Source organism: Vigna umbellata, chromosome 3, assembly GCF_029865625.1.
Source record: "Vigna umbellata cultivar VRB3 chromosome 3, Vumbellata_1.0, whole genome shotgun sequence".
Lineage (NCBI taxonomy): Eukaryota > Viridiplantae > Streptophyta > Magnoliopsida > Fabales > Fabaceae > Vigna > Vigna umbellata.
In genome coordinates, this window is record NC_142167.1 from 52,472,672 (window position 1) to 52,544,760 (window position 72,089).

Consider the following 72,089-nt stretch of genomic DNA (forward strand, 5'->3'; position numbering starts at 1 on the left):
CATCATTGGGTTTTTTTCTTTTAGAATATTTCACAAAGGAAGCTTTTTCTTCACAAGGGATGCTACCTAATTTTCAGGTTATCATAGGATGACACGATTTTAAGAAACATTAAAAGGAGGATCAAGTGGTTGGTATTTGTGCATGAATATGGAATAGAACAACATTGATCCTTGCAAAGCAAACCCTAAAATTCAAAGAGAAAATTTACTCTTATACCCTTGCTTTTGAGCTTTGACTATACACGACACACTCTTGTCAAGTTAACCATTTTTAATTTAAAATAATAATCTATTTGTGTTTTCAAATTATAGAAAAATAAAACCATCTGTGCTCAAAAGATGTATATCTATTTCTTCAATGCTTATTGTATATTGATGAGTAGGTCAAATGGCAGTCACAATATCCATATAATGGCTATCTATATATTGAAACCAAAATAGATATTGTCAATTAAATTATAGAGTATATGATGAATGTATAAAATTAATGTATATCATAATGCATTTCTTTTCACTCTATATATGACATTTATTATATTATATTACATTATTAATTATATTATGAGTCTACATTAATAGCTTACCACAATGTTTATACAGGAATTTACTCCTAGTCTTTATTTATTTTTTTATATTAAATGACTATAAAAATAAAACATTCATTATTTTATTAATATGTAAAGAATCCTTCGAATATGATTGGAAGATATATAATACCTATAATGCAACATGTTATTTGTTCCATAAATATATTATGATAAGTATCATATTTTACAATATATATATATATATATATATATATATATATATATATATATATATATATATATATATATATATTATTTAACATATCATCTTATATGTAGATATATTTAAGGCTTAATCAAATTTCAAGTATTTTATAAATTTGACTATTTATAATTGAGTATCTATTAAAATAATTCTTTTTAATTAAGTGTTTAAAATACATTTTCTTTTTTCACTAAAAAATCATTTGACTTCGTTTGATATATTTTAACTTTAAGAAAAATAAAGTCTTTAAAAATGTAATAATAATTTTAAAATTATTTGGAACATATAGGTTTTGGTTATATTAAAACTGTAATTTATACAGAAATAGGCTTAAGTTGTTTGGGCATCATTGTCTATATATTTTTAATAATATAAAAAATGTCATCTAAGTGGTAGAGATATAATTCAACATTATTGCTCCTTTCTTCGTCTTTTTTTCACCACGTCGCTAAACCCGACATCAAACACCGTTCCACTCTCCGTCGCCGTTCTCTCTTCATTGCTATTGCTGCAACATTGAACACTTATTACCCATTTTTTTTCCTTTTTCGTTGAGTTTGCATTAAGGTTTGTTGTTCCTAAAGTTCGCATTTTTTTTGCCGACGTTCAGGTCCAAGGTACTACATTTTAGTGTTTTGTTGCTTCTAAAACACATTTTGCATTACATCATCCTACATTGTTGCTCGCGTTTTTAGCTTTCATATTCCTATAGCTTAAAAATTTATATTTAATATGAACTTAAAGAAATTTAATATGTTGTTAATTTTATTTTTTGATGTTAGATATGTTGAAATACTTATTATTTAAAATTGGTTTATTATATGTTTAAATTTTGTTGATTTGAGATTATTGTCGCATTGAGTTGGCCCTAGTTTTTCATTTGAGATTCAATACGGAAATGATTTATTGTTTCCAAATTTTCGGTTGAAAATTTAAGAAGATTAATCACTTTTTAATAGGTTATTAACGTATATATATATATATATATATATATATATATTTATATTTATTTATTTTTAATATACATATTCTAAAATTCATGAACATTTGTTAGTTGTATTTTGTATAAATCAATATGCTAGTAAATTTATAAAATTTAAAATATGTTGTTTAAAATTGATATGTACCAAAAAAAACTAAGAAAATTAATAGTGATTTTGAAAGACATCTCTTAAAGGATGCCATAAATCATATCTTCATTCCTCTTAGAAGATTGAATCTTTGTGGCTTTCACATTCTCTTACTATTATTTACTATTATTCATATATGCTGACTTGAATACTCTTGTAGACCAATTGTTAAGTTTATTCACCTCACTAGACGTTCACAGAGATTATTTCCCAAACTAGACCACATTAATGTTAACGTGGAGAATTCCCTTTCTAGACAAACGAACTTTCATAATGATTAAAATTTGATTGTTATGTAATTTTAAATGTATATGAAAAGTATATTCTAACAAATATTCCTAATTTGAGGATATATAAATATCCACATTACCAAAAAGAATAAGTACAAGAAGTCTTAGAGAACTTACCTTCAAAAACTACCTATTAAAGGAGAAAACCAAACACTAAATCCTCCACCAACATTCCATCCTATTTATTGTGAAACTTCAACACTCCTACAATACCTAAACTCCTCGCATTTCCTTAATCTATTTCCAGAAGAAAAAATTGTGATAAATGTCGTTAGTAGCGAGATAACCATTGCTAAATCAAATCAATCTTGTGCTATCCTTTTTAATTACCTTTTTTTCTTTTTTCCATGTCAAGAATTGATCATTGGACTTGTTCGATTGCTCCTCTTTCATTGAGTGTAAAATTAAAATAAAATAAAAATTAGTAAGTTAAATTAATTTAATTTATAAAAATTATCCCATAATTTCTTTAAAACATACTGAAAACACATTTAAAAACGTGTGATTTACAAACTCATGAACGAAAACAAAAAGTATTAATAGAGCGCAAGAATATGGTGAAAAATACTAAGAACGATACTCGAATAAAAGGCCCTAAAATTATGCCAAATCACATCTATAATGAATAACTAACTTACTAATAATATGTATTTAACAAAAGAAATCCTACTATGACCAAAATTTTACTCACTATGTCAACACAACAAAAAATGGATTGATCCAAAAACTACAAAAGGAAAATGCTCTTCAGGTAGCTATGTCATGTACACTTTGGTTTCCCCATACACGATATATGTATTCAGCAGCAGCAGCCACTAACAAGCAGCTGACAACCCAAATTTTGACCAAAGACAAAGAATCTGACCTGTTCCTTTTGCCTTTGTCTCCTTTCAAACCTGGTTCGGAGTGGCTTGGCAAAGCTCGAGATGAGGTCTTCATGAAAGATGAGTACGAGTCAATTTCTGCTTTTGTTAAAGCTGGTTTTAAAGAACTCTTTGCAATCTGGAAATGGCGATCAAACACAATGGCAGCAGATATGTCTTCCCTTAGAGCTACAATTCCAGCTTCCTTGCATAGTCCCTCCAGTTCAGCACCTGTAAACAGTTCTGTGTCTTCTGCTAGCCTTCTGAGGTCAACATCATGACCTGTTTTCATCTTTCGCGTATGAACACAAAGTATCTCGTATCGAGCCTCTAAATCAGGTGGTGGTACATACAGAACCTACCATTCCATAAAAATAGACCAGAGTCAGAGAGGATATTCGATCAACTCTTTTCAACTTGCTGAAATCAGTCTCAATTGCTTGAAGTATATTTTCAACAACAATTTTATCAGTGATTTGTGAAATTCTTCTACTACTGTACATGCACAATCTTTGTACATTTTAACATGTAGAATTCAAGTTACAAGCTGGATCATAAGTATGATAGGGCATTATTTTGCACCTGATCAAAACGCCCAGGACGCATGAGTGCAGCGTCAATTGCATAGGGGCGATTTGTAGCTGCTAAAACAAGAATTCCCTGAAATAAAAAGGATGTGGTTAACAGGCAGAAAAACCCTAAATGCTAATTACCATCTCTTGAATCTAGTTTTATGATTACTTCTTCCTATAGATAAAATAAGAATTTCAGAAATAGAGAAAAAAGATGGCTAAAATATCATTAAAACAAATAGCAAAAGAAGAAAAAGGCACACATACTTTTGCTTCTTCTAAGCCATCAATCTCAGTTAGCAGAGTGGATAAAAGTCTCTCTCCAACTGTAGCACTATTACTTGAACTGTCACCCCTAAAATCAAGGGAAAACTCAATATAATTTTATCCACTAAAAACTATTAAAAAGGGTTCCTGTTCCCATCTTGCAAATCATAGAAACATTTACATCAATGAATTCAACATCAAACTTTAAATGCATGTAACATTTTTAAGCAGAAAATTGACCGAGACAGTTCACTTCATGTGGTCTGATGCAACCCTACTTTACAGAATGCTAAATATTATAACTACCAAGACAAATCATTGAGCCACCGCACTTTAATGTTCAGCATTAAAAGATTTGTGTAGACATTTTCCTTAAAAAAATAAAAACTAAAATCTGATCTTGAAATGCTCAGCTTGGGTAAACTTAAGAATAAAATATAAGAAAGAATGTTTACAGGATGATTCAGCACTCAGATGATTCATCTATTTGAGTCCTTACACCTAGACGATAGATAGGTACCACAAAAACGTTTTAGCTCTCCCAAAGATAGACAAAAAAATATGTTAACCTGTTGTAACAAGTCAAACTATTTTAACACCAACATTTCCTCCAAGCTAGAGCATGATGTACCGAGCTTGGAACATAAAAAGTTGAGTTTGAGGTCCTCTCAAGAATTTAGTAAAAATATTTGCAAAATGAATTGGAGGCTAGCAAATTTCCCAGGATATCGAATTCTGTCAAACTGATAATCACAGTACATTATCATCTGCTTAATTTAAAAAAGTTTCAGCTCTCAAAGGAATTCTCTTTGAGAAATTACAATCCCTCTGATTAAGCTACTTCAATACCTATAAAGTATTTTTAAGCATGGTTATCGAATTGAGATTCCAATGGTGAATTGTTTTTCTTATATTTTGAATCGTGAATTGAATCTTGTTATGAATAGTAAGATACATAACTTGTATAACTTTAAAAGTAAAATATAATAAGAAATAATTAAATAATTAATTTTAACTAAAAAATATTAAAAATTATTTATAAAAGAAATAAAATAAAAAGAAAATATTAAAAAATTAATTTTCCATAAAAATATAATAATACTTATATATTAAATTTTAAGGCATCCAATATCCTTGGTCTGAAAGTAACTGCAAATGCTTCTAAAGTTGACAGATTGTAATGGCAGCATTCCCAATAATAACTATGCCATCAACATACAGAATTACATGCACACTTTTCTCATAAGAATTATGACAACAAAATTACTTGTTTCACTATGTTTCACTATGTTTCAGCCTAAAAGTTGTACAATATGGCTAAATTTGTTAAACAAAGCACATGGAGATTGTTGAGACCATAAAAAGACATACAATTTACAAACTAACTACAGAAACCAACCCAAAAAGTTGCTCGTATAGATTTCCTCCTCTGTATCACCATGAAGACATACATTCTTTATATCTAATTGGAGAGTTCAATGGCAAATGACAACCATGACAAAGAATAGTCAGGCAAACATGTAATACCTTTTAGTTTCTAGATAATAGCATCAATACTCTTTTTAGAAAGGAGAATATCCTTGGAAAAAACATTTGATGGCTCTCACAGATAGTTTGTATCATGGACAAAAACACACATAATCAAAGACATAAGAGAGATATGATAGAGTTCATTTGGAAACATGAGAGTATAGGGAATGTGACTTTTAAGAGAGGAAAATAATATTCTAATTTTGAGGAAGCAAACAACAGTAAGAATAACAACCTAGTGATGAACAAATACACTAACACCAAACAATAAGGAATGAGCAATTCCAACTAAGTCTTTTTTCTTTCTACTATACTATTTTGTTAAGGAATATAAGAACAAGTTAACTTACGTAAAATGTCATCTGAACTTAAAAGAATAGAAAAGTCAAAAAGAGAATTATTATTTGACATATCACCCTCAACATTTTTGATAATTTGACCAAACTTATTTTTCATTTCTTAGTGAGAGGGTTTATGTCAAACTCAACCTTACAGAATAAGGATTACACTCTACTTATATATTATAATTTGACCTTATTTATCGTTAATGTGAAATCTCCAACACATACTCAAGCGAGGAATAATCATTTCGAGCATGTGATTAGATAATTCTGGGTGGTCCAACATGAGCCCAATAGTTTTTGGACAAGAGCCCAGATGAACTTGACCAGAATAGACTCTAACATGACTCTAATAACATCTTAATAAGAGGGTTTATGTCTAACTTAATCTCACAAAACCGATTTATAAAATGAGAATTGCCCCTCACGTATATCTTAGAATTCAGTATTGTTCCTAGTTGTGTGGGATATCCAACAATTTCATTAAGGAAAGACAAATAGAAAACCGTTCATGTCAATCATTCATCATCTAAACCCAAGTACATTGAGAACATCTATCTATAAATGTAATGATGTATCAGAGTTACGAGTTTTGAATACATTGGGTTTCACATACTGCTACAACAAAGCAGAAAGTTGAAAATCCATCTTCCACTGCTCAACTTTGTTACATGATATTTTACTAAAATCCCTTCCAAGTGATCATGGAAGCCTACCAAGGCACCAAAGCTCAACACATGCAAACCAAGAGAAGTAATTTTTTCCATTACACTTTCCTGAAGTAATTGTGGTGGTCCCCAAAAAAAGAGGTGGTAGATCCCGAAGACATTTTGAAGCTAGAAGGTAAACTAGAGGGTCTGAGAGGTGTTTTAAGGGCTGCACTTCAAATGGTAGTGGGAAACTAGAAACCAAGGTTGAAACAAGGACATGGGAGGCTGATAAAACCCACGAAGGAGGCATGATATCACTTCAATGACCACAGGGTGGTGCATGGCTTCAATGTGCCTGGTTGGAGTGTGAAAAGAGGGGGCATGTGGAAGCAATTTAGCCTGTGACTTTTTGGTTTCTCTGTTGCTTGGCGAGATGCACTAGATTTGGTACTCAGAAACTGATGGTGGTCACTGGAGGCAGTTGAAAAAAAACGGAGGCCAGAAACAGTGGACAGTGGACAGTGGGTTCTCTGTTACTTGACGAAACAAACCAAACCCAATGCTCACCAAAAAAAAATAATGGTGATCTGCAGTGGATGCCAACAGCAGGCCACAATTTTCTCATTGGACAGTGAGAGACAGAGGTTGGATTGAATCGCTTTGACATCAACTTGAGAATGAAAATGAGAAAGAATGCTTCACAAATGATTCATCTCTCAGCAAATTCATGTATTATATGAGTCCTTACACCATAGATACAAAAATATATGAAAAGACTGCACTAGGTAATAGATAGGCTCCACAAAACAACCTTTATTTTTCGTATAAATAGACAAGATAATTTAACCTATTCTAACAAGATAAACTATTCTAACACTAACAGGTAAAATGCTCAGAACAAAAAACCAAAGAAGTTTATTATTTTTTTCCATAATATATTTCAAATAAAGAAATTTTACTAACCGTTTGGCAGCTACCACATCAGCCTCGTCAAAGAATATTATACTGGGTGCTGCAAGGCGTGCTCTATGAAATGTTTTCCGAAGTAAAGCTTCCCCCTCTCCAACATACATCGAATACAATTCTGCACCACTAATTCAACATTCATTACTTGTAAATTTTTTCATTATTTGAAAATCATTGGCAAAAAAAAGATGTGAAGAAAAAAATATACAATCACAGAAATCAGAATGTTAATGTTAAACTACAGGAAAGAGAGACATTAAGCTGGAACGGTATGTTCCTGAGACAACACTGATGCTTTATTTATATTGAGAAAAAGGCAGCAATGCAATAAATAGACAAGATTTTATATCCTTTAATAATGAAGCTATGATAGGGGAATAAATAAAAACAGTTCTAATAATACTTAGATAATGTAGATATATATATTCTTGATTATATAAGATTTGCTCCTCATTTCTATAATTATAACAGTTATAGAACTGGAGAACTAGAAATCTAGAATATATCAAAGCATTAGCATCACCAATACAGAAAATAACATAAGTGCTACTTATCAACAGAATGGGTGGGAGATGATAGAGGACAAGGTGTTAACATGACTTTAAACTTTCAAAATAGCTGCCCATAATCTAGTGATATTAGTTTACCCATTTATTAAAGACAATTTATTTTGTTGGATTTCAAGCTAACTTTCGTTCATTCCTTTGGCATGTACCTTACAACTCTTTTTGTTCCCTTTTATGAAAACCATGCATCTAGAATGATTTGGATACTCACTTGAAAAAGATGAATTTATATTCAGACGGAGATCAAAATAATGAGAAGGGTTTGAAAATAGAATAGTGGGTCCTAGCACAGGGGAGTGTCTTTCTCTCTAAAATGATCATCAGTTCCCTAAAACAAGGAAAGGATCCATTTCATGCTAGGCATAAACTTCTGTGTAATAATGCAAAGACCCATTTTCTCCCACACTACAAAGATAAAACTTTAAAACATTAGAAAAAACCTTAAGGAAAAGAAAGATGCTTGGGCAGCATGTGCAGCCGCTTTGGCAAGGGTAGTTTTGGAACATCCAGGAGGCCCATGGAGAAGAATTCCACGTACAGGGGATATTCCTAATCTTGAAAATGCAGCAGAATGCTTAATAGGCCATTCGACAGCTTGCTGGAGTTTTTTCTGTTTATGGACAACAGTATCAATGAAGATTCTCAGTCAAATTCAAATCAAATGCAAATTTTAACAAACCTTTAATTCTTTTAATCCACCAATGTCTTCCCAAGTCACTTTGGGAATTTCCACAGTAACACCTCTTGTTATACTGGGACCAACAACAGACCTCGCATTCTTCCAATCTTTCATTGTTAGACTGAAATTACTAGCATCTTCTGCGTTTGAATATCGTTTAATTGCAATCATGGTAGCTTCACGACACAAAGCCTCCAAATCAGCTCCAACATAACCATTGCACAATGCAGCAATAGACTTTAAGTCAATACTGGGATCCAAGGGAATTGTCTTTGTATACAACTGTAACAAGTTCATATGAAAACCACATAAATCCATGCTGTCACACTTCAGAAATCAAGAATTCAATGAAATAAGCAAAAAATGAAAAGATTTTAACATCGAACTTTCTTCCTAACCAACTGATGTGAGAAATTACACTAACAAAGTTGAGTGGAGGGTCGTGAATGTGAAATTTGTTGAGTGCAGAGCCGTGAATGTGAAATTTGTTGAGTGCAGAGCCGTGAATGTGAAATTTGTTGAGTGCAGAGCCGGGAATGCTTACATATATGCAACCTGTTGTAATTAGAGGAAAATCTTCTTAATTAGAGAAAATATCTATAGAATCTTCCTAATTACCATCCCTATCAAAAGTATTGTATATGGTAAGATGGGAAGAAACTCGAAAAGTTGTCATGCTTGATTGGGGGATCTTCAACACCGGCTCTGCCATGACAACCGGAAAGGGAGTCCAAAAGGGAACAAATGTCGGGGGAAAGTCATTTGAAAAAGGTAATCATGGAGACTATTGTTCATACTGTAAAAGATTTGGACAAACCAAGGAAACATGCTTCAAACTTCATGAAAGAAATAATGTTCTCGAGCGCATGGGAAACAATAAAGGGTCTGCTCAAAGATGGGAAAATCATACTACCTCAAAACAGGAAGCCACCAATCAATCTAATCATTCACCACCACTAGATCTTGATATGAAAGCTTATAAGGAAGAACTCGAATGTTTGAAAGAAATGGTTGATCAATGAGTAAGCCCTCTGGATCATGTACTATGTCCGTGAAAGGTAAGATTTGTCTCAATATTGTTGGCATGTGTCTCAAGGTATTTGGATTCTTGATTCAGGAGCAACTAATCATATGACACCTTTTCGTGTGTCCTTCAACTCATGGTAAAAGAAATGGAGAACAACTTATTACAGTTGTGAACGGCCAAGGTATATCTATATGCGACTCTGGGAATATAATTTTGAACTCATCTATTGTATTAAAGGATGTTTTACATGTTCCACAATTAGCCAATAGTCTTATCTCTTTGCAAAAACTCAGGATTAAAATTGTTCAGTAACATTTTTCTCAACTTATTGTGTTCTTGAGGACCCCTAAACAATAACTACAGGTAAGAGTGTCTTTGCAAGCACATCACCCTCCTAGACTGAGACCTATCAAAGTGAACTGAAGACCTTTAGGCACCTCAAGGCTAATAAAAAAAGACATTGTGGCCATACAAAGGTCATCTCAGTCTTTTAAGAACATTTTGACATCCACCGTGAGATTCAAACCCATGACCACATGGGTGAATCCCTACCAAGAAGTAACTCGTTAATCAAGCCTTCTCAACCCAAGATGTTTTTATTAGCATGTCAATCACCCCCAGAAGAAACTCGTTAATCAAGCCTTCTCAGCCTAGGATGCTTATCATTGCTTTTGCTTTAATTTGGGTCCACACAAATTGAAGGAATAGACTAGAGCAAAACACAATGAGTGATGTTTGTTATGGCTAATTCAAACTTAGTTAAGATGAAAACATGAAAACCAAATCAAATTAGTATTTATGATTGTTCACTTAATGATGAGTGGATTATGGAAGATGAGCATGAGAATAACGAAGCACTGCGTTTGAGTGTAATGAAAACTTGGTTCCAATCAAGTTGGGGAGGATGAAACTATACCTCAACATGATTTAGACATCAGTACCTTAAACGATAAAAGAGATGGAATTGCAAATGATGGAATTAAAGGTTTATATGGAGATTACGAAGTTAACTTGCAAGATTATTTGCTTTAAATGAATTATTATTTTGCAACAAAGATAGAATTATTATTTGGCAATAGGACGGATCTATTGGTTTATTGATTGGTAACTAGTAAGGAGATATTGTTCTATAACTGGGATGGGGTTTTACTATATAATTACACCACATCTGTTGGCTTACTATTTTATATGTTTATTATTGTTGGATATTCCACATCAACTAGAGATATGACCAAATTATAGTATATAAATGAATGCAAACTTTACCTTACAAGCCATTTGTGAGATTGAGTTAGGCTTAAATTTCACTTTCTTATCAAATTCATTTAGTGCCTATCCAAGTCAACTTTGTTGGGGCTATTATGTCACATCACATGCTATCAGGTCCCCCTAGTCCATGTTTGAGATTTCCAATCCTCAGTCTTAGAGAGGTGTTGGATATCCTACATCAACTATAGATATGACTAAATTATAATTAATAAGAAAAGCGCAAACTTCATCTTACAAGTAAATTTTGTAAGATCGAATTAAGTTTAAATTTCACTTTCCTAAGAATTATAGTTTTTGGTTCACGTTGAACTAAAGTTCAATTATGAATTGTAAATCATTTTTCTCTCTTCAGATTGAGATTTTCCACATTAAGATTGAGAACAAGGTAAGGACTCCAAAATACCCTGGTGTGGTATAGTTTAAATAACCAAATCATCATCAAAGAGACAAACTTTATATCACTAAAAGTTACCTTCAGAATTTGATAGCGGTCCTCTTCATTTGGGACAGTAACTTCTATTTCAGCATCAAAACGTCCAGACCTTCTTAGTGCAGGGTCAATTGCATCCACTCTATATGCAGAAACCAGATGCATGAAATTCATCAGAGAAAAACCAGATTAGGTGTAGGTGAATGACTTTAAGCAGTGTTAAGAAATTACCAGTATTACATTATTAAATCCATAGATTTTAAGAAAACATGAAGAGCGCAAGAGATAAATCAGAGGTTCCAGACATCAAAAAATAAAGGAACAAATGTATGAAACAGCACTGTTAATAACCCATCAACATACAGAAAACAACTAAAACCACCCTCTGCTCTTATTGATCCATCAGGAAAAGTACAAGAACTTAAACCAGTCACTGCTCTACTTAATCCATAAACAATAACTTCTTCAATGACATGCTATGAAAACTTTAAAGTAGTGATATCAGACTTCTAAAAACAGTGTACAGGTTCAAAAAGCTGGGCATGTGTGAACATTGAATTTCATACGAGAACCAATTTGCATTCATTCCAAATAATTTATATTTCTAAAGAATCATAAATAATCATTGAGAGCGCAGCAGCTAACCTGTTAGTTGATGCAACAACAACTACGCCTGGTGTAGAATAGGTTGGTTTAATTGAGTCCATCAGTGTAAATAGTTGAGAGGCAAGTCGAACATCTTGTTCCCTTCTGCATGTAGAAAATTTAAAATAATGTCATCAATGAGATTGCCACACGCATAAACAAACCCCTATTAAACGATATACTTACCCTAATAAAACTCAAAAGAATTCACTAGATCCAGGCTCACATGTTTCACTTTATAATATGAAGGCATTGTACAAATGCAACAGAAGTTCAAGACAACTTCATACAGCTAGTCCAGAAATAGCAGGATAATACGTATTATTACTGAAATTCTGCAACTTGCATCGGTATGGTATCAAAAAAAGTGATAAGTTTGTAGGGAATTAGTAGAACTCCTCCACACTCGATAAAAAAAACAGAGACAAAGTATATAGTATATCCAAGATAACTAAAGATGCCCATTCTCTCCTACCCTATCCCAATCTAGTCTTCACCAATCAAAACCTCATATAGAAGTCAAATTTCTAAACAAACAAAAGAAACACATGACAAAGTATGGAAAATCAAGTGCAAGGAAGTCATCTTCTTGTGATTTAAGCTAAGCAGCAACTGATATCATTCTGATAAATTCCCTTCAAAAAGATCAACAAACGAAACTCTTCATTATTATCACTTCATACGCTTGACCTGGAACATCCAACACTAGCCCATTTAATGCAATTGATAACAAAGGAAACTGTTAGGTTCCTAGGTAGAGGAACCCATGAAAACTACTCTAAAACACCCAAGCTCATTGAAAATATCTGGTATTATTGATTCTAGGCACCCAGAATAGGCAGAATGCCTCCAAGGGACAAAGTTCCCTTCACACAGGATACAATGGTTCTATCTATACAATTCTCTAAACAACCAAAAACATTCCTATGCCTACAAAGACCCCCCACTATATAAAGAAAGACTCACTCAACCTAAGAACCCAACTAACAACTAACATTGTAATCTATTTCCACCTATCATACACATTATATCCTATCAGAAACACCATTCTAAAAACTTTTAAATAACTTTTTTAAGGATTGTAACTTTTTATCCATTGAATGATGTTAATATTTCACAGCATTCATGACTATTTTTATTATGCGTGTGTAGAAGGGATCCATTTACTTTTGGAATAACTCTTAGACACTTACCCAGCTTATTATCACGTTATAAATATTAAATTTCATCAACCAAACATTGAATTTTGTCTCGTCATCTCAAAATGACCATGTACACTAAATTTACATAAAGTCAACATTCATAGCTATGTAATCTTATAGTCAATTATACCTTTTTTTTTATTACAATGAAGTTATTTCATAAAGCATCAAATAGATTTAAAATTTAATAAAATTTTGTAAATTTGAGCTACTTGATGAAAATATTCAATTTTACAGTTGGATTCGTGAAATTTAATGTCTACTGCGGTAAGTGGATTAGCCCCCAAATTATATTGACAAAATAACAACCTAGTCAAAATATCAAAGAAAAGATATTAAAATAAAACATTTGAACTACTGAATTATGATGACACTCTACAGACAGACATGCAGGCTACAACCTATCCACAAATCAGGCAAATGTAAAATATTTAGGGCAACACATAACAGATTTAAAACAAGTCAATGAGAGGTAAAAAGATTATAGCAAAGAGAATATAATTTTATGCAAGATTATTATAGTGTTCTCCTGCAGGAGATGTTTTAATTTACATTAGAGAATATCACCATCAAAATTGTGTTCACAGACAAAATTTATCTTATTTAGCATAGCAGTAGGCAATTGTTTCATACTTGGAACTTCGGCGAGCACACAACGCATCTATTTCATCTATAAAGATAACGGATGGCTTGCCCCAGGCTACATTAGATGATGCCTCAGAAAAAGCATCACGGAGAATTCTCTCACTCTCACCAGCATGTGCTCTGTGAACAGTGTGTGGACTGAAAAATACATAAACAGACAAATAATGACAAGCTATGGATTCATGATTCAAGGTCAAAGAACTTCCAAACACTAAATCCGTTAAACTATATTGAAAAGACGAGTACCTGATAATTGTCAAATGTGCCCCACACTCCCGAACAACTGCTCGTACCAAACTTGTCTGAATAAAATTCACCATACAGGCAAAGATATAACTAACTTTACACTTCATAAACCAAGCAAATGTAAGTTTAACTCATAACATGATTGCACCACATTAAGACATGGTTTTTGTTATTTTCATTCATTCCCATTGACAAATCTTGCCTTTATCCCCTCAACAACAGTTCAGGATTTTACCAACATATTGACTATAATTGGTATCTATTAAACTCTGGGGAAGAGAGAAACGCTGAACTGAAACCATGTATTTCTGAGACAGCACAAGTACTTCATTTATATTGAGAAAAAGCCATCAATACAATAAATAGAGAATATTTTATATCCTCTAATAACAAAGATAAGGGAATAAATAAAAATGTTCCTAATAGTAGTGTTGTAAATATCTTCATAATCTTCCTGTAGCTAAAATAAATAGGAAGAGTATGAAGATATTGTTTCCAAATTACAATGGAGATATTGAAAATGTTTTTTATCCTAATAATATGCTATTTATAACATATATAGATGATCAGCATATTCCCGTGTATAGAGGATCCACTCCTTATTTCTATGACTACAAGAGTATATATGTGTTAATAACATGAGCTCTAACCCGAGTACTCATCAGACTGGTCAGTGGATTGTTTGTCAACCCGAGTACCAATCTGTTCCATGTTAAGTTAAAAAGGGATCAGTTTTCAAAAGAAACTACCTTTCCAGTTCCTGGTGGACCGTACAGCAGCAATCCTCTGGACCACTAGAAGGAAACAAAGGAAATTAAAAAAAAAAAAAAAAAAAACAGAACAAGACATAGATAAATTGACAGTTATAAAGATCAAGGCCCACTGATTAATAGAAGGAAAAACATAATAAACAAAGGGAAAATTAGAACCTTAAGGCCAAGCTTCTTTGCCTCTTGTGAGAAATGAAGAGGAAATATGATGAGTTCTCTAAGGGCCTGAAGAGCTTCAGCGTTGCCACCAATGGCTTCCTCGGCTCTCCAGTGATTGTTGTCACTGCTGTTACTGGTACAGCTTTCCATCTCTGCACACATAAGATGGCTGAGAGTGGATAAGTCCAATGAAGCTCCGGCCTTCGACCCGCGCTTCCCCGCTTCGGAAGCGGTCCGGACACGTATCGGGAACGTCCAAAAGCGCTGGAGTTAACACGGCGGACACAGAATAGACTTGAAGGAGAAGAAGAGTTTGAAAAAGCCTAACTTTATTTTCTTATTAATTTAATAAGTTTCTTATTATCTATATATATAAAAAATAATACACTCCTTTTATATATATTTTGTTTAATTTTATCTTCTTAATTACTATTTTTTATTTAAATAATTATTTATAATAAAAAATATTTTTCAATTTTATCATTGTAGTAGTAATTTTTAATCTTTTATAATTTATATATCTGTATATAAAATGGTATATTTTTGGTGTTTTTTTTGCAATTTTATTTTTTTTAATTACTATTTTCTAAATTTAAATAACTAAATATAACAAATAATTTACTTTATTATTTTAGTAACTACTTTTTTAAATTCAAACAATAATTATAATAATATAAAAATATTAGTAAATTTATCTTATTTGTTTTGATAAATTTTTAATTATTTAATATTTTTTATTCATATTTATTTTATTGTAATGTGTAGATAAAATTTAGTTTACTTTTTTATTTATTTATTTATTTATTTCATTTATTTTGTTATTACACGTACATAAAATTTATTTCACCTTTTTATCCATTTATTTTATTTTTGAATTAATTTGTCTATATTACTTTTTTATTCTTAATTTATACTTTTATAATTTCTAATCAATTGATTATTTAATAAATTATTAAAAACGGATTATATTTAAAATAAAAAAATTATACTATTTTTTTCATTTTTAGTTTATATTTTTATGAATTATAATCATTTAGTCATTATTAAAATTAAATTTACAAACAAATAAGTCATTATTAATAATACAAATTGTTTATATTATTTAAAACCTATTTACTGTATAAATAGTAATATATTTCAATTTTATTTTTAATAATTAATAAATTATTATTTTAAATTTTTAAATAATCTAATTATTTTTTCACATTTGAAGTTTTTATATCAATCTCTAAAATTTACTTGTTACCTTTTTTATATATACCCATTTAAAAAAGGTTCACGAATATTTTAAAATCACTGTATTCATAGATATGTATTAATATATATATATATATATATATATATATATATATATATATATATATGTGTATAAATATTTTAAAAAGAAATGTTTTATAAATTTTTAAAATAAAATTAGAAAAATATAAATTAAATTAAATTAAATATAATTAAAATTTAATTTTAATTAAAATTACTTAATAAAATATAAATTAATTTTAATTTTAATTTAATTTAATTTATTAAAATATAAGTTAAATTTTAATTTTAAGTTTTTATGTATAATAAATATCCATATACCATATCAACCTATTTATAAACTAAACTAATATTAATATACTCGTTACTCATTAATTACATATATATCAATTATACACCCAAACTACGACACCTATTTTTGTGACCTCTATTCACAGTCATTCCAGAAAGAAATTAAAATTAAAGAAGCATGTGACATCCTAAGAGTAATTTCTAATGTAAAGAATTATAAGCAATTTAATTCTACAGCTATTTGGGAAGTGAAATAAAATAGATAAACCGAAAAATATCAAGTGTGGGGAGAATCATCCTCTATGTTTCAAAAACCTCACACTCCTTAGAACTAATGTGGAAAGTGATGAAAGGCATACCAGAAATGACTGAATCTCTACTATTGTATATTCATTAAATTCTGACCCTAATTGTCTATTAAATATGTCCATGCGTGTTATCATAATAGTATAAATGAGTGAAAGAAAAAGAAAAGATAAATAGAGTAAATAACAAATAATTTTTTTATTAAATAAAAAAAAGGAAAGGGAGTTTGATGTTTACTTTATTTATTATTGTATAAAAAACAAGTGTATGGATAGAGGGAGATGGGTTGGATATTGGTATACTAAGCAATGGTTGAGAAGGGTTAATTTATTAGGTTATAGAAGACGGTTTTTATTTATTTATTAAGCTAGAGTATTTGTTTTCTAATTTATCAAAATGGTCAATTTTTAAAAAATTACACATATGGTTACGTGTCAGTTTTGTACTTCATTTTGAATAAGTACTATTAGAATGACAAGACTTTAAAATAAGACAATTTTAGGTTGTAGTCTCAGATGATATAACTTTAGTTTAATGTATTTTAAATTGAAATAACATTAGGATGACATGCCTTCGACTTTAAAAATGTTTTAAAATGATTTTTTTTTATGATTTTTTCTCAGTCACTTTAACAACTTACCCACAACCGTAATCTTTTTATAAAGTGTCCATTTTGATGAATTTTAAAAAAAATACACTACTTTTGGTAAAAAAAACTATAGAAGGCAAGGCCATTTCACTAAAACAAATCAATTTGTCCCCATATGCTTTTGCCAGGTCAATGACAACCTAAATAGTTTATGATGAGATCCCTATTTATGATGAGATGTTTATTTTGTGACATGCAAGTTCAAATAAAAGGATCTTATATAAATCCTAAGAAATACATTCAAGTCAAACCAATTCATGATTAATAGCTAGCCCTCCAGGCATTACTTGCTGGACTATGAACACTGTTTTGGAAACAGCATTGTTTGGAAGAGTAAATTATTACCCTTATTTGGTTAATACATTTTTTATTCTAGTACAATAGTCCGAGAACCCAATTTAGTTCACAGTTAAATAAGTGAAAAGAGAGGAAATGACAAATAAAAGATGACAAATGTCGAACAGTATGCAAAACCCTTTAGCTCCCGATGTAGTTACAGTGAAACTAGCAGTTATCCAATTGCATACATGAGTTTGAAAGAAATTTCTTTGTTCATGTATGATTTCCCCAAATTACTGGCCAACAAAATACGGCAACATGAGTCGTATAAGTTTCTACATTAAGTGAAACGATGCTTGCCCTTTTTTTTCCTATCCATTAAAGCAGTACATGGTAACTAGCCGCAAAACCAAACCAGTAATCACCAATTGTTATCAAAACTGGCCCTTCAGTTAACGTTCTACAGCAGGCAATTATCATACAATGTCGGGAATATTTTGACAATCTGCATATTGATCAGGATTGAAATCTAAGCAGGCAGATATTATTTTCCAAATGCAGAAGTGCTCAAGTACGTTTGCATACAGTTTTCTTTTAAAATGTCTACCAGTCAGTCACCAGACTTTTAAGAGATAAAGAGTCACAAAACAAGGAATTCAGAAATACATTAAGTCAGCGGCGACGAAATGAAGGACCAGCAAAAGAGTAACGAGAAGAAACTGGGGCGCGTGAAGCTTCCAACTTGTCTCCATGATATGACCGCCGAAGATGATCAGACAAAGCATCAGGTGCAGCGTAGATTGGGTAATGCCTATCTCGTTCAGCCTCTCTCCTTGGCAAGTTATCCGTCCCAGCAAAAGGTCTTCGCCCAACCAAGTAAGAGTTTTCCTCCCTGCTTAAAGATCCCAAATATGCATCCCTAGGAGGTGAAACACCATGGCGATAGACATGATAAGGATCCCTACTCTCGTTCAAAAACAGAGAATCCCTACTGTCATTTAAATAAAGATGATCAGGCCGAACACTTTCTACATGAGCAGGAACATTTCTTGGGTAGCCATGCTCCAGGTGACGGGGTTGATAGTCTCTATCATAAGATTCTAACATAGGATTAACATGAGATGTTGTAGCCACACTCCTTCTATATCTTGGTAGACCATATGCTCGATTGTTCTCCATTGCAAACAGATCATGAGCAATTTCCTCTTGTTGGTCAAATTGATGATCTCTATTGAGAGACTGCACGTTATAGTTTTCCCTCTGCAACCGGGACCATGATCCCCTAACATTGTCGGGAGATTCCCTATCTCGAATTATTAACTTTGGCTGGGAGTGGACAGGGCGCACAGCTGAACGAATTTCAACTGGTCGGAAAAGTTGAGTGAGCTTCCTCACCTGACAGAATATTTCAAATATCATTCATCATAAAAAACAATAGAAACAGAAATACAGACATGCCACCGGAGGTAACGTTTGATGCTTACTTGTCTAACGGTAAGTTCGGTTCTGAACTTGTTTTTTTCATTATAATTATCCTTGATGGCTTTTTTGAAAATGCTCTCGGGTAGTGGGAAACAATCACCAGCAATTTTGAACCGCACCTGAAGGTGGCAGCCATCAGCAGATAGATACAAAACAACATCAGACTAATTGGACAGGAAAATGAAAGAAAGTAACCTGAGCAGGAAATTTGCCACCAAAAGCTTTGGGTTCAAGCTTCATGCCACCAGAAGATGAAGCCTTGTAAATACCATACAGTAGCTTCAGATCAAAATCATAAAGAAAAAGCTTAAGCCCAGGTCTGATTTGTAAAACATCATCCTTTTTACCAGCCGAAACACCCATGACTCGATAGCGAAAACAATCAGGCTTTGTCTTTGCATTGCACATAAAGATGAAACCACCAAGCTTTTCAGCCTTCTTGTCATTTACTTGACTCCTTTCCATGTCACTTCTCCTAACTTTGTTTCTTATACTCCTAGAACCCTTGCTTGAGTCCCTATGCTTCTCTTCACCCTCTAGATTTTGCTCAGTCTTATCCAACTGACTAGTCTTATCTTTACGAGCCTGTCGGATCTTCTCCCTACGAGTTTTGCCATTGGTGCTCCTGTTTTGGCTTTCTGTTACTTTCTTTTCAACCTCCCGACTCTTCCCCTTCGGTGGTTCATTATCAGTTTCCTTCAGGTGGCTACTGTCTGAAATTTGTTTCTCATCTGCATTATCCAACACGTCTTTGGAAATACTAATTCTTCTTTTGCCATGAATCTGCTGAGTGCCACTGTTCTTCTTAGCCTTGAGTTTACCAGCCTGAGATTTCTTAACAATTTTAGATTTTGCCTTCAATGATTGTGGAGTATTCTTGTTACTCAACTCTGGTTTACTAGATCCTTCAGGAGGATCAGTAACCTTCAGTTGGCTACTGTCTGACTCTTCCTTCGGACTTTTGTCGGCAGTGCTCTTATTTTGGCTTTCTTTTATTTTATTTTCAGCCTCCTCACCCTTACCCTTAGATGGTTCATCATTAATTTCCTTGAGCTCACTAACGTCTGAAACTTGTTTCTCACCAGCATTATCCACCACTTTTTTAGAAGTCGTAATTCTTCTTTTTTTATTGATCTTTTGAGAAACATTGCTCTTCTTCCCCTTAAGCTTACCAGTTTGAGATTTCTTAACAATACTAGATTTTGCCTTCAATGATTGCGGGGTATTCTTGTCACTCAAATCTGATATACTAGTTCCTTCAGGAGAATCAATATCCTTCTTTCCATCATCTTTTCCAGAAGAAGGATGACCAAAAGTTACTTCAGGAAGATTCTCAGTGGTCAATATATCATGTTTTCCAGGTGACAGAGAATTCGCAGTGCCCATTATGCCATTTTTTCCTGACGATGGAGAATTAGAAGACAATTCAGGAGGATTCTCAGCACACTTCTCACAATCTTTTCCAGATAACAGAGGATTATCAGTGCTCATCATATCATCTTTTATCAAAGGTATAGCGTTGGAAGACACTTCCGTAGGATTTACAGTGCCCACTGTACCATCTTTTTCTAATGACATAGAATTAGACGACACTTTTGGAGGATACTCTTTACCCATCACAGCATCTTTTCTTGAAGATGGAGGATTCTCAGTACCCAGCATATCATCCTTTCCAGATGACAGAGAATTCTCAATGCCCATCATCTCATCTTTCCCTGATGCGGGAGGATTAGAAGACATATAAGTAGGATTAACTGGGTCAATCTTCCCATCTTCTTGATCCATATTGCATAGGCACTCTGCACAGGATTCTAAAGGAAAACTTTACTACATCCAGTGAAGACAAGAAAGCCAAAATGAATGACTTAAACAGATTGATTTTTACAAACCAGAAAAGGCAATAACGTTTCAACTAAAGAGGCTCGCTGAGAATAAAAAGAAAATAGTGCCAATGGTTACAACCGTTTGACCTAAAAACTGTGGATAAATGAGGACAAAATGTGCATATAGAAATTATGATAATGTGTAAAGCCCATTGGAATTGAAACATGGAATAAGGGCAAAATTACAATCACTTGTACTAAAGTAAAGACCATGATTGTGTTGAGATGTAAGTAATAAAATAGCAGGTGCTATTGTTGGAAAGCCACCTTAATTGCAGTCACCCTAATGCACCATAATTGCAGCCTCAAGAAGGTACTTGGTCCTACATTGACTAAAAATATGGATTTAATGGAGCCTGGAAAGTTTGGAACTACTTACCCTAAAAGTCAGTTTTATGAGATTGAGCAAGAATCCAAGTCCATATGATACTACGATAACTTTTATGTTCAATCAGCTCAAACAATATTTCAAGAAATAACTTCATACAAAATTCAACTGAAGCAGAATTCTTTTTCTTCAATATTATCTGCTGCTGACCCTATTCACCACTTCTAATCCTATTCATTGGATATATATAATATATTTGATAGTAAATATGTGAGATAAGATACAAGTAGAATATTTATATTATTTCCATTAAATGACTGGGTACCCATTGTATTTTACGTAAATAGAAGAAAATGAATGAAAAAAGTTTAAGACAAAACTTCAAAGGCAATCAATAATGGTTTGGCTGGAAAAGAATTGGTTAGGCCAAAATTGGGTGAGCTAAACCAAGGGTTTTGGTTCCCCCACATTGTATTTCTCTTTTCTATTAATTGTATTAAGAATGCTGCATAAAATTGGTACGCAGTGTGGTGCTGACCTGGTTAGGATTGCAATAGTATTCTTTACTTGTGATTAAAAACAATAATAACCAAACAGAAAAGGATATTTTAATCCAAAATAAAAAGAAAAAAATACAATTTAGTAAATAATCGACTCAACAAATTAAACTGAAAAATTAAGTTTGGCCAATTGTAAGACCAGCCCTAAATAACTACTACAAAATACAAAGTAGAAATTTTAAAACCCACTTAAGAATCCGATCATTTGCCACAGTTCAACAGAACATACAGAAAAAAGACAATGCAATACAGAGTACACAAGTAAATGAAAGTCATACAAAAAGGTAAAAGAAAATACAGCACAGGATGAAAATGAATTCTTCAAAACCCTAAAAAAAACTACCAGTGCAGCAAGATTGTTATGCAACAGAATAAAAAATAAAGAAATGAAATCTTAAACTCATGCCCTCGTATATTCCTTCACCCCCAAAACAACCGCAGATTAAGTTTGAGAAACTTAACAGAAGCAGACATTCTTCCGAAACAAAAACTAAATCAACAGATAAAGATATTAAACAGAGACAAACATTATCAAATACATACCCAGAAACTATTTAATTCGATCAAAGTAACATTTGCAAATCGTGAAATGAAATTCCCCCTCCGAGTGAAACCGCACAAAAGGGCAAATGTAAAATCGATGTTGGAACGAGAGAAATTACCTTTGAAATCTGAGTGAACTTTTCGAAGGGTTGAGAGAGAAGAAAAATTGTGTAGCTAAAGGAAAAGAATGACCAAAGTACTGAATGAATACCTCCTGTATTTATCTTACAGAGTTAATGAAAGGGAGAATATGGGACAGAGAATTTATCTACAAAACCTACACGGGCTTCTGTTTTGGGTTGGTTTTTAAACAATGTTGCTCGAAACATATGCTTCTTTTCCTAGTGTACATAATTAATTTAATTAAAAAATAATTTATTTTAAATAAATAATGGGAGTACATAATTAATTAAATAAAATTATAAAACAAGTATTTTAATTTTAAAAATTAATTAAATTTAAATTAATCATTATTTAAAAAGTAAAAGTAAAAATATATAAAATAACAGTTATGTAAAAGATAAAATTAAAACATATATATAAAAACAAACCTCTCTCTCTCTCTCTCTCTATATATATATATATATATATATTATATTTTATTTGTTACCAGGTTAACAAATATTACATAATTACAATCATAAACTTATAAATATTAAACATTTGAGTAAATAATAAATATAAAAAACGAATCTAATGTATTTTACTAATGAATTTAGTTTGGTTGATTTTCTATTTCTCATTTAAGGGAAATATAAATAAATTTATAACTATATATAAAGACAAAGAGAGATACATCTATTTGATTTTTTTTCAATTTTGTTTTATTTTTTCAATTCAAATAATTATTAATAATAAAAAAATATTTTTGAATTGTTTCATTTTAATATCTATTTTTTAATCCAAATAATTGTTTATGATAAAAAAATCATTTACATAATACTACTTATAATATTTTTTTTTCAATAATTATAATTTATTTTAATTGTTACTGTATCTATATAGTTATGTATGTATAATTATATACAAAGCGCTCTGTTTACTTAGTATAATATGTTTTTGAAATATCACTTATACAACCATTTTAACTTTTTATTTCTCCTATACATCCAAGCATAGTGATTCAATAATAAATTACATTGATAAAAACATTAACAAAAAGTTGTAAGTTTAATCTTTCGGTAAGTTATTTGGTGTCTCAATTGGTCTTTATTTTTAAAAAATTGAAACAAATAGAGATTTGCCGGCAAATTGGATAAACATTGTTTAAGATACCCTTATGTGGCATGCTGATAGTATTTTTGCCTAAGCTAAACCTTCTCGTTTGGGCAAGATATGTAGAAAACTGAAACACAAGTTTTACTGATATATTCATTTTGTTATGATGCAATAGATGTTAAAGAAAGTTTGTGAATCAAAACTCAAATAACAATGTATTTGACTATCTTGAATGAATGAAGGTGTGTTATATTCAGTCTACTGTTTGGCTCTCTTGATAACTGTTTGAGGGTCGAATTTCATCAAAGTATACTATGTTGTGTAATCCATGAAAATGAGGTACCTTGCCTCAATACCAGCAATGATGTTAATGGTATATCAAAAAGTAGGAATCTTAATCAAGCCACGTAAGAGCCTCCTAAACAGTATTTCTCCAAACTAACGACAAGCCTCTATTTGTTTCAATTTTTCAAAAATAAGGACTCAATTGAGACACCGAATAACTAGGGGGCCTATTTGAGATTCTGGACGAGAAAAGGGACCTACAAAAACATTAAATCTGATACCATTAAATGTAACATCCCAAAAATACAGTGTAAAACCATATACGAGAATCATCACATATTAACAATACTCAGATCAGTTCTACACAAAACGAGATATTATTATGGCCGAACGACCTTAAATATTAACAATGAATTTAAAAACGTACGCTAGCTACTACTAGACTGAACGGTGTACAAAATAAATTATACCGAATTGTCTTACAACATATAAAGCTAATAACAGACCGAACGTCCCTAAGGTTCGATCTTCACTTTTGTCGCGTCCTCCAATACTTCTTCCAACAGCTCTTCTCCTTCTGCTCACATCCACATGGATGATCATTGCAACAGGACAACGACATGACGCACAACACAGAAAAAAATAATAAACAAGGTAAGTTTATGTAATTTAATTCATTCCATAACAACATATAACAACAATAATTAAATTAACAACACTCAGTTCATCAAGGCATGCAAAGGACGACCACTTGACTCTGACTGTCCAGACTATATGAATCCTGTGTAGCTACGACGTTCGTGCACCCGGGTGATGTAGTAACTGGAATACCCTCAACAGCTGTCACCCGAGGTTGATCCATTTCGTCCAAGTTAACCTTATGGACTAGGACCTCCTGCCATTCCCACACGTGACTTACTCTTCACTACATGAGAACGAGTAATCATGGAATATCAGGATAAATGCCCGCTAAGCTTTGCTCACATTCATACTTTACCAATCAATAACCACTTCCTGAGATATTCCTCCCTGGAATACTCGTTCATAATCACACTATTTCATTCACATCACATTTCAAATTCCCTTACACTTCATCATTAATGCATTCAACTGAAATACAATTGCACTCTCTCATCATGGCATAAATCCGACTGGAATAACACTTCTTAGAAACTAACATGACTGAGCGTTACTTATTAACTTAAATAAACAGACCACTAAGAGTTCAAAACGGACGTCCGAAGCCTAGGCTGAGTACTAAGACTCTAGGCCAACCACCTTTTAAAGACCAACACTGTTTGACACACAATACTAATATTGATGAGAAACTATGAAGTAACGGACGTTACTGAGTTTGAATGAAGATTCTCATTCTAAGAACAGTAATAATATATATTACAGAAAACAAGACCCAGCGCTTGGTTTAAGATCGAGCCCTGTAGAACCGAACGCTATAAAACGAACAATGACCCAAGACCAAGTGCTTATCAGGAACGAGCGTTACTGAGACTGAACGCTTGGTCGAAGACCGATCAGTGATAATTTACATAGAAAGAATGAATATATATATATATATATATATATATATATATATATATATATATATATATAAACAATTACTCCACACTTAGTCTTACTGAAAAAGAACGATAACGCCCATGACCTTAAGTAGTATATAATACATGAACTAAACCGTTTATGAAACCTAAAGAAGGACTACACTTAAGCCGAACACTCATTATACATATCTATTATTATAACACGATCTCCACTAACGAAATTCCTTGTAGAAGAAGAACTTAATATAGACGGACGCTCAAAGGGAAACAAAATGGTTAATACGAACTCTCGGTCAAAGTTTAACTAATCCTATATAGTATTACATGAAGACTCTTAGACTCTATCCCCAAAACATGAGAACTCAGGTAAGACCAAGTACTTCCAAGAAGAACCGAACGCTCGTTAACCACTCTCGACCATACTACCACCTTTACTCAGAGTACCACAGTTTGAATATCAAGTCCTATCTCAAATCAATTCACAACATATATCAGTCATCCATACAAACATCCAAATAAGCAGTACGTACATATTTCATACTCATCCAATAATCCAAACAACATATCATGCAAACATACCAATGTTCAAACAAGAATATTAATCAAATTATATAAGCTTCTCTTACCTTTATACGTAACCGAACGCTCAATGAAGCATAATAGAGCTCCCCTCTACCAAAGAACTAACGTTCGACACTCCCGTTTTAGGAGCATTGGACCAAACAGAAAACCCAAAAACACTTATAATTATACTATCTACTCAGGCGACCAGAAATAGAGGGTCGCATGCAAGACTTAAACGAACGTACTAGAGAGAAAGAAACTCACCGGCTCAGAATCATAAACCGATCAGTTTAAATAGAAGCTCTTGTCGCCGGGAGTGTTCAGACGGTGCCTGAGAGGTGATCGAAAGAGGAAATGGTGAGGTTTTCTTAGAGAGGAGGAGGAGATTTTAGAGAGTAGGAGGAAAAAAGAGTTTCAGCAATTTGGAGAAGAAGAAAGGCATGCAGAGAGAAGTGGCACGTCATTTGAAATTTGGCCTTAAATACTGCTGTCACCCAAAACGAACGGCCACTCTCCTGCAGCCACCTGTTTTCCACTAACTGAGACACTCACTCTCTTCTTGGCACATGGATCCCACTACTTGGGGTTACCGAGCTGATCTTAGTATTGTCATGTTAAACCCCATATTGGTCAAGTTTGTTAAGTGTTTTGCCTTGCCGTGTTGCTACACTAGTTGAGTTGCCCTCCTGTCATGGTCATATTGTTAGAGGCTTTTTCAGGTTGTCTCCTACTCGTGGTGTTAAGGGTTTTTTAAAGTAATAATATTTGTATTTCCCTCCATCGAATAAGTAAATATAATCTTAAAGAGTTTTGATGCCACTTTGATAAGTCTTTCAAAAAGAAAATTCATCGAAGAGACAGAGTACCAATAAGACTTCAACCCAATCCATGTAAAGGATTGACATCACCTATAACCTAAAACCTTAAAACAATAAATTTATAATTTTATAAAGTGTTAAGCTTTCTCATCGTTATCCAATACGTGGTTTATGTAAACATAGATTCTCCAACACAAATCATATTAAAAATTGAAAATAACTACCACAACAAAAGATTAACTTGCACCACTGTACAAAGGTGATTCACCCTTTTAGTGTTCATATTTTGTTTTTTTAATTTGTCACGTAATAACTATTTTTAAAATTAAAATAATTAATTTATTAATTTTACGTAACTTTTGTTTGTTTGATTGTTTTTTAAAACTAAATAACTGTTTTAAAATTAAAATAATTAATTTATTAATTTTACCTAACTTTTTGTTTGATTGATTGTTTTTTAAAACTAAGTAACTTTCTTAAAATTAAAATAACTAATTATAGTAAAAATATTCCTACAAATATAAATAAAAAATTATTATTTTTATTATAAACTTGATTTATCTTTATTTTTATAGTTATAATTTTATTATTTTTTGTTATTATAAAAAAATAACCTCGTAAACATAATTCACGTGTTTTCAACAGTATATCATAATATTATTTTCAATAAAATAATCAATGCACACAATAATGTTTAAAAAATATTAAAATATAGAAACTATTTAGATATTTCTAAAACAAAATGATACAATACAACTATCCTCTTTAAATAATCTAAATATAGTATTCAATATTAGAATATTTAATCAAACTTTAAATTGTTTTTTAAATACAATATGACAAATTAAATATTGTTTTTTTTATTAGAATTATTTATCATACTATATACAATATCAAGTAAAATATATTACTAATAAAACTAAAGTAATAATAATATATAAAACAAATTATAAAAATGCTTTATTAATGTTATAATTAATATAGCTCAAATATTTTTTCTAATTTAATATTTCAAAATTAATATCAATGTCCAATTTCAATATAAATATGCAAAAGAAAAAAATTGATCGGGTTTGAAACTAGTTCAATTTAAACAAGCTTTCGTGTTAAAAGTTTATTAACAAATAACCTTAATTAAGAAGAAAAACCTCACGAGTGTGTTTTTATTTTCAAGTTCTTTGACATTGTTGTATAGTATTATTTCTTGTTTTGTTGCTTTCGTGTATCAGTTGCCGCCACCATGCCTTCAGTGCATCGGGGAAACTTCCCCAATCGTCAAACGCAATTTTCCGCTCGGTACTCTCGTAGACCCTGTTAGGGTTTCAGAATCACTTCAGAACAAAAAAGTAAATACTAACTTTTCAATTTGTGATTCAATATTTGTTATATGTTCCTATGCAGGAGGCAGAAGATAATGCAACAGAAGAAGTCCCTTCCGATTGCTTCAGGTATTTATCTATTGCCTTAATCTTTTAGGTGTTAATACTTTCAATTTCAACTTGTGGCAATGTGTAATAATTAGAATAATTACAGAATGAGAGTATCAGTGTTGACATTGTTTATATTTGTTGTAGTTGAGAAAAGACTGGTTGAAGAGGTTCGGAAGAACGATGTGTTGATTATTGTTGGTGAAACTGGAAGTGGAAAGACTACTCGTAGGTTACATTTATTCTTGTCGAGTGCTTATCACAGTGTTTAATCTAGGTTTTCAGGATAAATGGTTTTAGGATAGTGGATTTCACAATGTTATGTTGTTCTGTGTAGAGATTCCACAGTTTCTGCTTGATGCTGGATTGTGCCGCGATGGAAGGGTTATTGGGATAACACAACCTAGACGTGTAGCTGCTGTCACTGTGGCAAAAAGAGTTGCTGAGGAGTGTGGTGTTGAGTTGGGTCAGAAGGTTGGGTATTCTGTTAGATTTGATGACACTACTTCTGGCTCAACAAGGATCAAGTACATGACAGACGGTTTGCTTTTGAGGTACTCATTTTGAATAGCATGAATTGCTTTTTTGTCTTTTCCCTAAAGTTTAACCTTATAAGACTTGATCAATCAAAACAGAGTCTTTTGATTTTTCTTCTTCCTGGTATAAAAAACAGAAGATATTATACTTAGGTGAAAATTTTCCTTTTTTCTTTTTATCTGTGTGAAGTTGGTGGGATTCCAGGATTTGCGATTTGGTTTACCATCCCCCTCTTACTGAGATGGGATTGTGGAATTAATATGGTTATATGTTTGGAGCTGCTAAAAAAGGTTTTGAATTAAAGTATTTTGTTTCCCATGATTTTATGAGAATAGCAGTGTTGATATGCATTCTATTGTGCTTACAGGGAAGCATTGTTGGATCCATATCTTTCTAAGTATTCTGTTATAATTGTTGACGAGGCACATGAGAGGACTGTTCACACTGATGTCTTGATGGGTTTGCTAAAGAAGGTACAACTAGCCCGGTCAAGTTCTGTCAGTGATGGTCAAGGCCTTATTTTTGGAAAAAAGAATTTCAAGAAAGTTATGATGTCAGAGAAAGAAAATGATCAGAGTGGCCGTTTTCATAAGATGCCCCGCCATGAGAAGTATGCACCATTGAAGTTAATCATCATGTCTGCAAGTCTTGATGCTCGGGCTTTCTCTGAATACTTTGGTGGTGCGAAAGCTGTTCACATCCAAGGGAGACAGTTTCCTGTTGATATATTTTATACTCGCATTGCAGAGACAGATTATTTGGATGCTTCCTTGATAACAATATTCCAGGTTTTTGGTTTATTTAGTCCATGTATTTCAATATACTGTGATTTAAATTTTATTTTATTGTTAGATAGAGATTTTTGGATCCCAGACAGTGCATTAGTCTTGGTGCATTGGTTCTGTGTATGCATTTTTTATTTATTAACAGTTTCAATATATCATGGTCATCCTGTTGTATTCTTTCTTTGGTTATGGTATTTGTGGTGCATGTTTAAAGTTGTCATGATGAATGGAAAATAAAGTTCATGTAATTGCTGCTTAAACTTAAATTCATATATGTCTTTGATTATATAGATTCATTTAGAGGAGGGTCCTGGTGATATACTAGTATTTCTGACTGGGCAAGAAGAGATTGAATCTGTTGAAAGGCTTATCAATGAGAAACTCCCACAATTACCTCAAGAAAATCAGAAGCTTCTAATTGTACCTATATTTGCCGCTCTTCCATCTGAGCAGCAGATGCGGGTCTTTGCACCAGCTCCATCTGGGTTTCGCAAGGTACACTAGCCACATGTTTGATCTAATTAATATATGCTGATGGTAGAATTAAATAAAATGGGGAAAATTTTTTGATTACTTATTTCTAAAACTATTTTATTTTATTTTGAAGCAGTTGTATTTCCTGTTGAAACACCTTCATTTTCTCTGATTATGTTGACAAATTTAAAGTAAATGCTGGTTATTATTGAGTTCCAGTAGGTTTAGGACATGCGCACATGATTTTAGATTGCATTTTTAAATATGCAACTTTCATGGAAGTTGTTTTGCACACATGATTTGTGTATTGATCATTCATAATTGATTAGCATGAGCAAGCAAACAACACTATGCACTCTGAACATGATCCAGCTCCTGTGTTTCCCGTTTATGCAGTAATGTCATCTTCTTGCAACATTGTCATTTACTGCTTCTCTTATTTTTACCACAATCCACTTTTACTAGCAGTCACACTGACCGTGAAGTAGTTGTGTTTACCAACCAACAATATGCATTACTGAACCCATCACCTTACAATTGCATCCACTGCAACTACTGTCATCTTAGTCATCACCTCTACTACTGCTGATGCTTTATTTCTCTCAACTAACACTGTTACTGTTTTAGAAAATAAGTCAATTGCCATGCTATAGTTCCTACAGATAATACATTGAAGAGTTTGTAATTTTGAACTTGAGCACCACCTATATAATGCAAACTTATATAGAGTTAGAATAAACTCTTGAGATTTATATCTTATCAGGTTATTACCTTTTTTAGCTGTATTATACTTATCTCTTTGTTGTTTTTGAAGGTGATATTGGCAACTAATATCGCTGAGACATCAGTAACAATTCCCGGAATCAAATATGTAATTGATCCTGGATTTGTTAAAGCACGTTCCTATGACCCTGGAAAAGGCATGGAATCCTTGATTATAGTGCCTACATCCAAGTCCCAGGCTCTGCAAAGAAGGTGGTGCTAGATTATGTTTGAGTCTGTTTAATGCTTAATTGTGGCTTGTAAATAATGGTTGAATTAATTCGATTAGTGGAAATGAAGTTTGACTCAATTTGACTGAGGATGACTTCCTTTCGTATTTTCGGTTGAGTTTTGTAATTGAGATCCCTGGTTTTCTTGAGGGAAACACGGTATTGCATGACAAGGACTTTTTAGATGTGAATCTACCATCAATTTTTCTAGTATTTATTATTTATTTGAAATTAGTATGCTTGCATGTGCTTGACTGCTTTAAATTTTGTTTATTGGTTAAAGCGGAAGATAATAAACCTTTCAATATATCTTATAGGAAAAGAATAAACCTGTAATGTAAAGTATCATTTTTCCCTTTCATGAAATATTTTAATTTCTGAATATTTTTATTTTATACAATTGCTCATTCTTGAATTATGACTTATTTTATGTTTTCCGTGATTAAATCTTGTTTTGGTTGTTTTGAAATCATTGGTATGTTTTCATAGTTAATTTCAGCTAAAATTATCTTCATGAATTTAATATATATTTGATGAATTTTACTTGAATAGAAGTACAAATTGATTACTAACATTGCCTATTTGGGTATTAGTGGGCGTGCAGGGCGTGAAGGACCTGGAAAATGCTTCCGTCTATATCCTGAAAAAGAATTTGACAAACTTGAGGACTCAACAATGCCAGAGATTAAGCGGTGCAACCTTTCTAATGTTATTTTGCAGCTTAAGGCTCTGGGTGTCGATGACATACTAGGGTTTGATTTTATTGAGAAACCTTCAAGGTAGGAGAACCTTCCAGAATTTTGGTCTGGCAGTTTCCCTACATTTGCATGTTTGGATATTTATGTGATTCCATGTTTTGAGTTGATAAATTCTCTTTATCTTGAAAAATTAAGTTATTAAAGGAGTAGCTACATATTATTCATATATCAAAATGATACGAAGGTATGACATTTAAACCAAAAATTAATAAAATGTTACGTATATTATTGCCTCTACTTTTGGGAATATATTCATCCACTAAATAAGCAATGCAGAAGAATCCAGGGACCACATCTACAAGAACCCATTACATGGACCATGATCAACAGAACCATATGTCTGGATAGTTTTTAGTTTTAACCATTCTTATTTGTTAATTGAAGTATTTATTTTGTTTATATAGTATGGCAGCCATCATGCTATCCACTATCTTGCTATAGCAGTTTTGGGATCTTGCTGTATCAAATTGATAATTTTACTCCATGTATTTGTTTTCACTTATGATGTCCATTATGCATGTAACAATTGTACTGACCGACCACTTCTTTCTGACCAGATGTAATATAATACCGTATGAGGGATTTAGTGATCTACTATCTTGCATTGATCATTATTCATTCGTGAGTTGAAATGCTTCTGATGATGTCACATACATTGTTCTCCAGAAATAACGTAGCATTTTTTGGGGATCTTTGTAGCTATAATTTTTAAAAGTATTTTGACCTGGCAAAATGTTACTCAAAGCTTGTGCTTATCCCTTGTTGGAACAGGGCAGCTATTACAAAATCATTGGAGGAGCTATTTTTGTTGGGTGCCCTAACAGATGAATGTCTACTATCTGATCCTGTAGGACATCAAATGGCTCGACTGCCCTTGGATCCCATTTATTCCAAAGCGCTTATTTTAGCTAGTGAGTTTAACTGCTTGGAGGAGATGTTGATAACTGTAGCTCTGCTGTCTGTGGAATCCATATTTTATACTCCTCGTGACAAGTTAGAAGAGGTTTGAGGACTGAACTCCAACTGTATTCCTATTATATTCTATTTTGATGTTATGATGAAACATAACATAAAGATGGTCAGTGATTATATATATAGTACTAGTGTATCTCTCTATTAACTATTTAACAAAATATTTATGAATATCATATTTTACTGATTTTAACGTACGAAGTTGACTGACTATGTGAAGGTTTTGGTCTTCATATATTTTCATATACTTCTGTTCCCTCTTAGTATTTATCTAAAATTATTTTGTTTACTGGTTTCTCTCATATTTTACCAGGCAAGAACTGCAACTAAATGCTTCTCAAGTCCAGAGGGAGACCACATCACTTTGATTAATGTGTATCGAGCATCTAATGATTTCTTGGAGAAGAGATCAATGGAGATGGGTATAGCAAAGACGGAAAAGGTTTTTAGAAAATGGTGCAAAGAAAATTATATTAATAGCCGGTCTCTTAGACATGCTCGTGACATTCACAAGTAATTTTATCATGTTAAGCTAAATATCGAGATTTCATGACATTTGTTTCTAATGTAATCTAGTCCAGACATTTATGCTTTCACATTTGCAAATTAATTTTTTTTCAGGCAGATTAAGGGACATGTTGAACAAATGGGTCTTAATCTTTCTTCTTGTGGAGATGATATGCTTCAATTCCGCAGATGCCTAGCTGCTTCATTTTTCCTCAATGCAGCTGTAAAGCAGCCAGAGGGGACATACAGGTATCTAATTCAAGTTAGAAATTCTTGGCTGTCCTGTCTTTGTGGCATGCTTTCAATTCCCTCTTGTAATTAGGTCAAACTCTGGTCTTTTAAGTTTGAAATTGTTTTTTGGAATTTTGACTCTAACTGGAATCCTTAACTGCATATGTAATTTATTTTGCTATTAGAGGTCTCTTATTGCTTAGTTGTATGGCAGGGCTTTGGCAAGTGGTCAGGTGGTGCAGATCCACCCTTCTTCTGTATTATTCCGGAAAAAACCAGAGTGTGTGATATTCAACGAATTGGTCCAAACTAATAACAAGTATGTCCGAAATTTAACAAGAGTTGATTACCTATGGTTAACCGAGTTGGCTCCCCAATATTATGCCATGCAGAATTAAATTCTTGGTGGTTCCACTAAACAGGTGATTCACATTACCAATACTTTAATCCTTTTTAGTTTGGGTCTGATTTTGTTTTGGTAGTTTAAATATTTTTATAATGTGCAAAATTGGTGGTTTAAATCCACAATTCTATGTAATCCCTTGTACTGTCTTCATTATTGGGGCTGGCCCCTATGCAATTTGGGATTTGAAGCACTGCATACATCTTTATTGTCTTCTACAAGTCTGTCTTAACCTATATTTCACCAAAATTGCTACTCACTTGTTCTTTTATTCCATAAGAAATTTTAGCAGAAAAAAACCAGAAAATGAAATAAGCTTCTCTATAAGCTAACATTAATTAATGAATAGGTTAAAAAATGAAGATTTGGGAAAGATATATACGAGAACTTGTACAAATTATGGAGAAGCTAATGTAGTTTTGGCTTCGTTTTTTTTCTTTCTTAGAAGTATTTATAGAGAAATTTGTCAAAGCAAATCCAAATTTTATAACTTGGCCTGTAAGTACCTCTGCCTACTGAAGCAGAAGTTAGTCAAACTCTTGATTACTTAAAGGGATACATAATGATAAATCATTCTCTTGTTCTAGCGTTGGTCTCCTTAGCTTATTTCTCTAAAATAACTAGTTTGATGTTTTTGATGAACACTGGGTTTGTCCCAGGTTCTTCAAAAGGTCCTACGTGTAAAATTCATAGGATTTGATAATAAGATCAAAGAGGCCAGAAAGCTGTCATTGTTCTTAGGCTGCATTTCGTTGGTGTATATGGTTGAAAAGAAATGCTAGAACCTTCTCAGCACAACATTCTGTTATAGAGTTCATTTGGTTCTGCTAGTTTTTCTGGTTCCTTTGAGTTTTTCATTGTCTTTTAATGATGTTTTTATCAGATCTTCGGTAAGATTGGCACGCCACATTAAATGTTGTGATCTCTTTTTTTTTTTCTCCACTTTAATTTGGTTTTGTGATCTTTAGTTCTTGAGAATTTCTTACACTTTTGTATCTTTCCTTATTTAGGTATGTGGATGTAACCAAATTCACCAGAGAATAGTTGCAATAGATACTTCCTTCTCATTTCTTATGCAATATTTAGAAATAAAGTTGATGTACTTCCGAACATTGTCATGGTTCTGCTTTCTGCATATAGACAAGACATTTGGGACATTGTTATTTGGTGTTGAGATATTAGATTTTTCATTTTGTAGGTTACATTATTGTCGGTTGGAACAGATCCATAGAAGCTCCTGATCTTGGCCCCCACACTTGATGGATCTTTTCATAATGACAGGTTTTAAGATTTAAGGGGATTGTCTTTGCCATTGCTTGGTATGTGGAGATGTCAATCATTCCTCTAACGGCAAGCACCTCTTGCTGGGTTGTTGTCAAGTTATTTTCTCCTGGGCCGCAATGGCCACTAAGATCGAGGAGCAAGTATGTCAACGTAGAGTGCACCTTACAGTGACCTCATTGTTGTGGTGGCTCCGGCATTGAAATTGTGTATAGACTATTTTATTTTATTCATGTTCATTTCTGCATCATTTTAAATTGCTCAATTTAAACTTGTACAATATGAATTGTATGATTAGCTGCCAAGTTCTTTGAAACCACTTATTTATATACACTGCACTTCAATTTCTAGAGGAGGGTTATTGGGTATGTTAGAATATTTATCCTATCTATCATGATTATATTATGTCTAGGGTTATCCTATTTATCATGATTATATTGTGTTTAGGATTATCCTATTTATCATGATTATATTGTGTATAGGTTACCTATCATGATTATATTGTGTCTAAGGTTACCCTAATTATCATGTACTCTTGTATCAATTTATTTTTATAAATAGAAGATTATTTTTATAAATAGAAGATTATGAGAGGGATCAAGCCCTCAAGAATTATTTATTTTCAATCTCAAGTTGGTATCAGAGCAGGTTGTCTGAGTCTCTTCCTACTCGGTCTTTGTTGCCGCCGGTGGCCAGCGTCGCCACCGGCGGCCTTAAAAATTTCATCTTTTCTTAAATACCTCAATGAGCAGTCATGTTTTGGTTTCTATCTAGTCTCTAAACCCTAGTTGCTGTCCGCAATCGTCTGGCACGGTTTGCCGTCTAGTGTCGTTTGCAGTTGCCTTGCATCGTTTGTCCTTGTCCACATGGTACTATTTTTCCACTATGAGGAATTGTCCACATACAATTTGTATGCTCCAGCTTGACACATACAATTTGTATGCTCTAGCTTGAGGGAAAGTGTTAGAATATTTACCCTATTTATCATGATTATATTATTATGTCTAGGCTTACTCTATTTATCATGATTATATTGTGTTTAGGATTATCCTATTTATCATGATTATACTAGGTTATCCTATCATGATTATATTGTGTCTAAGGTTATCCTAATTATAATGTACTCTTTGTATCAATTTATTTTTATAAATAGAAGATTATGAGAGGGATCAAGCACTCAAGAATTATTTCTTTTCAATCTCAAGTGGGTATTTCTTTATGAGGGCTATTGTTATATTTTCTCCCCTCAGCAATATTTGAGGTTTACTAAAACGTATTACTGAGTACTCTTACTCTATAGGAAAGAAATTTCTTTTGTTTCAAACAGTATTATCAGTATTCTTACTCTATAGGAAAGAAATTTCTGTTGTTTCAAACATATCATTATTATCAGTATTATCAGTATACTCTATAGGAAAGAAATTTCTGTTGTTTCAAACAGTATTATCATTTGTTAGTTTTTCCTGTGTATGCCATGATAACCTGTGTCGCTTTCAAAACCTACGCATAACCACTGCACACAAGCTTGTGAATCAAGCTTTTAAGTTAAACACAAGTTTCGTAATGTTAGTTTGTCAGTTAATTTATGATTATTGTAGTTTATCCTAGTACTCGATAACTTTTTATTAAGACAAAGAATCTTTAAAATCAGTTTCTTATTACCTCTGCTTTCAATATAAAAGATAGCTACCTGGATTGTCGTGATGTGGTAATTTTAGGATTTGTTCGTTCATGGACATGATTCACACAATATTGTAGAAGATGAGAAAGATCATCGTGTGTGCCCGTGGCTGCCATCGGTAAGTTCACGTCAGAGTTTGATAGTATGAGAAAACGATCTATATGTATTTGATCTACAACATATAACAAACAATATAATAATGGAATACAATATTTATAACATTAAAACTACAATACATAATTTATAAAATCCATCTCTTAAAAATTTTTATGAGATGAAAGAAAAATATTAAATAAAAAAAATTAATGCAGATTGTGGGGGCGGGGAGCTGATGGACCCACTCTGCCTGACACTGGCTGTGGATTACGGCTTGTACACTTGTACAGGCTGACGTGTTTAAGGTCCAACTTACCTAGTACCTTTTATAGTAAATTATTGACTAACTCACAAAATTCACCAAGTCAAAAGTTAGTACAACAAATATTTGTTGCAATCAATAAGACTATAAAATGGGCACCTTAAACTGACTCAACCTGACGCTATAGGAAGTTAAACAATTTGACAGTCCAACCTGGCCTATATTTTAAAATAGGCCATAATTTTCGGCTACCCTAATCTTAAGTCCACATGACAATGAGCCATTTTAGTTCTAATTAAGCTTAAAAATTATTTCAACCTTTTAAAAAAAAAGCATGAAATAAAAGTTTATAACAGTAGACAAAAGTTCATATATAAAATTGTTTTCTCAAAGAGGTTAAACCAAAATAAGAGCTCTACTCGTATGGTAGAAAATCATACAAAAACATATTTATATTGGATCACTAAAATTAAATTATGTTTTGTTATCCTTCAAGGAATTCTTGAAGGGTCTAGGAGGTCAAAATAGGTCCGGCCTATGTATCTGATTCATGTGAGGTCAAACTTTAAAAGTAATAGGAGATTCTCATCTGCATTTTCAAATTTCATTACGATACCAAATACATCTTTTATATATATATATATATATATATATATATATATATATATATATATATATATATATATATATATATATATATAATATTAAATAAGTTAGATAATCACTAATTATTACATATCAATCATATTTATTGTGTGAACTCGTATTAATACAAAAAAAATAAGGTATTCTACGATGATGTCATGTTATAAGTGGTTAGAGTCTCAGATGGAAGATTATCCTTAAAGGTTGATGAAATTATAAGTAAATTTCAGCTTCATGTTATATTTCTCTTCTTTTATAAATGTAATGTGGAAGAGAGAGTACACAAATAATATAATTGGTCATATTTTTTTTCACACGTGATGAGTTAATTGAGTGAGTTTGAGAGATTACTTTTGATCTTGGTTTTTTTATTGTCATTATAAGATCTGATAAAGTAGTGATCAATCTAGGAGAAAGATGTATATATTGTTAGGATGTGAAATAAGGATGATAATAGGTCGGGTCAGGTATGAATAATGCCTACTCGCTACACAACTCGTAACAAAAAATCCACCTGTTACCCACCTAGTTACGTGCCAGATATCCATTTAAAAAAATATGCACAGGTATTTGTGGATTCTCATAAATATTTAGAAAAAGATATTTTATAAATTTTTAAAATAGAATCTAAATAAAATTACAAAAAAATATAATATAATATAATATAATATAATATAATATAAATATAAATTAAAATATAATTTTAATTAAGTTTAACATAATAAAATATAAATTAATATTAATTTTAATTAAATTTAACTTAATAAAATATAAATTAAATCTTAATTTTAATTTTTTTACTGGTAATGGTGATGAGTGCATATTTATGCTTTAAAATTCAAATTTTTGATGGGATAATTGTGCTTAAATGGTTGATTTTAAGTGAATTTGTGATGATTGAAATTGTTGGGTTTGGAAAATAAAGAGAAGTAAAAAGTGAGTTTTAGCGCATAAATTATTCTTGGATGTTTTAATGTTTATTTGTGCAGCTGAGAATATAAGTTTTATTGGTCCAAATGGCAATTCAAGGCCCAAAATCAGATTTTTTTTTGGAAAATTCAGAACGGACTAAAGTGCAGATAGAAGAAATTTCAGGGCATTTGTGCAATTTTGGAAAGTCAGAAAATCTAAAAGATAAAATTCAGTTGTTGAATTTAATTTGGGAATATCAACAGAAAATATCTTCCAAATAGTTTTATCATTATCTAAATCTTTTAGTTATTTGGAAGATATAGGATATAAGATAATTGAGTTAATATCTATCAAATATTCTTTAAAACTGATTTAATCTAATGAATATTTGAAAGATATAATATATCAACAGAAAATATCTTATCAACAAACTATTCAGAGTCCAAGCCCAATCAAGCCTATATAAAGAGACCTAAGGGAGGCAGAAAAAGGGGACTTCACTTAATTCATTCTCTCATACTCCTTTCACTTTTCTTTCATCTTGTATTCAACTCCATTCATGGAGAGCTAAGCATCTAAGGCTATTCTGCTGTAATTCCATGACGGATTCTGAGGTTACGTTCAGTTAATGCAATTGTTTACTTTGATTATTGATTTAAGTTGTTCTCTCTATGTCTTTCATCTCTCTATCTTGTTAAAAGTAAAGATTTTTGCATCATAATGTGTTTGAATCTACATGCATATTAATTATATGAGTTCTAGGGTTTCTAGGTTTAATTGAGAATTTACTTTGATTTAATTTAGGAACTTTCATATGATTAAATGATTTTTACTATCAATTGAGAATGTACTTTGGTTGATTAGTAATAATTTCAACTATAATCAATTGAGAATTTACTTTGATTGATTAGCTTTTAATTTGGCTAGGAGATTTAAGAATAGACATGATTAAACACAATAAAATTTGATTGAGAATGTACTTTGGTTGAATTTATTGTGAATAATCTAGAAAGGTTTTGCATTTGATTGAGAATTTACTTTGGTTAAATGCATGATCGCCCTCAAATTAATTAAGAATGTACATTAATTAATTTGAAACTTAAACAATAATCAATTGAACAATTATCCATGAATAACCGATGATGAATCTATCTTAGAAAAGCAGTGGAATTAGCCTATTTCATCATAACTGTTTTTAAGTTTCTTATTTATTCTTTAAACACTCTTCAACCATTACTTTTATTCATAAGCATTGTATAACATTCATAAGAGCCAGATATTCAAAAGCAATTCTGTATTCGTTGGGAGACGACTCAGGGTTACGTTAACCCTATCTACTTTCTTAAATACTACTTGACAATACTGAAGTTGCCTTGAAAAGTAGTATTAATTTGATAGCCTCAACGACAGCGTATCAAATGGATACTTCAAGGTACATATAGTATGATACATGCACTCGAACTATTTATAAACAAATATTAAAATACTCGTTACCCGTGAGTACCAATTATTTATCTTGGATTTTATCCACGGATACCATGGGCATGAGCATTTTTCATCCCTAATGTGAAAGGGGTGAAAAGTATAAGAAATACAAATTTCAGGTTCAATCCAGTATATCCAGCACAAGAAAATTTGATTGTCCTTTAAAATTGAGAGGCAAACCAATTTCTAATGGAGAATGATGAATATTGAAGGTAATGTGTGAATATCAGAACCATGATTTGTCATAGACTTTAGTTGGTCACCCTTTTGGTAGAAGGTGAAAATCAATTGAACATTTATTGCTTATTTATATGACTAATAGTCAAGTGAAACATGCAAATATTCTTCTTACTCTCAAAAGTCATGGCAGAAAAATTGTGTTGTCTACTTTTGTCAAAGTACTGAAAAAGCAAGCATGCATTGACAAGTTAACTATAACCAACAATTGCTACATACGAAAAGACTAAGAAGACTCAAAGATCAAAGCAAAGCTCTGTCTAATGGATATCTTTTGAGAAGCCTTTAAATAGAAGATCATTAAAAAAAAAGAATAACATAGAAAAAGAAAAGGCTCAAGCAAACAACGTCGAGAAAAAGTTCACAAGAACACAAACTCAAACGAGAATATCTGAGAGAAAAAAGCTCAAGAAAAGAAACACTCTCAAACTTCATTGATATATAAGCTTACTATTATAAGAAGAAAGAAGAGAGAGAAATTTTGTGAGTTTGTTAGATTGAATTGTATTGCATACATATCCTCTTTGCGAGAGTTATTGTCTAAGGATTTATAACCAATCTTTTGATTGTAAATTCTGAAGATAATTCAAACACTTTACGTTTAATTTAGTGAAGTTAAACGGTAGCTAGACGGGTGTGTCTAGTGAAAACCAAAAGTAGGTGAAACTCTAATGTTTAACTTGGTGAAGTTAAACGGTAGCTAGACGAGTTTGTCTAGTGGAAACCAGGAGTGAGTGAAACTCAACTAGACAAATATCGTGAAGATATATAGATTATTTAGGGATACCAGGAGTGAGCGAAACTCAGTACTTGTCAGAGTAACGGTGGTTACTTGGAGTGACTAGGGATATCAAGAGTGGTGAAAATACTCAGTTGTAATCTTATTGAAGATTATAGTGGAACCTTCTATGTTATAAGTGGATATTGGACGTAGCTCGGTATAGTGAACCAGTATAAAAACAACTATGTGCTTATTACTTTATTCTCTCTAAACATTTTTTTTACAAATCCGACATTTGTATATTACCTTAAGTACTACAAAAGCTCTTGTCACCAAATGTATTTTTTTAAGAGCTAGTTTCATCAAAGTGCCACAACAAACATATTTAAACAATTGAAAAGTATTTACTTAAAGAATTTATAGTTTGAACTAAATCTTAAAGTCGAGCATTTAATAACTTATGTAAACTTTTCAATTCTCTTGAAAAAACTGTTAAATTATCTCCTTCGCAAAAAATTTCCTACAACACTATTCAACCCTCTCTTCTAGTGTTCAAGTACTTCATATATGACTTATTACAAAAGCTTAGTTACATACATAAATAAAATACAAGTCTTTCAATATCTTTTGTCATCACTTTGAGTTCTTGGACTTGCTTTTATCATCATCAAAATTTACTCTTTAATATCGATCTTCATCATCTTCTTCTTCTGGCAACAATTTCTCCCTTTTTTATGATGATTAAAATATGTTTTACAATCTTTTGTAATAACCTGCAACTACAAAATTATACAAGAGAAAAACATTAAATAGTCTTAAGGAATCATGCTTTGCTTTAAAATTTTCCCTTTTTTTTATCATAAACAAAAAATGAACTCTTGAGATAACTCTCTCTAAATCAGGTAACGTAAAAAAATTGAACTCCCACTAGATCAAACAACTCATACAATACTGAAAACAAAGGAAAAGTGATAGCAACCTCCTTGGCTAGGTTGAAACAAAGCTAAAAGGATGCAATGAAGATGGTCCTTTGGAGATTAATGGTGCGAAAAAAATGGTTGGAATAAAGGTCCAAGGTTGCCCAACCAACGACAACTTGTTGGGTTTATAAATAGGAGGAGGTTCATTGGGAAGATACAACATCAATGAGACCTGAGTCTAATAACATAAAGGATTGACACCACTTTTTACCAAAAACCTTAAGATAATGGGTTAATGGGTCTTCACCTTTATATAGTACTATATTTTCTCATTTCTACCCAATGTGAAAGTTAGACTCACACTTATAATTCTAACCCTCACTAGAAAGAGAAAGTGGTTCCTTTGAGGTAGAATGAAAGGTGCTTCAGGAAATCAAGTTGATAACTTTGATAAGTTGTTACTAAATTGTTAGTGAAAACCAATAATAAATCTATTTGTAGAAGATTTTCTGACACTTAAATCAATAAAAATTTTTAAAACATCAAATATAATGTTATAGAAGAGAATAAAGAATTAAACGAATATTTTTTAAAAATAGATATTTATAGACTCTTAGACTTTTGAATAAAAGATGAGATCAAATTGGTTATCCTTTATAAATATATATATATATATATATATATATATATATATATATATATATATATATATATATATATATATATTTATTGGTTAGACATTCGAAATGTTCAAATATTTAATAAATAAGAAAATATCAAAAGAATTCTATAATTAGATGAGTAAATAAATATTAGTAATATATTTTCTAATATCTTGAAGTCGACTTGATATAATAATATATTTTGAATGTTTATTTACGTACATATTAAAAAGTAATAAATATATTATTTTTAAACAATTTTGCGGAAATAATTTTACTCTTTCTTAATGTAAAAAATTGAAATTGACATACATACTGTCACATTCAATAATATTTTAAATTTAATAAAAAATATGTAATGTAACTTTCCAAAATGCGTTTTATCTCTTGAATTAATTGCTCATTTATATATACTTTACAATATTCTATTGCATGTAGTCCTAAAATATTTAATATATTATTAGTTATATAAGATAAGATTAGTTTGAAAGAAGTGTGTTTAAAAATGTATTTTTATCTTATAAAAATAAACAAACTTACGATATTTTAGAGAACAAAACAATAAGCTTAAAAATAATTGGTCAGAAAAAAATAATCTTCACATTTATAATCTATTTTTAAATTTAAATTTGATAATTTATTATTATATTTAGAACAATTTTATACAACATCGAAACATGTGAAATGTGAGGGGTATTTATAACACACTTCTCTTCCCTTTCCTTTCCCTGGCCTTTCCATTTCCCAGATCTGCTTCTTCCTCACCCACAGGTAATTCCATTAGGGTTCCCATTTTTACTCAAATTTCTCTTTTTCATTTCTATTCTTGATACTAATTTAGCATTTTATTTTTCGATCTCTTGCTAACTCGTCAATCTCCCTTATTCAGATCCATTCCCAATTTTCAATTTCGTTTTTATTTTGCTGTATGGAATCACAGGTTTTAATGTAACCGATTTCTGTTCTGTGATTTATTTGAATCAACGCATGGCGTTGAGGTTGCTCCTATACCGTGAAACATGAATGATAATTGTGGAACGGAGGGTTGTTACTCTGTTTCCACCGAAACAATTAGAATTATGTGAACATTGAACATTTGATTTTTATTCTGTTTTGCAAGTATGTGCTTGTTGTTTTGTGCATTGACTCCATGATTGGATTGGATAAATATATGTGTGTATATATATATTTTAAATTATTTTAGTCCAGGTTTTAATTTGTGGTCTGGCGGCCACCCCAAAAGCCTTGATGTAGTGCCCAAATTGTGATTTTGAATTGGTTTTAAGGCCTAGAGTTGAATGAGATGTAAGATCAATTGGCCGGAAGAAAAATGGTTGTAAAACAGAAATTTGGCGTCAATAAAGTCTGATCAGTTGTTTGTTTTCAAATTTCAACATTGTCAATCTATGTGCTTTTTTATTTGCTGGGTGTGCTTTTGTACGAAGGAAATGGAATAAAATAAGTACTAGGTGATTGAATACTAGTGAAAATACATTTGATAAATGTTTACTGGGTGGTTGAATGTGAATGTGGTATGAATATATATTTGTTGGTTACCGCATATTATTCACCATTTATTTTCTTGTTGTGTTTTTCCTAACTTCTGATGCGATCTTTGTCTGTTTATTTGAATGCAGAGACTACAGTTTAGGTTTAAAAGATCAGTTGAATAACATGGGTCGTGGAGTTAGCTATGGTGGTGGTCAAAGTTCATTAGGCTATCTTTTTGGCAGTGGAGAGGCTCCAGCTCCAAAACCTGCAACAAATAACGCCCAACCTGAAGTGCAGGCTGTAAATGATGTGCCTCCTTCAAAACCGGTTGAGGCTCCTAAATCAATAGACCCTAACAAGCCTGCTGGTATCAACAGTCACTCTACTGAAGGCCAGAACACTGGCAACTTCATCACGGTAATACTTGGTCCTCTAACTTATATTTAGTTTCTCTTTTTTCCAAGTGTCAGTCAGTATTATAGTTTAACTCTGAAAAGAACTAACTATACAAAAAGCTTAAACTGTTTAAACGAACACACAGTAATGGTATTATATTATATCTCTGACACCTGAACTAATTATGAAAATTATTATGCCCTAAGATGGATTAAAACTGCTAAACTGCACACTTACAAAATATGTTGGTTGTCCCTAATGTGTTTTAATCGTCTTATATGTATTGTACTATAATAATTTTGTTACCGTGTGTTTATATAGATGATGATTTAATTTGTCACCTAGCATGTTCGTAATTCTGAACAGTTAGGTCGCGATATGTCAATTTAGTTAGCTGTACTAATAATATCTGAACAAGTGTGGAAACAATCAAATATCTGAATGATAAATTTTTATCTGGCTTTGATTCTTATTGCTGTATACATAAGAATCAGTTGATTCTTATGCTTTTTCAATGAGGATGAATATACTCAAATGAGGATAAATCTTCATGTATTTTACCTTGAATATCAGCACTGACTGTTATTTATGAAATATGTACTGCTCAGAATACTCGGTGTTGACTTCCTATCTCTTTATTTTAATCTAGTCCCATGTGTGCTTATTTGAACTGTCATGGCAAATTCATTACAATATCCCTCCTCATTGTACTAAAGGGACGATGTCTTGCAAAATGAAACTACACTAAAATGTTACTTTCCATGACATTCTAAAGTCTATGGCGCCCCTGCTAAGAAGACTCTGTTATGTTTGGAATTCATTTGGACTGGTGTCTGAATTTCTTTTCCAATTCATCTGCAGGACCGACCCTCAACCAAGGTCCATGCTGCCCCTGGTGGTGGTTCTTCTCTGGGTTATCTCTTTGGTGGACCTGGAGAGGGAAAATGATACATTGGTTCGAAACATAATGAACGATTTATTTTGAAATTCAGGTCGTGGAAACATAATGGAAGATATGGTGTATTATAGGTTATGGGTGCTGGGATAAGTGGGTCAAGAGTGCTATATTTTGGATGTGCTAAACATCTATTACAGAACTGTGTTTGACAGAATTAAATATTTCTATTAAGTGCACATTTGCTTCCACTTTTTTCACTCCTTTTCCTCGATATTCTTTTAATTTCTTATCGTGCAACGGAATATTTTGATGGACAAGAATAGTTCGTGCTGAAATCCAGGCATCATTGTAAGGTAGAGGAGTGTGTTTTGAGCTCTCAACCACAAGTTCGTTGCAGAAAGAGGAACCCAAGTATATTATTTACAAACGAGGAATGCTAGCAATATATATTTATTCTGAAAACAATCTTAAATACTAATTAAACTTTTTCTGAAAATTACAAAATTATGAAAATTATTAAACTTTAAAATTGAGTTTTGACCAATTCCATTTAACAAGTATTTTATTTAATTTTACAATGAGTTGAATATATTTTTTTTATTTCTAAACTTGTCAAAATATTTGTTCTATAAAATTTCTATTTGTTCAATTATTGAGTTGGAATAAGTTCTGAGAGCGGTTTCAATATGTTGAGTATTCTTCAAGTAGTAATCAGTCCAAGAGAGTAAAAAGATATGATTCTACTCTTTATTTGCAAGGTGGAAGAGGATGACACGTTTCAATGTTCACAGAACATTGTCAATATTTCAGAAAATATAACCATTTTGAATTAGGGATTAAAATACTTTTATTCGGTAATAATAAAGAATAGTGTAAGTGGAGGCTGAAATATCAACTCTTCTTTTATCAGTGAATTATCTCTGATGTTTTGTCAAAAATTGGTTTTAGACAAGTATGATAATGGTAATAATTGTGATAACTTAATTTCTATATTGCTAATAATCTTCTACTCTCGACCAACTATACACATATGTACATACATACACAAACGTGTGTATATATATAGTTAATGTAGTTACATAAACCAAACATTAGAGTATTTTGTTGATGAAAATTATTAGTATTATAATTATTTTAAAATATAAGACATGAATTTGTTTAACATAAGGACTAAAATCAATTTATAAAGAAACTCAGGAAAGAAAAACAAATTTAATCCTTTTAGGATTAGTTATATCAGGGTGCTAGGAATTGAATTGTTCTTTTATTTTATATTGTCTTGCGAATCCTCTGCTGGTGAGAAATGAAAAACAAGTAGATTGTGCTATAAAATTGTTCTTCTTTACTAAAAATACAAAAAAAAAAAATATTGAAAAAAACAAAACAGGAAAGTTCCACTAGAAAAATAAAATCTCAAAATGTTTGTCGTCAGAAACAATAACAAGTGAGTGATCAAGGCTATCTTAATATACGTTATGCGCAATGAAATTATTACATCAAATTACATATTTTCTCATTGATTAATATACATATTTTTTATTATTAAATTTCAAGGGATCTAATAATTAAACTAGGAATGGCAAATTGGACTTGGATTATCTTTTCAAAGAGCAGTGCGTATAAAATCTCAAAGTGTCTAAGACTTATTTCTTGTTCTTCCCCCTTACTTGACAGATTTTCCATGAATAATTAACTGTTTACTATATAATCCAAAAAGAAAAATAATATTTTGATATAGATAAATTTTTTACATTTATTTAATATTATCTTTTCTTATTCAATAATACTTTTTTTTCTCCTCAATTAGTGATAACCCTGTAATCATTGCCTTTAAAGCATTTGTCTCTTCTCCCCTTTGTAACTAATTTCCATTAGTAATAAGAGTTAGTTCTCATTATAGTATGATATAACCCTAATATTGTTGGAGTGTTTCATCCTACACCTTCAAGATCTCATCCTGCACCTCCAAAAATTCCACTTTTAACCTTCTGACATCTCATCATTATCCTACACCTTTAACTTTATAGAAAATTTATTTTTAATTTTAATAAATATATTTTTATTTTCTTCTTTTTCTTGTTAAAAAGACTTTGTATCACCTTAATAATAATTAAATTTAAAATTTAAATATTATTTAATATAATTTTATATTTTAATAATTATTAAAATATAATTTATGTTATAATAATAATTATATTAAAAATAAAATAATAAAATAATAAAAAATAAAAATAATAACAAAAAAGTAAATTATATTAAATAAAATATTTAATATACTTAAATATATTAAATTATATTAAAATATTAAATTAAATTAAATAATTATTAAAATTTAAATAATAAAGAAAGTTTTAAAACAGTTATTTATCAAATAACAAATAAAATTATATTAAATAAAATATTTAAATATACTAAATTATATTAAAACATTAAATTAAATTAAATAATTATTAAAATTTATATATAAAATAAAATTTTAAAAACCCTGGATATCCGATTTATAACTCATCGGATATCGATATCCGATTAACAAATTTTTCAAAATTTTGTTTTTTTTAAATTTTAATAATTATTAAATTTAATTTAATATTTTAATATAATTTAATATATTTAAATATATTAAATATGATTTTAAATATTATTTTTATTTTTATTTTAGTTATTATTTTTCAATTTTCTTAATAGAATTATTTTAAAAATATAAATTATATTTATTAATTATTAAAATATAAAAATATAATAAGTACATATTATAATTTTTATTTAAGTTTAATATTTATTAAATTTTAAATAAAAAGAAAAGTATTAACATATTTTATAGATTTTAATATATAAATAAGCTTTTTAAAATTTTCATTTTTATTTAAAATTTAATAATTATTTAATTTATTTTAATATTTTATTATAATTTAATATATTTGAATATGTTAAATCAAATTTATTTTTATTATTATTATTATTATTATTATTTTTATTAATTTATTTTTATGTTTTTAATATAATTATTATTATAATATAAATTATATTTTAATAATTATTAAAATAAAAAATTATTTTAAATAATATTTAAATTTTAAAATAAAATAAATTAAATTATTATTAAGGTAGTGAAGATTTTTTTAATAAAAAAGAAAAGAAAATGGGAAAATATTTATTAGAGTTAAAAATAAAATTTTGAAAAAGTTGGAGGTGCAGGATGATGATGAGATATCAGAAGGTTAAAAGTGGAATTTTTGGAGGTGCAGGATGAGATCTTGGAGGTGTAGGATGAAACACTCATATTGTTGGTACCTTTTTCCTCCTCATTAATGACACTTCCATACTCTCTTTTTCACCCCCATTTCTTTTTACTTTTATTTATAGGAAAAAAAAATTATGTATAAACTAAATAATTCTAGAAAAGATAGGAATTATTTTCCAACTAAAAGGCTATAGGGTCCAATTGGACAAATAAACACGATAAAATGAGAAACGTACTAAAATTACAACTTCTACTTTAACACTAGATTGGCAAAACGAAACTTCTGTGAAGATTCTGGTTCACTTAGAAGTAGAAAGCACCAACACTTAAAACAAACCCTTATAAAATGTCCACACATGAAGGAATTTAAAGTACTTCCTCTCTGTACGCACAACAGTTTTCAAATGTTCATGAAAATGGAAATTTCAAGGAAATTTCTGGCGTTCTATAAATGGTCCTATTCTGGTGAAGCAGTTCTTCAAATGATCCAACATCAGAGAAACCTTTTGTGACACTCCTCTGATCAACCAACATGGCTCTGCAAGGACCTGACTTTGACAAAATCTTTCACTTCCTCTCCATTTGTATCTTAGCTTTCATCAATGAAGGCTCTTCCTCCCTCTCCAGTGCCTTCATGAACGAGCCATGGTCATGGGGTGTAAGCATTCCCATCAGTTTGTACGTGAAATTTGCTCTTGAGATTCACTCTCATCTTGGAATCTGTGTTGGGATCGGAGTACCCTCTTTAATCTATTGGGGAGCCACACGCGGTGCCATAGATTGGTACTGGCAAGCTGCTTTGAAGTTCAACCATGAGATTTTCAAAACTTGCTTGTTCAACATTGTCATTGGCCTGTTACACTTGCTGGTGTCAAAGCTGGCTAATTACATCATTGAGTGGGTGAAGGATCACAAGGTTAACAATCGGTACTTGTCTCATTGCCCACTGATTTCTAAGTTGGACTTTGATTCACTCTCTCAGCACCCTTTGCTCAGGCCAATTTCTGTCAAGTATTTGTTTCTGAAGCTTCTTGAATTGCTCAGTGTCTTCTTCTACAATGGGAACATATTGCTCTTGAGTTGGTGTTTCTCAGGACAGCTTTACAGTTATGAAGTTGGCAAAGCCATTTCTTGGGTTAGCTTGGGAAGCTCCATGTTTGTGTGGATTAAGGCTTTACTGAGTGAACTCGGAATGCAACAGAAACCACCTGAAGAGAAAACATGCATGAAGGATGAGGAAAAGGTTCAAAGTGTGGACGCCAAAGATGAAGCAATAATCTGCTCATCAGAATGTTGAGGTGAGTTAGTGTCACGTGTGTGACTCAATAAGATCATAGTTTCAAGTGTATCAGCAATGAATTGTAATGAGTAATCTATCTTTTGTATATATACATATATAACATCTTGTTATTGTTTTAAGTACGACAGTTTTATGTGAGTGGCATTGGTACTAAATGTTGAAACATTCTCTGATGTTGTGTAGAGGTAGTGATGAGTTAGGGAATAAGGGTTTTAGTGTGTTCTTAATTCTGTCAATGTTTTCATGAATGAGGATTGTCTCAATTTATTATATCAGTTCATATTTATTTTACATGAGCTACGTTCAAACATAGACATAGTGTATCTTAAGAAAAGAAAATGTTTTTTTACAACTCGTCGTGATTCATTTTAAATATGAAAAAAATTTAATAACTTTTATTTTGACAATTTTTTGATAACACATATATAGTGGCTTGTGATTGATGTGTTTCAAATATTTTTCTAAAATTAAATTCAACGAAATCAATAAAGTAACAACACGTGTCCTATTATTACAAAATTGTTAAAAAATATTAATATATAAAAATCTTTAAATATACGTACCAATAAAATCAATATAGTATCACTTTAGTTTAATCAATTGTTAAAAGGCGAATTAGTTTTCTATGTTATTTTGATTTAGTGTTGTAAAAGGAAGAAGTTGTGATATATTTGCACCACCTAATAAAGAAACCATATATTCAATATTTTAAAATCATATTTATTTTATTTTTTATTTAAAATTCTAGTATACATTATTATATTATTAAAGTAAGTTGTTAAATGGAAGTAATTTTTTAAAGGGTGTCAAAACATTATTTTTCAAAAGAAAAAGCATTGGAAGATATTTCTTGCTTATTTAGTTACGACTTGAATGTAACTGTCAAATATGTTTTAATTTACTTTTTAGAATTTTTTTAGTCAGAACTTCTTAATGAATAATAAATTACCATATAAAAAGTAAAGAAAAATACATACAAAGTAAACCAAACCCATGAAATAACAGTTACAGGGAACTAATACATTTTTTTCAGTCAAGTGGTTTATGGAGGATTAGGATTTAATGTTTGCACATTATCTTTAAAAGAATCCAATCTATTCTACGCGAATTTGATATTTGTACAATATTTTTAATTTGATTTAAAATGTTTGAATGTTTTATGTACTTATTGTCAAAACAAATTTTACAAACAATTCACTTATATTTTGTGTCAAAGTCACGAAAATATTTAACTCACAGGATTCTCGCGTTGTATTGATTATAATCAACAAATCATGCATTTCTTTTTAGTGATAATGTTTTGATATATTTTAGTTGTTAAGATGGACTAATGGAGAAATAAAAATATGGAAATAATGTGGAGAATGATAGGTTAAAAAGAGAATGGTAACAAAGGGTTTGCAGGAATGTATATTGCAGAAAAGTAAATTACTAAGATAAAATAAAACTGATAAAGGAAATCAACAAGAACGGTGATTCATTGTTACAATCAACATTTATTTTATTATTTTTTCTTTTCACGACGTTCTAGTATATTTGAAATTGTATCCACATTTTGTCATCCCTGTTCTACATTTAACTCCCTTAATTATAATAAGAGTTTTGATAATGAAACTAACATTGGGATTGAAGATTAGAGAAAGTATTATTCAACTAAAGCTTTTGTTTTTAGTTATTTATAACTCTATTCTAGACTAAGCTTTTGTATTTTACACTTAGCTTTGTCAAGATCATAAGTTAAAAATTAAAAAGAGCTTAAGATTAAAGCAACATTTTTTTAGAAAACGCAATGGAATAATCGATTATCACTTGGAATAATCGATTATCCTAGTAAACATTAGAAATGACAATGCTCTATGGAATAATTGATTATTGTTTGGGATAATCGATTATCCTAGAAGAACAACCCTTTTAATGGTTCATAGGTAATAGATTATCAATTGGGATAATCGATTATCTTTAGAAAAATACTTTGAAAAGGTTTGTAGATAATCGTCTACCACTTGGCATAATCAATTATCCATGCTAGTTGTAAGAAGACTCTTGAGCTTCTGATTTATTTTCAAACTGAGCCTATATATACCTCATATGAGCTCTTCTAAAGTTACGAGAACTTAAAACCATTTTGAGAACTAAGTGCTTTGTATAAACTCTTTATGTTTTAAGTGAGTTTGAGAAACTTGGTGCTAAGTGAAAGGAAATGTTGGTCTTAGTGTAGTAGCACATATGTTGAGCAAAGTTTAGCTTGTCCATCCTTGTGTGTGTCAAAAGGAGGTGTTGTCAATCTTTTGTCAATCGTGAGAAGCTTATTCTAAACCTCTATTCTAATTCATTTTATAAATTATTGGTTTATTTCTAGTTATTAGTTAATCCCTAACAACTGGACATATGATCTTTTTTATCTAATCCCGTATAAAAGTTACATGTGCAAGTTGTTCTCTCTTATTTAATTGTTCTTATTTGTCTTGATTTTATTGTTTTGTGAAGTTATTTTTTTAAAAAAAGGAAGTTCGTTTATAAAGAAGCTAGTTTTATCAAAAAACCAATTCACTCCCCATCTTGGTTGTTGTCGGACACCAAACATTTCGTTTTGTATTTCGTTGTGTATTTCCAACAATTGGTATCATAGCTTCCTTTGCTAGTTTTTCAAAAAGTTTATGAAAATGGCTAGACAACACTAAGTTTATGCTCAAGGTGCCATCATCAACATACCTCCACTTTTTACCGATGATAAATATTACTTTTGGAAAGTTATGATGCAAACATTTATGGAGTCAGTTGATAGAGGTGTTTGGGAAAATGTTTTAAATGGACATATTATCCCACTATTATTGTGAATGATGTGCAAGAAGCTAAACCTTACTTGTAGTGGATAGTGAAGACAACATACGAGCTCAACTTGATGTGAGAGCTTGTATGATAATTTCCTCTGCTTTTGTGTTAAATGAATTTTATAGGATCTCTATTTGCAAGACCAATTAAGAGATGTGGGAGGTCCTTCGTGTCACTCATGGAAGAATTGATGAGGTGAAGCGTGCTAGAAAGAACGCATTGATACAGGAGTACGAGATGCTTCAGATGTAGTAGGGTGAAACCATCGTAAATGTGTAAAAGCAATTCACACACATCGTCAACCACCTCTCCAGACTGGGTAAAACTTTTGAAAATGATGAACTTAATGGTAAAAAACTAAAATCTTTGAACATGACTTGACAATCGAAGGTTACTACGGTAAGTGAGTCTTAGGATTTGACTTCTATGTTAATGGCGGTGCTATTTGGTAAATTAAGAGAGCACAAGCTCGAGCTAGGTAGATTAATTGTTGAGGACGACCAAGGCAAAAGGAAAAATCTAGCCTTTAAATCTAAAATCTCCAAAATAAAAAGTCCAAAGAAGGATGAGAACTTTGAGGATGAAAACATGAGTCTCATCATTAAAAGATTTACCAAGTTCATGAAGTCCAAGGGTAAAGGTAAATTTCGAAGTGAGAAAAAGGAAAATCAAGCTTCAACATCTCACTACAAGTGTTACGACTGTGGTGAGAGGGGACATGTAAGAGCCAACTGTCCAAATAACAAAAAGAGTGAGGAAAAGAAAGAAAATAGGTATCACAAAAAGAAGAAGGCTTACATCGCTGAGGATGACAATGATTCAAGCTCATCCAACTCAAAATGAGGAAGCAAAATTATGTTTGATGGCAAACAATGATGACATTGGAAGTCAAGCAAGTATTTCCAACTATAATGGTGATTCTATTGATTTTCAAAAAAGTCATTTTAGAATTACTTGATGAGTTTGAAAAATCAGATGTTGTTCATTAAAAACTAAAACAAGATTTCAAAGAATTACAACTTAAATATGAAAAAACCTTAGATGAAGAAGTTGTTTTGAAAAACAAAATTTCTAATTTATAAATGAAAGAAATTTCAATTGAATCTCCCATTAGATTTCAATCTTGTAAGAGTGATATGTTAGATAGGAAATATTAGAAAATTTCTTAAAGAATTTAATAAATAAGATTATTGAAAAACATGTGGCCGTTGAAAAGGTTTCTAAAAATAAAAATATTTCTAAAAGGAAAAATCCAATTAAAAGAACTTGTAGAATTTAATACTTTCAAATTACCATGTGCTACTTGTTTTTATTGTTTGAAACAAGGACATACCTCAAACAAGTGCAATATAAAATACTATAGCATTTCTTGTGGAAAATATGCATGTGTGCAAGTCTTAAAATGATTTTCCCATATTACTAACCCTAAGGATCCATACAAATTATTAGGGACCTAAATATCTTGTTTCCTTTATTTTGTAGGAATCCTCTAAGTCTAAAAAGTCTATATGTGATATCTTGACAATGGATGTTCAAGACATATGACTGGTGACAAGGAAAGGTTCAATAAATTTCAAAGAAGGGAACAAGGATTTGTCAACTATGGAGAGAACAACAAAGGAAAAATTCTTGGGATATGTGACATTGGAGGGGAAGACACTTTGACCATCAAAGATGTGTTGTATGGTGAAGGATTGAAGCACAACCTTTTAAGCATAAACCAATTATGCAACAAAGGCCTAAAGGTAACATTTGAAAATGATCATTCCATCATTTATCATAAAAATTATGTGAAGATGCATTAAAAGCTTTGAGGCATAATAATATTTATTTGATTGACCTTGAAAGTGCATATAACAATAGTATAACTTGTTTGGTTGCAAAGGAAAAAAATCCATGGTTGTGGCATAAAAGAGTTCCTAATATTCATATGCAACACTTGAATAAGTTGATCTCAAAGGATCTAGTAATTGGGTTTCCAAAACTAAAATTTGAAAAAGACCAACTATGTGTAGCTTGTCAAAAAGGAAAGCAAGGTAAGTCTTCCTTCCATTCGAAAAATGTTATTTCTATTTCAAAACCTTTAGAATTGCAACACATTGACTTATTTGGCCCTTCAAGGATAAAAATTTTGGTGAGAATTATTATGCCCTCTAATTAGAGATGTCAATTTAACCAATGGCCCCAAGGCCAGTCCCAATCCATTATTGAAAAAGCTCTATTTCAAGAAGCCCCTCAAGTAGGGGGTCAGAAAAAAAGCCTCAACTCCCAAAATCCCCTCTCAAGTGGGTTAGGGTCAGGGTTAAAGTGGTTTTAGCCCCACTGCAAAACTTTAATTAAATTTTAGAAACAATATAATTTATATATACATAATTTATTGTAATTTTGCTCTCTCTCATATATATATATATATATATATATATATTATATTATATATATATATATATATAATATTTATGAATCAAATTTGTCAAATAACCCATTAGAAAGATAAAAAATGAGGTTTTATGTGAATTAAACTTGCTGATGTAAAAAATTAATATTGAAAATTTACATTTAATCTTATAAACAACCAGTCAAGTTGTTAATTAATTATAAACAATTCATTTAATATCTATCAGTTTTTCATTAATAATTTTCAATTTATTCTTACATTTTTACTTGTTTCTAAACTACTCATACAACCTCTTCTATTGGTGGTCTGTTCTTTAACTGATGTGAATACTTATATATATATATATATATATATATATATATATATATATATATATATATATATATATATATATATATATATACCTAGAAAATTGAGAAGTAAAAATAATTGTTTTACATAAATTAAAATTAGCTTAAACGTTATTATTTTATTAAATATATATTTTAATTAAAATAATTATCTTATTAATTTCATTCTGTTGGTAATATTTTGTAAATTAAATGTTATTATTTATTTAATTATTTCTAAAACTTACTATTTTGATAAACAAAAATAATTATTTATAACAAAAAATTATTTATAAAATTAATAAAAATTATTTATATTCATTGCAATATGAGTTTCATGGATGATAGATATAATTATTTTCTATAAATACATTTTTTGTAGTAAATGATAAGTCTCTAATATGAATTTGATGATTTCTAGTCTTAATTTGGTTTGTACAAATGCTTTTTTTTTATTTGCTTTTCTAATGATATAAGATAATTCTTATGACAATTTTTGTTTTGCAAAGTATAAAATAAATTGAAAGAATTTAATTAGTAGTCACTTAAATTATTGGAGTTTTCTATTCCTTTGCCTTTCAACATGAGTTTTATTTGAATTTCTATTTTTTTTACGTTATCTTTTTATTGTTTGTATTTTGGGCCAAATTAATTATTTGTTTAATTTTTTGCAGAAGAAATCTTGATTATTATAGGTGTGAAGCGGTGTAGGTGGAAAAATGGAATTGTTGTCGAAGATTAGAATTTCTAAAAAAACCAAAATATTATATCATAATTTAAATTCAATATATAGTTTATATATTCAAAAAAGATTATTTATAGAATTTTAAGTATGAAAAATAAATATTTATTTTATATAATAAAAAAGATAATTTATTCAAGATACAAATTGACCTTTTTCTAACTCTGAAAACTGAAGCATTCAAGACTTTTAAAACCTTTGAAGAAAGAGTTCAAAATGAAAAAGGATTTCAAAATAAAAATTTTAAGGAGTGACTATGAAGGAGAATTATTTGAAAATTTTTGTAAAGAACATGACATCACTCATAATTTTCTCCACCTAGAACTCCTCCATAAAACGAAGTTGTAGAGAGAACAAATAGATCATTGGAAGAACGTGCTAGAACTTTACTGAATGAATCCAATGTTCCTAAATATTTTTTGGTTGATGTTGTGACCACTGCTTGTTATGTATTAAATAAAATACTCATTAGGCCTGTTCTAAAAATTACTTCTTATGAACTCTTTAAAGGAAGAAAACTAAATGTATTTCATTTGAAAAATTTGGTTGCAAATGTTTTATCTTAAACAATGAAAAATAGAATTTGGAAAATTTTTATTCTAAAGCCAATGAAGCAATATTTTTAGGATATTCTCTTACTAACAAAGCATATAAAGTTTTTAAAAGGAGAACCTTAGTAATGGAAAAATATGTTCATTTTGTCTTTGATGAAATTGTAAACCTTGAGGAGAACCCTCTTGAGTCAAATAGACCACTTGCAGGTGATGAAGATTACCTAGGGGAAGCGCTTGAAAAGATGTCCTTAAGAATTACCAAGAACCACATGGTTGTCAATGGAAAATATCATAAGAGATATTTCATAAAGGGTAACTTTAGACACAATTTAAATAATTTTTGTAAGATTGTGGCTTTTGTTTCTTAGAACCCAAGAATATTTGAGAAGCTCTTTAATATGATAAGTGGTGTGTTGCAATGCAAGAAAAGTTGAACCAATTTGAAAGGAATGATGTTTGGGAACTAATTTCAAGAGAGGAAAAGCATAAAGTTATTGGAACAAAATGGATGTTCTAAAACAAGTTTGATAAGGATGGTCATATTACCAAGCACAAAGCTAGACTTGTTGCAAAAGGATACAATCAAGAAGAAGGTATTGACTATGATGAAACTTACACCCCTATTGCGAGGTTAAAAGCTATACGCTTACTTGTTGTTTATCAAAGAAGATGTTTATGTTAAGCAGCCTCCTAGTTTTGAAGATTACAAAAATCCAAATCATATTTATAAACTTAAGAAAGCATTGTATGGAATGAAACAAGCTCCTATGGCATGAGAGACTTAGTAAACTTTTATTTGAAAATGAATTTTCTAGAGGAAAAATTAATTCAACCTTGTTCATAAAGAGAGTATAAAAACATATCTTACTCATTCAAGTGTATGTTGACGACATTATTTTTGAATCTAGTGATAATTCTCTATGTGATGGGTTTGCAAGTATTACGGGAGAGAATTTGAGATGTCAATGATGGAAGAATTGACATTCTTTCTAAGACTTCAAATTAAACAAATGGAAGGTGGTATCTTCATTCTCAAACTAAGTATTGTAGAGAGATACTTAAGAAATTTGGAATGGAAACGGTAAAGGAGGCAAACACGCCTATGACTACCTTTTGCTATTTAGATAAATAAACTGAGGTTAATCAAACCATGTTTAGAGGTATCACCAGTACAAAAATCGCGTACAACATCGAATATTTTGGGCTTTTAACGACCAATTCGCGAACGACGTCATATTAAGAGATGTTAAATTGACGTCGAATTTAAAAAATTCGGCGTTAAATTAACGTCGAATTTTGTTAATATACGACGTTAATCAATTTTTTTTAATTAATTGTGATCCCTTTTTACAACTCTGCGAGACCTGAAAAGCAAGAAAAAACAACAAATTTCAGTTTTTGGTATTTTATAAAGCAAGAACTATGAACGTAGTATCAACAACAAAGAACAATAACCAACAACAAATAAGTCCAATCAAACAACAACAACAAACAAGTTCAACCAAACAACAACAAACAAGTTTAATCAAACAACAACAAACACGTTCAACAAAAAAAACAACAAACAAGTTCAACAAATAAGTTCTTTAAAACGAAAACGAAAACTAACCTTTTCTCGGAATAAAGTGTCGTCACCGGTGACAGAGAAAGCAGAATGCGCCTATGAAGAATAAAAGCACGAAAATAATCGGTCAAAACAAACGAAAATCATACATAAAATGCATTTGTATCAAATGAAAGAAAGATTACATGTGATAGTCGCCAAACTTCGTTCGAGAAAAGTTTGAGAAGAGAAGAGGGTCTCGCGTGCTAATATAAAGTAAATGAATTTTCAATTTCCAGCTCAAATTTTTATTGAATTCACTAACCTTTTGATGTCTAACGCTTGGACATCTAACGTTTTATATCCTTTTACGTTGAATTACAATTCTAAACGACGTTTAATAATTGTATTTATTTACAAAAATGTCACCGGTCATTTTTAACGTTGGCTATTCAATGGTTAGACGTTGAACACATGACATTATACGTCATTTTTGTACTAGTGTATGATTGGTTCTCTTCTATATCTTACAAACACAAACCATGTTACATCATCTCTCCCAACACCACATTTCCTTGGGTCGTACACTAGGAACACAAATATAAATATGTTCATGTTACAATGAGTTTAACCTCTTTGGGTATCTTATTTCAATCTCCTATAAAGATTAAAAACTCATAATTATAATAATTAAATGATTTCTTATGCATGAGAATTATAATAACGCTCACAGGATTCACTTTTCAAAGTGAAAGATTTACAATGGTTTCATTCAATCTCATTCTTTAACAAAATGTATATGAGAGTATAAGCTCATAAAGTATTTTTTTTCTTTCTTTTTTCTTTTTTCTTTTCAAAAATGGATTTGACAGATTTCAACACTTTGATTCTTTTTGTTTTTCTCTCTCTTTTTGTGTATTTTCTTCATCTAGGTCTTGATATATATAGCTACGCTATGTCATTTGATCGTTGTGTATTACTTCCTTTACATTATCAGTTTTTCTTTTCTTTTCAATTGTTCAACAAATTGAACTTCAAACATTATAACGTTGTCGCTTCAATCATTTGAATATACTTTCACAGTCTTCAATCTGTAAAGTCCTTTTCTTGTCTCATGATTAGTTAATATTCATATGGCAATATTTAGAGTAATCAATCAGGGAGGAATTCAAAATTACTTCATTAAATTGATAAACATTTATACAATCAGCTTTCTATATTTTCTTCAAATATATCTTCAATTATCCTTTGCTTCTATAATCATATATTCAATCAAAATATGTTGAGTGTTGTTGCACAATCTTACTCGTATGACATTCTCTTGATTGACTTGATCATCCATTCCAATGTTCAGATGTATTTGATCAATTTACAGATGATATTCATCACCTTATGGATAGATAAATTTCTTGCAAGCCATTATGAACTTGGTTTTTTTTTATCAATCTGATGTTCGTTTATTACTTTGACTCTTTACTCATCAAATCAACCTTCTAATTAGGTCTTCTACTGTAAGCACTCATCTAATAAGTGTTCCAACTTTTTACTTCATGAGTTAGAGATTTGGTTAAAATGTGATTAAAGTAAAAAGTAAAGTCAAAACTCGAACATTAAAATTATATTTATAGAAATATTTTACAAACTGTGGGTCCTTTCCTGAATGGGTTAGGATATGGGCCTATTTACCCATTGGCCCAATAACCATTTTACTTCTGGTGGTATGTAGCCAGTTTTGGCTAAGTTAAGCGATTCATCAATGTCTTTGGTAGGCACAAATAGATGTTGGTAGAGCTGTCAAAATGGATAACACGGCTCGATCCGGCCCGGCTCACCATGGTTTGGTCACTTAGTGGCCAATCCAATCCGACTCACTTATTAGCGAGCTGAAAAAATTTGAACCTGACCCGACCCACCACGGGTTGGTGGGTTAAACGGGTTGACTCAGTGCCTCATTTTGATTATAAGCTTTTTTTAAAATAAAAAAATTATAATTTTTTTAATTCAAATCTAAATAAACGTCGCACTAAAATGATGTTAAACTCCAAAGACAATTAAAAAAAGTATGATACAATCCAAGTGTAATCCAAAAACATTTACAAAAGGCGAACAAATAAGTTTTTAATATTGATAATTTTTGTATCACTTGTCCATTTATAATATTAGAGTCTTGAATAGATAAATCTATAATATTTTTCTCTCTCGAAACATTTTCTTCTTTATCACATCTATAATAGAATAAAAAAAATGCTAACTAATAATATTGAAACACAAAATAATAATGCAAAAACAAACTCTTGTAATTATATCTATCTATTTATATTATTTTCTTTTACATTTTACAAAATAAAATATTTAATTCATTTTCTATTTATCTTATTTATTTGTCATTACTTCTTAAAGGTATGACATACTCAAATATTACATATAAGAAAAGATAAAATTATGGATGCTTTAAGGTTAGGATATTTGTTTGTTACGATTATATAATATAAAAAAATAAATATTATTGAAAATAAAAAAACAAGTGTAATTTATATTTCACTGTAACGTGGACTGATTCTCCCTGCATCTCACCAGTATCACCCTATACCTTCCTATTTCTTTATTATTCCAACTGTGTTCATGTCAAAACCTAACTTCTCTGTCGCATACACCCCTTTTTTCTCTCTTCTCGCATGTAGTGCTCTTCCCATCCTCCCCTTGTCCCTCACTTGTTGTCGCATACATTCATTTCTGGGTTGGATGGGATGAAGGTTGATTCAGTAACCGCACTGGTTGAGAGCACGCTAGCGTTGGAAGAGAAGTTGCAGAACTCCCTACATTTGGAAGTGAAAGAGGGGTTGTAGAGTTCTCCGTGGGAGCTCGTCGCAATTTGAAATGTAATCTAATCACAGTTGAAAGTGCTGTTCATATCGCGTCGTAGTTGGAAATGCGTCTACCGCACTTGGAAGTGCAGTTTCACACTTTGTTGCAGCTTAAACTACTGTGAAGCTTTTCCTTCTTTTCTTTTGATTTGCTTTATTATATTTAATTATTTTATGAATTTGATTTATTTTTTATATTTTTTCTATTAGTTTATTTAAATGTTATATATTTTACAGTTAATATTTTATAATTTGTGTTTTATTTTTATATTTGATATTTATTTAAATTTTATTTTTAATGTAATTAATTTTTCTTAATTTCGAAAATTTAAATTTGTTTGTTAATTTTTTAATCTATAATTATTTATTGATATTTTATTTTTCAATATGAATTATTATTTAATTATTTATTGTATATTTTTTTTTAGTTTTTATTCGTTTATTAATTTAAATTTAATTTGTTGTGTTTTTGTGGTTTTTTAAACTTTTTTTATTGATTTGTTAACATTTTTTTAATTTTTAATTTTTATTGTATTTGATATTTATTTAAATATTATTTATAATATAATTCATTTGAAATTTATATTTGTTGGTTAATCTTTAATGTTTTTGAAATTATTTATTTATTTAAATAATATTTATTATGCGTAAATTTTTAATTTTTGACTTATTATTTTGTTATTTAATTTATTTTTTAATTTTTAATGTTATAATTTGTAGTTATTTAAATATTATTTATTAACTAAAATACAGCATAAAACTAAAACACCTAAATAAAAGCATAAAACTAAACCAGCATAAAACTAAAACAACATAAAACTAAATTTAAAAATAGCATATAACATTATATAAAAAGAAACATCTTATAAATTAAATTAAAAGTTAAAATAATTAACACTTAAAAAATATATACAATAAATACAAAATAACAAAATAATTTAGTAACAAAAAATTAACAAAAAAAGAAAGGAATATTGGGAGTACATGCAGAAACTTAATAGTGGAGAAATGAGATGAGTACATGCAAGGGTTACCGTACTAATACTGAAATAAGAATTGTTGGTAGATGAAAAATCATTAAATCATTCTTACATCTTTTCAGATTTTATTAAATGAAGAGTATAAATCTGAGAGGTGCATGTTGAAACAAGGTGCAGGAAGAACACAGTGTAACCCGTTGTGAGTGTGACATACTATTCGATATTTTACTGTTGCGCATGACCGTGCACGTTGCACAGTGAACAAGGTGAAAGTGAAAACTGACCTATACGTGTAACTGGGGAGTCGAAAGAATGGACCACATAGACATAGGTCTTAGGTAGAGAGTGAAGAAACAGGTTACGTGGTTGGACTCACAGGCTGGGTTTTATGGACTGCGCCGTTATCACCTCCTTGGTGTTTCTCGGGCTCACGAATCATTACCTGTTCATACTGTACAACATTGTACCATAGTATCATATCATATCTCATGTCTACTTTTTTAGTTATCATACCAACACCTCATCTTCACGTTGTTGATGTCGATGTTCCTGTACCAATAGTAACAGGTCTTCGCTGATAAATAATAAAACACATTTTCTATGCTAGTTACCGATGTTTTCTTAACGTTAACCTTTATTTGTTTTTTATTATAATGAACTGATTTGACAGTCAGTGTGGGGCATCTTTTTCACCATGATTATCAAGGATTTGTTTTCATATGAAAATAGATTTTAAATTATGATATCCGTTGAATTCAAATTAAATGTTAACCTTGCAACAAAATTCTGAAAGTTTTACACAATTTTCATTTATTTTAAATTATAACTATATTATGAGAAAACAGACCAGTTAAACAATCTCACCTTAGTTTCCATGGAAAGTATTTAAAATAAAACAAACTAAGTTGTTTGATTGAAAAGTACTACTCAATATTCTTTTTCTGCACTAAATAGCACATGTGGTTGTTAGAATGAAATAAACTAAAAAATATATTTTCACACTCTTAAAAATATTACTCTTTTATAGCCCATTTTATTAATATAATAATATATTGAGATTTTAAATTAAAAAAAATATGATTAAAATAATATTACTTAAGGTTGTCAAAAATAACAAAAAAAAAAGATTATGTAGTTGTTAGAGAATAACATAAACCAAAAAAACTAATTGCATAATTAATCATTAAGGAATAAAAATAGGAAATAACAATATATAAGATAAAATCATAATAATTATAATTTTATTTCTTTGTTTAAGTCATTAATCACATTTGATAATTATTCCTTTTTTTCTCTGAAGTTATAACAAGAAAACATAACTAATAATAAAAATGACTAAATAACACTAATAATATAACTTTTGAAAATGTATAATCTCAAATATAATTTTTATTAAGAAAACACCAGAAAGTATGACAGTAAAACAAAAACCAATGGCTGGGGTTTAGTTTGAGGCGTGGTCTCTATTATTAATTTTTTTCTGGGGTTTTGCTTATTTCCTGTGTTATCACAATGCATGGTTGCCACTTGCCGGCGTTTCCTTCTTCACTGTTCCTTGGCAAGCTATTTTCCATGCTTTCTCTTTTTCAGTTTTCTTATGCTTGTCATGTCATCATAATGAAGCATTCACGTGTGCAATATAATCCCAATACACATAGAAAACATAATTCTCCATTAGACGGACATTCCTATGTTGAGATATTCACCACTTAGCTCATGCTTCCATTAACATCAATATTTAAGATATAGATTTTAAATAAGATTTGGTTATACATATAAACCAAACGTTAATTTTAATTAAAATATAGTTTTATAAAACTTCTTTGATATTAAGATAAAAATTCCAATAAAAGATTTAAAAATAACAATTAAAACTCATCAATCACAACACTCTTGTAGGTAGCGTGCATGCAGTTATGATTGATACTGTTGCTTGCTTCAAGTGTGCCTAACGTTTACCATCGTGAAAGCATGGAAAACCGAGAAAATAAACACTTGTTTTTAGGTAAAGGTGCGAATACTGTGATTTCCAAAGAACAATAAAGAGCTGTGTTTTTTATATACAAAAGGGAAAGAGAGATGGAGAAAGTTAAATTTCAGCGCGCTTTAACAATGTGTGAATATTTACATTTTAATTAAGATTTGTAATTTATATATTAATATTTTATGTTTTAATTTAAAATCTATTTCAGTTCTTATTATATTTTTGAAATTAACTTAAGTCAGAACTTTTAGCTTTTATTTTACTTTTAATTTTTTGTTCATTTTTTCTGTTTTAAATTCTCTCTTTTTTTTTAGATGGAAAATTCTGAGTAGTTTACTTTTACAAAAAATCTAAAATAGTTTATAAGAAGAATATCTTTTATATAATTTTAAAGAAATTGAAATTATAAAAATTCAGGAGAGTTACTTGATTTTATAAAATTAAAGAATTTAAATTTTTTTATATTACAAGAACTATATCCCAACCTTCAAAATAGAGTATTAGATGTAGCATGAGTCTTTTAAATAGTGATACTCCTTTATTTTATTTTCAAAAATATCAACTGTATAAATAGAATTTTTAATTAGGAGTTTCATTATCTAAGGTGTTTAACCTCTCTAAAAGTTTTTTCTTTAAAACTTTATCTTCCTTCTCTATAGAAATTCTAAGTCCCTATTCATCTATGGAAAGATGAGAGACTGATTGAGGGTCCATTGATACAAGATCTTCATTTTTAATCGATTGATTTTTAATCGTCTGGGAATGAGTCGTTTGGGGATACGAGTTGTCTGACAATGACTATGTGGTTTGGGATATCGAATTCAGGGTTCGGGATGGTAGTTTTCAACATTGTTTAGGTCATTTTGGGGTTTTTAAACCCTTACGGAGCTGTTGGTGAGGGTTTCCAAATTGTTTTCCATGCCCAATGTGTGTACCGAGCTAATAGGAAGAAAATTATGTTGTGGTTTCGAGAATATTGTAAATAATTTTATACCCGAAATACCTTGAGTATGTGATGTTAATGATGATTGTTATAAAGTGATTAATTGAGATGTGTATACTTATATTTATGGTTGATCCTCTATTCCTTTTGGTTTATAGCTTCTCATATATATTTTATCCTCCCTTGTCCTTGGCTCCATTACAACCATGAAAAGACATTTTGATTTGAACATGCATATGTTTTGAGTGTTGATATTAGAAGTTTGCCAAGTCTATTTGTTGTTTACTTTCTTGAGTGCATTGAGTTGAAATTATTTACCCTAGACACTTGAGAGATACAGTCATAATGCATCTTTGTAAGGTTCTGTTGCTTTTGATTCACCTATTGAGCTTATTGATTATTTTGCCTTGTTTTAAAAGGCTTGGATGATTTCCACGAATATTTGGTTTCTCTGACTCTTTGTGTCTTGGATGTTGTCTACTCATTTTCTCTTTCCAGGATTCATTGAGGATTGTGTAAAGTTATTTGTTTACTTGTGTGTCTTTTTGTTTTTGTGTCCTTATGTTGTTTCACTATCTTGATGTCTTTCGAATTGTTCTTTAATCTCCGTCTTGATTTTGCCTAAGAGTGCAAAACACTAAGTGTGATCTATTTTGATGAATCATTAATTTGTCTTATTCACTTAACTTTCCGCATCAAATTTAATTAGTGAATTATGTTTAACTGTCCAATATTTTCATAGTTTTTCTATTTGGGCTTAATTTGACCAAAAATTTATATTTTAATTAATTTGAATTATCTGAGCTTTATTATTTTCATTATTATTTTCAGGGCAATTTTAGGAATTATATTTTGGGACATAAAAAGAGAATTGTCACGTCATCTACCCTTTTCCACATTAGCAATTTCGTGATTTCACTCACGTACCTTTCATCTTCTTCCTCTCACTGCTCCTCTCGTCATTAATGTGTGAAGGTAAGTTTGTTTTCACTTTTCACCGATTAAAATTATTTTGCACCGATTATATTACATTTAAAATCATATATACCGATTAAAATTTGTTTTCGTTGGCCTTTTGGTGTAGTTCTTGTGCGCGATTTCGCGAGCCTCTGTGGTGACGCTTAATGGATATTGGTTATTGGTGACGTCATTTTTAGTTTTTGTGTTAAACATTGTTTATTGAGTATGCATAATCATTGATGGGTATGATTGAGTATGCATAATGATTGATGAGTATGCAAAAAATGGATAATTGAGTCAAATAGAGGTAATGATACTTACCTTCCATACATTACCAATGAAATTTAGCTTTGAACATATGCAAACATAATGAGTTTGTTTTGATTTTACAGCGCTTCAAGAATACATCTCCTATATCAGAGGACATAATTAAGAAGATACGAGAAGAATGAACAACTTATCTTCTGCAGAGATGGATTTAGGACTCATGCTCATGCCTTTAGGAAGACTTTTGTTGTTGTTGAACATTAATTAGCTTAAGTTTAAGTTTTGATAGTTTAAGTTTTGGATTGTTTTTTAGATTGTTTAGTACCTTGTTCACTTGAAACGAATAGAATATATAATATTTTCATGTGCTGAAATCATTTTTTGTTTTTCAGGTGTGATTTTATTGTAAAAATAAATTTATTTTTAGGAAAAGAAACACAACTTGGATGTTTATTAGTGCACATCTGATATCTAAATGACGTCTGTGAGTGTTCATTCGAGTTTATTTCATTAGAGAGTCAAATCTCTGGATTTTCTCGCTGAGCTTGGCAAAAACGCGCTCAGCGCACTAAACGTCGGATACATCGAGGACCAACGTCTATTGCAACATTTGGCCACATGTAATCCGACGTCAATTTAACATTTCCTAATATAACGTCGATGATGTATCAAACGTTAAAAACCCAAAATAACATATATTAAAAGTTTTTTTTTCATTGGTGATATATCATAAACATAATTAATCTTTGCCCTAGAAAAACCTTCAATAAAAATAATTGAATATTGATAGTAATTAATTATTGATTATATATATTAAATAAGAAAGGGAATTTATACTGTTGTTTTTTATTAGGATTATTTTTTTCTTTATAATCTAAACTACTAAACACATTTTTACTCAATAATGCTGACAACTTTTTGATACGACTCAAATTATGTTCTTTAAAAATAATTTTATCCTAACCAAAAGTGAATATAGTATGTATGACATGTTGGAATAATTTAATCCTCTAGAAAATTAAAAAGCAATTATTTACTTTTAAGCTACTTAATTTAGCAATTACTTATAACTTCTTTATCATGTTGGAGGAATATTCCTGTACGGTTCTAGTTGCCTTTTTGCATAATTAGTTTAACTGTATACTCTAAAATTATAGGAATACCAACGAACTAATTAACAATATTAATGAATAATTTATAATGATAACCATAAAAAAAGAGAGCATAAGAGAGAGGTTTTAATGTGAAAAGAATAGAAATGCAAAAGAAGACAAATCATTGACAGTGATGGTTTTCCATTTGTGAAACATTCAATAGCAATTTCTCTTTGTGGAAAGGGACACAAGTAAATATTAAATATTAAATATAAATACATAATTAATTGACTTTTTTCTGTACCATTTCTTAAAGATGAGATTTTGCTGTAACTAATCACAATCATACCTCTGTGTGCGATTATATTATGAAAATTATTTTGATGGTAGATTATATAAATGTAGTTATAATATATTTTTTATGTACAAGTCAAATTAAAGTGATATAAGCTTTGGAAGTATGACAATGTTATCAAATAAAAAGAAGGTTATTTACATTAATGACATTAACTTATATTATATGCTTATGATTAAGAGTCACTGTCCTCGGGTCTACTTAATAGTAAAAAAACTCATTTTTAATAAACATGAATTATCTGATCACTCAACTGATTTTGCATAAAATCCATTTTTTTTATGGTTGCAGTTTGTGAACACTGATGCCAACATTACTCTAAATAATATTTCTTTTATAAACGTACTATTAAAGTTGAAGTTAAGATATCTTTTTGTGGTTGAAAAGAGAATTTTGAAAAAATATTTTTAAATTCTTACTTTAAATTCTAAAGTTTAAAGCAATGATTGAATTTAAGATCGTATACTTAAAAATTGAAGTTCATCATACTAAGAAAATATTAATTAGTATAGAATAAGAACACATAGTAAACTAGTGAATAAATCTAATTACAGTTTTATAATTCAGTAATATTAGAGGTACAAAGACTGATAAACAGTTAGCAAGCAATAATATTTTCTTTTCACATTGCTAATTTTAATTTTGAAATTCTAGTTATTTCCATAAGTTTTATTCGAATAAAAATATTTTATTATTTAGTCAATTCAATATAACTCATTTTTTATTAATTAAATATTTTGCAACTTGACACCCATGAGAAGTTAGTAAATTAGTTGTTTTGCTTCACTTGAAAATACTTTGTTATTCTAATTTATTTTTTATTTTTATTTTAAATATACTAAAATGAATTAATTTGACTTGTTATTTTTTAACAATATAATCAAAGTGTTTATGTATTTTAACAAACATTATTATTAAAATAATAATTAAAATTAAAGTCTCAATCTATATAATTTAACAAACAAATAAATTAAACATTCAAATTATTTAAATATTATTTGATAATATTATAGTATTTTTTTTAAATTGTCAATTTACGTAATTTGAATAAATAAATCATTTTAATACAAATCTTTTAAAATAAATATAAAAGAAACTAATAAAAGGTTATTATTGATAGGTTATGAATCATCCCACCTTCAATTCTTAAATCCATTAATTAAATAAGACAAATTAAATCAGATATTATAATTCATATTACATAAAGATATCATTAAAATGTATGTTTTCAATAAAAATAATAAATGTCAATAAAAATCACTTATCAAGACAAGATTACATTTAATATTACCTAGTTAATTAAAAAATTGACAATATCAACTTAATTATATCATATAAAAATTTTAAATACTTAGTAAGTTATATATTTCAATAAAAACTTAATTAAAAATATTCAAAATCATTATAAACTTAAACTTTAATGTGAGAGAATAAATGTTTGCACAAAAATAATTAATTAAAGATACCAATTTATAATATGTGCATATCCAAAAATGCTTGTTTATTTATTTTTCTTGTAATTAAATATTAAAATTTAACATTATTCTCTTCTAAATAATAAAAATTAAGGAATAATTATCTTACAAATTAGGTTAATATTTCATGCACTTAATAAAATTGTCTTGTCTTATTATTGTGCTATATTATTTTATGAATATTATTTCATGTTTTCTGCTGTTAAAAGAAGTAAATAAAATATCTTAAATGGTTAAATTATAAATTTAATTTTTTAGTTGGACAAAATTTGTTTAATAAGAAATGAATAGCCCAAAATCATGTCCTGAGTTTGAAAACGAGAAAGTCATTATTATTGCAAGATAGTCTCGGGCATCACACATCTCAACACCAAATTAATTTTTTTGATATTAACAATATTATATAATAATCCAATATGCATTTTTTGAGAATGTAAAACGATAGATTTTATTAATTGATTATTTAGTTAATATATTATTATTTAATAAATATTTTCGACAACATATTAATAAATTTTGGTAATTAAATGATATATTAGGTTGAATTGAACTTATTCCAATTTAAAAATTTAATTTCTTATAAATCAAGATTGTACATTCACATCTTACCAATACAATTATACCAAAAGTTACTTAAATATGATTATTTAAGCATATTATACCAAAAGTTACTTAAATATGATTATTTAAGCATATGATTCATGTATAAGTACGTTTTTTTTTACAAATGATTAACAATATAATTATCATTATAAAACATAAGCTCATATGTTTTATAAATTCTTAAAATCTTAGTAAGAATACAGTAAATAAAAATTAACTCTCATACTCAATATTTTAAAATATAAAGTAGATTGAATATTTAATATTAATAACAATAGGATATAATAGACCATTTTAAAAAAAATTATGATTTTAATTATATTTACTTAACTATAAAACTAAAATTACTTGTATTTAAATATATATAATAATCTCATGTGCAAGAAAAAAAATTGAATAACCGAATTGACTATTATCACGAAACATGTATGATTACCAAATGAAAGAAAGAATAAAACACATGATACATCCCCAACCTTCTTTCTCCTCATGCTTATATGACAACTTTCAACACTATTATTTTAATAATGTTTTATATCATTTAATACAAATTTATTTTTACTATATACATTTTCTTTTATTAAAACAATCACATCAAAAGTTATTTAAAACTCCTTTCTTGTCAATGTATAATTTTGTTTAAAAAAAAAACAGAAAAAATTTAAAATCAAAATTATAACGATTTGGGTGGAGTAGATCGAAATAGAAGTTAACAGAACCACAAGTCCTTAATTATATATATATATATATATATATATATATATATATATATATATATATATATATATATATATATATATATATATATAGTCTTATTTTACTTTAAATTAAATTCAAAATGGGAATGAATTTTTCTATCAATTTAAACTATTGATTTAATTCTTAATTTTTTCAATTCAGTCTTAAAGTATTTTAAATTATTTTTCATCATACTATAGTCTAATAATTAAGAAAACAAAAATATAGCAGAATACATTTCTCTTAGATTATGAATTTAATTAAAAATTAATATTAATAAATACTTACAAAAATTAAAATTAATAATCATAATCTTATTAATAATTTATCAAATTTATAATGCAGTATTTTTTTATTATAAATTAGCATTAAATTAAAATATAATACATAGTGAATACTACAAATTTGCATTCATTTATCAATCAAAATCAGATGTTCAAATTATAAGAGAAATATTGTATTTATGAATACATGAAACCTCTTGTATTTCTTTATTTGTCTATCATTATTTTTTTAAGAAAATAAATAAAAGTAATATAATCACAAATTATTTATAATGAATTAATTAAGTTTTAAAATAATTTTAAAAAATGAATATAAAATGAAAGTTGGGTTAGTATTTTTTTTATAACATGATTTCCCAGACACTTTCTATGTGGTCTTATTATTCTGTTTAACCATGGTTAATGAATGTTTTAACCACACCACTCATCCACCTTCTATATAACTAGTAACCAAGGAACCTTTCATACCATTCAGTACTCCTTCCTTCCAGCGTAACTTTCTCTTCATCTCTCTTGCATCTCTGCACTTTTTTTCTCTATCATTTTCTTTTCACATCCACAACACCACAACCAAAAAATGTCACCAGATTATCATCACCTTTTGTTCTTTCCTGAACTTGTTCAACTTCCCGTTCTCTCTGTTCAAGCAGTTCTGTGTGTTATCCTCTTCACTTTCCTTTTCACCATTTTCCTTACTCCTGGGGGCCTTGCCTGGGCTCTGTCCAAGTCATCGGCCCGAACCATTATCCCTGGTCCAGTAACGGCCCTGCTC

At 30.0% G+C, this 72,089-nt stretch overlaps 5 protein-coding genes across 8 annotated transcripts in view; 3 read left to right on the forward strand and 2 right to left on the reverse strand.

The window, feature by feature from the left end:
• Positions 1-2,829: 2,829 nt before the first annotated feature.
• Positions 2,830-15,374, reverse strand: CDC48B (cell division cycle 48B). Of its 2 annotated transcripts, XM_047316182.2 has the most exons (12): positions 15,040-15,374; positions 14,860-14,904; positions 14,111-14,166; positions 13,853-14,002; positions 12,018-12,122; positions 11,415-11,514; positions 8,647-8,928; positions 8,408-8,577; positions 7,399-7,527; positions 3,915-4,002; positions 3,658-3,735; positions 2,830-3,433 (listed from the first exon to the last, which is right to left on the reverse strand). In XM_047316182.2, the coding sequence occupies exons 1-12, from the start codon at positions 15,199-15,201 to the stop codon at positions 2,960-2,962; spliced, it is 1,839 nt and encodes a 612-aa protein (XP_047172138.1). In that variant the 5' UTR covers positions 15,202-15,374; the 3' UTR covers positions 2,830-2,959. The 2 variants fall into 2 exon arrangements, with proteins under 2 accessions (XP_047172138.1, XP_047172139.1); XM_047316183.2 differs by lacking the exon at positions 13,853-14,002.
• Positions 15,375-18,343: 2,969 nt separating this feature from the next.
• LOC124840173 (uncharacterized) lies at positions 18,344-22,897 on the reverse strand. Of its 3 annotated transcripts, none has more exons than XM_047316185.2 (4): positions 22,737-22,897; positions 19,499-21,102; positions 19,306-19,422; positions 18,344-19,216 (listed from the first exon to the last, which is right to left on the reverse strand). In XM_047316185.2, the coding sequence occupies exons 2-4, from the start codon at positions 21,086-21,088 to the stop codon at positions 18,494-18,496; spliced, it is 2,430 nt and encodes an 809-aa protein (XP_047172141.1). In that variant the 5' UTR covers positions 21,089-21,102; positions 22,737-22,897; the 3' UTR covers positions 18,344-18,493. The 3 variants fall into 3 exon arrangements, with proteins under 3 accessions (XP_047172141.1, XP_047172143.1, XP_087967198.1); XM_047316187.2 differs by having other exon boundaries at positions 19,499-21,114; positions 22,737-22,895; XM_088111072.1 differs by having other exon boundaries at positions 19,499-21,130; positions 22,737-22,890.
• A 5,329-nt stretch (positions 22,898-28,226) lies between these two features.
• LOC124840176 (RNA helicase family protein) lies at positions 28,227-35,778 on the forward strand. The gene is made up of 13 exons (XM_047316189.2): positions 28,227-28,357; positions 28,463-28,509; positions 28,636-28,716; positions 28,826-29,042; positions 29,393-29,813; positions 30,102-30,305; positions 31,099-31,259; positions 31,870-32,055; positions 32,806-33,037; positions 33,320-33,519; positions 33,628-33,762; positions 33,959-34,166; positions 35,346-35,778. The coding sequence occupies exons 1-12, from the start codon at positions 28,302-28,304 to the stop codon at positions 34,140-34,142; spliced, it is 2,124 nt and encodes a 707-aa protein (XP_047172145.1). The 5' UTR covers positions 28,227-28,301; the 3' UTR covers positions 34,143-34,166; positions 35,346-35,778.
• A 7,934-nt stretch (positions 35,779-43,712) lies between these two features.
• On the forward strand, positions 43,713-46,091 carry LOC124840177 (protein SPIRAL1-like 1). The gene is made up of 3 exons (XM_047316193.2): positions 43,713-43,820; positions 44,687-44,957; positions 45,798-46,091. The coding sequence occupies exons 2-3, from the start codon at positions 44,724-44,726 to the stop codon at positions 45,882-45,884; spliced, it is 321 nt and encodes a 106-aa protein (XP_047172149.1). The 5' UTR covers positions 43,713-43,820; positions 44,687-44,723; the 3' UTR covers positions 45,885-46,091.
• Positions 46,092-71,789: 25,698 nt separating this feature from the next.
• Positions 71,790-72,089, forward strand: part of CYP78A5 (cytochrome P450, family 78, subfamily A, polypeptide 5) — a 2,213-nt gene continuing 1,913 nt past the window's right edge. Inside the window, exon 1 of the mRNA XM_047316194.2 lies at positions 71,790-72,089. This exon is cut by the window's right edge and continues 753 nt beyond it. Coding sequence (XP_047172150.2) covers positions 71,895-72,089 — 195 coding nt within the window. The 5' untranslated portion in view covers positions 71,790-71,894.

Coding starts and splice junctions, on each gene's coding strand:
- CDC48B (XM_047316182.2), bottom strand. CDS start 15,201: ATGTGTGCAGAGATGGAAAGCTGTACCAGTAACAGCAGTGACAACAAT. Junction 14,003..14,110: donor GCACATTTGACAATTATCAG/GTACTCGTCTTT, acceptor TGTATTTTTCAG/TCCACACACTGTTCACAGAG. Junction 11,515..12,017: donor GTTGTTGCATCAACTAACAG/GTTAGCTGCTGC, acceptor TTCTGCATATAG/AGTGGATGCAATTGACCCTG.
- LOC124840173 (XM_047316185.2), bottom strand. CDS start 21,088: ATGGATCAAGAAGATGGGAAGATTGACCCAGTTAATCCTACTTATATG. Junction 19,423..19,498: donor GTGGCAAATTTCCTGCTCAG/GTTACTTTCTTT, acceptor TGCCACCTTCAG/GTGCGGTTCAAAATTGCTGG. Junction 19,217..19,305: donor CCGAACTTACCGTTAGACAA/GTAAGCATCAAA, acceptor ATATTCTGTCAG/GTGAGGAAGCTCACTCAACT.
- LOC124840176 (XM_047316189.2), top strand. CDS start 28,302: ATGCCTTCAGTGCATCGGGGAAACTTCCCCAATCGTCAAACGCAATTT. Junction 29,814..30,101: donor CCTTGATAACAATATTCCAG/GTTTTTGGTTTA, acceptor TTGATTATATAG/ATTCATTTAGAGGAGGGTCC. Junction 32,056..32,805: donor TTTATTGAGAAACCTTCAAG/GTAGGAGAACCT, acceptor TTGTTGGAACAG/GGCAGCTATTACAAAATCAT.
- LOC124840177 (XM_047316193.2), top strand. CDS start 44,724: ATGGGTCGTGGAGTTAGCTATGGTGGTGGTCAAAGTTCATTAGGCTAT. Junction 44,958..45,797: donor ACACTGGCAACTTCATCACG/GTAATACTTGGT, acceptor ATTCATCTGCAG/GACCGACCCTCAACCAAGGT.